Raw genomic sequence first — 72,089 nt, 5'->3', positions numbered from 1 at the left:
GGATACCAGGTGGGGTTCCAGAACCCATCAGGGTCCCCTCTTCTCCAGGACAGAGCCAGTGGGGGTGGGGTCTTGAAGACCTAAAGCCCCACAGGCCCACCGCTGATCCTGCACAAGCTTCCTGTGGGGGCCATACCCTCTCCCCAGGCCCCTCCTCTCCTAGGTCTGTGTTGCTGGGTCAGCCTCTCCTGTTCTGGGAAGACAGACATGCATGGGGCTGGCTGGGAGAGGGTGCTGTAATTTCACACAGAGGTACCGGCTGCTTTCTTAAAAGCTGTATGTACTTATGTGGGCATTTTCCCCAGCTCTGGTCAGGGCTGGGGAGATGATGGACCCAGATGGTGGGCAGCCTGGGTCTGCCGTGGCCCAGCCTCAGAGAGACCTTGACCTGGGTCTGTGTGAGATCCTGAGCTGCGTGGGTGGCACTGGCAGGTGTGTGCGTGAGGGGTGTGATCATCAGGGTCTGTGTTCCCTGGGCCACTGGGACAGAGGATCCTGAGACATCCCACCTCCCCATGACCCCAGCTCAGGTCTCCCTTCTGCTGTGGGGGTGGCGGGCCTGACCGGGGTTGGGACTGGAGGCTGAAGTGGGGATTTCTGGAAGCAGGGCCTTGGGTCCTGCCCACTTGGTTGAAGGCGGCTCACCCCCTTCCCAGTCCTGCCTGGGGTTCCAGGGCTCAGTGGTCAGTGCGACCTGGGGCAGATCAGAGAGCTGACCATACTACAGAGGTAGACTGGGGGTGTAACACTTAACATGGCCTCTTCTCTTGAAGCAGTTCTGGGGCAGCCAGGGTGACTCCCCCCACCATACACACGCAGGGTAGGTGTGTGGGGGGGGTCCAGGCCCCAGTAAGGTAACCTTGGCATCCTCTCTACTCATTTTCTTGTAGTGGGTGGATTTGCTCCAACCCTTCTGAATGCCACAGTTAGGCATCAATCCTTGGGACTTATTCAGCACTGACAGTATGCAGAAACCCAAGCAGTGTGGAGTAGAGGAAGGAAAGTCCTGGTGGGAGGGGCCTTGCAGGGGTCTAAGCGGGTGGCCTGGTTTGCATTCCTGTAAGTTACTCACCTGCAAATGGTGAGAAGACCCTGCCTAGTTGGTGCTTTTCCACAGACCCCTTGGGACCAGAGGCAGCAGAACAACGGCCCACAGCAGCACCACTCCAATCCCGTTTGCAGGGAACAGATATCACACTTAAATGTGCTTCTCCCTGAAGGATGGCTCCAGGCCTACCTTGCACCCCAGGCCTGTCATCCAGGAGCAGGGAGAGCCCTTGGGAGGGGTGGGGAGAGGAGAGGGGCTTTCCCAGGAGAGAAGGGTGCTTCCGAGGAGGGTTAGGAAGGGCCTTGGGCAGGCCCCAGATGTCCCAGGGTGATCAGAGCTTAGGCTGTGGCCTCATCCACAGGGCTGGGGGACCCACCATCCAACCTATCCGCCTAGTCTAGAGAAGGACCAAGCTCCTGTGTCCTGGAGCCCTCCTTCTGCCACCTTCATCCCCCAGGCCCCAGCACTGCTCCTAATGGGGGCCCCAGCTGAACTGCCCACAAAAACCCACTCAGAAGCCACAGCCTTGCAGGAGATCTGGATGCTATTTGTCTCAGAAATGATTCCAGGAAGGGGCAGCCACAGTGGGATCCCAAGAAGGCAGCAGAACCAGTAGACAGCCTGGTGCCTGGGGTGGCTGGCCTGATCACTGTGACCCTCCTGGTGCCTCAGCATGAAGCCTTGACCTTGAGGTTGGGTGCCTGACCTTCTCCTTGACCCAGGAACAGCTGGCAGTGGCTGTTCTGGCTGAATCCCTGGAGTCCTGAAGGGTCTTCCCAGTCTGTTCTGTGGAGAGGGACGTGTCAGGCCCATCTATCCCCACGCCATCTTGCCTATCTGGGCATGTGGGCTCCAGGGTGGAATACCTTCCCCAGGGACCTGCCAGACACTGCCCGGTGAGGGGCTTAGTTCCCCAGCAGACACATGGAGGTGTCAGCCCGCCTGTGGGCCCTGGCTCAGCACACTGTTTGAGGGCAGTGTGTTAGGAGCATCATCTCACAGGTGAGGCAGTGGCCTCAGAGGTTAAAAGACTTCCTTATCTCAGGTAGAGGGGCAGCTGGGCTCAGGCTCCCCATGGGGTCTCCTTACCGGGCAGGAAGAAGCAGCATATGGGACCGCATTATCCCTGACTTTGGAAGCTGAGAGGCCGGCTGGGCGTTGGTTGGGGTTAGGGGCTATGTGAGTTTTGGAATTTGGGGGCGTGGGAGCATCCCTTCTGTTGAGCTGTGAGAACTCCTGGGGAGTGGGAGTCTTGCAAACCTCACCCCCAACACCACTGTGTGAGGAGCAGAAGCGGGGTGAGAGGCAAGGGGCCAGCAGGGACCATACTCTGTCTCCTAACACCCAGGTGTTCTCCCCACAAGGCCCCCGCCAGGCACACCATCCACCGAGGCTCAGAGAGGTTGAGTGGTTAGCCTGGGCCACAGTGGTGGTAGGGCCGAAGAGAGAAGATAGACCCATCAGACGATGGGTGTGCATGGGCTAGAGAGACAGACAGTGGACTGATAGACAGGAGGGGCAGCAGGCAGAGGGAGGGTGTGGTGGCCAGGCCAGAAAAAACAGCCTTTCTGCTCCTCCCACTGCTCCCCTGTTCCCCACCCCCACTTGGCCATCCAGACCCCCAGCCTGGCAGCACACCTCCCCCCTCACCTTCCACCCAACCCCCACTGCCTGTCTTCTAGCTGCCCTTCAGCCTGGAGCAGCTTAATCCTGCTGAGCCCCATTCCCCTTGCTGCCCAGTCTTTGTTTGGTGACTGAGAGTCAAGCCCCGGGTAGGGACTGCTCACAGTGGGCCCACCAGCCTCTGCTCAGTGACCTCACTGATTCCAAGGCTTTACCAGGGGTTGAGACCCACACCCCATCCCAGTGGGCAAGTCTAGGGCAGGTGCAGGAGATGGTGAAGGGTGACTGTGAGCCAGGGAAAGGGCCTCCCTGATGGTGACCCTGGCCCCCCATCCTTGCTGAGAGGCCTGCATTCTATTGCCCCATCTGTGCAGCAGAAAGCCCATTTTGGCCACTGAAGATTTAGAACACTCCCCACACTCCTTGCCTGCCACCTGCACCCTGGCATACCTTGGCTTGGCCTGGGACCCAGCATGCTTCTGTGGCCATGTCAGAAGGTGGGGAGACTATGGGTGAGAAGCACTGAGGACACAATGTCACCAGGGTCCTCAGCTTTCTTGGTAAGTCCCATCAGGACAATTTATCTGGTCCTCTGGCTTATCCAGCTTTGCATTTTGAGGTTGGTGTGTTCATGAGGACTCAATCCTTGATCTGTGGGACTTGGCCTGGCTTCACCATCCAGGGCCACAGAGACCCGGAGAGACCTGTGTCCTCCCCTTTGAGACCCAGGCTGGCTCCCACCCATGCTCTCCAGCAGCATGTCCCTGGCTGCTGACCTTCCCATCACTGCACCTGGGCAGCCTCTTCTGGCCCAAGACAGGACACCAGGATGGGAGCTAGTCCTGCCATGACACTCTCCCCTATCCCCTGCTGTATTCTGCCTCCTCCTCCCTCCCCCCTCCCTCCTCTCTTCTCCCACTGTTCTCCCACATCACAGAACCCCCAGACTTATGTAAACTAGGACTGGGAACAAATGGCCTTGGATGGCCCAGCCCTGGGGACCCCTCAGGACCGTTGGCTAATGATAGAAACTACTCTTTACCTCAGTACGTTTTGAAATTCAGGAAAAGGGGTACTTAAAGGTCACGGGACATTCCTCCACTTCAACATCCTCTATTTCTCCCTACTCTGGAGTCGCCCTCACATCCCACCCCTGCGCTATGGCCCTGAAGCCCATCTCCATTATTTAGGACACTCATTGCCCTTTCGCCTTGTGCCCCCACGCCAGCCTGTCAGCCCATCGCACCTTGGGCCCCCCGGCTTGGCCCTGCCCCCACGCAGGGAGAACTCCAGCCCACTGGCCCTGCCCTTTGCCTGAGCCTGCCCCCACGCTGGTGGTGCGCAGCCCGCAGCGCCCTGTCCGGGTCGGCCCCACAGGCTCAGTGCAGACTCACTGGGAGTGGCAGTGGGCGGGGTGGCCATCTGCCCTTGGAGAGCGTGCTTATGACTGGAGTTAGCAGGCTTGGAGGCCCGTGTGCTGCAGACTTGGTCTGCCAGGGCTACCTGCCCAGAGGTGTGTCATGGCCCTCCGGACCTTGCTTTATGTATACAACGGAGGACGGGGGTGGGGGTGGGGGTAGGGGGGTGGGATTGGAGTGTCCTTCCCCCACTGGGCGCTCCTGTTTTCACAGGGACTGGCGAGTAGGCTACACCTGCCCCTCCCTCATGCGTTTGCTGTCGCCCCCCGCACCCAGGTGGCTCTTAGGCTCGGGGGTAGGGCAGATGGACCGGCGTTGGTGGCTGAATCGCGAGGCTTCCCTGCAGGGAGCAGCCACCAGGGCAGAGGTCCGCGTAGGCTCGTACTCAAGATGTGCTTCCTGCCCTGGCCGCCCTTTAGTAGGGGTCCTGAGGACCTGAGGTCCAGGGCGGTCCCAGCCCCACTCTCAGATCCAGCTGCTCAACCCTGCCAGCACCCCTCTGCCCCAGGGAGACAATGCCCGTCTGACTTCCTGGCTGTGTGCATGGTTTTATGACCTAGGCAGGTTTATGACCTTGGCACGTTAGCTAGATTGATTCCCCAGGTGTACATTATTTGGATGGTTGTTGGTGCTATTGTAAATAGTGTTTTTATTTTAAAAAGTATTTTCTAATGGTTTGTTTCTCCAAATGGCTTTGTATCGGTCTTCAATCCAGCCACCTTGTAAATTTTAGCAGTTCTCTTTCCAAAGGTATGGGGATTTAAAAAATTTTGTGTGGTATTAACTAACCGAATTGTTTTGCAGCCAGAGACTTTAGTCTATATGGTCCGTGCTGTTGGAAATGTGTGGAAAGTTGTTTCATGGCTTAAAGGTCGGTTTTCACAGAGACTGTGGGCACCTGGGCAGGTGTGCCCACGGCAGGCAAATGCATGCGCGCTGGGCAAGCTGCTGGGAGGCCTTTCCTCCGTCAGTGCCAGTCCTGCCTGCCTGCGTAAGACAGAAATGTCACTTACCACCTCTCTTGCCACCAGCATTGGCCTAATGCCCTGTCCCCTTTCTGGCTTTAACTGTCCCTGCGTGCCATTATTTTAAACGTGTTTTCTGAAAACAGCACAGAGCTGGGGTTGTGGCTTTTTACAAGTCCAATCTGACAAAGGTTTCCAGGTGGTAGAAAAGTCCATGTATTTGCTGTAATTATTGGTATGTTTGGAATTATTTCTATCATTTTTATTTCCACTTTTCCCCTCTTCCTTTGTTTTTTAAATGATGATTTTGTTTTACTATTCTTTCCCCATATTGATTTTTTTCTCTATACGGCCTTGAAATTTATGCGTGCTGATTATTCTTTCATTGCTGCCCTCTGAGCAGTTACTTGCCTATTTATGTTAACAAACACTTAAATAGTATTTGACCACTTCCGAGGCCATAAAAGGTCTTAAATAGGCAAGTTCACATAAAAGGTGAACGTTTTAGCTCTAATGACCGCTTTAAGCATTTTAAGTTGGAAAACACTCTTTCCAACTTAACACTGCTTAACATTTCAGTTCCATCTTTAACCTCATACCTTAGATGCTGTTTCTAATTTTATGGACGTTTGCTTGGATTCATCCACATGTTAGTGTTTTGTTGGTTCATCAATTGCTCACACACTCCCATCTCCCTCCAGATTGTGTCCTTCTTCAAGCACACACTTGCAAATTCCTTGGAAGCAGGCCTTGGTGTTAAATTCCTAATCCTAGGTTGACATTAATATTTGTTCAACAGTTTGTAGCTGTTATTCTAATGAATCGATGATCTACTGCTGTTTTCAAATTATGTCAAACTTAGTGGTTTAACAGACGTCATGGTCTATGGTTTCTGTGGGTCAGGAATTGCGGGGTGGCTTGGCTGGTCTGTTTGGCCTCAGCATCTATTGTGAGTTTGCAGGCAGGTGCTGACTGGGACTGTGGGTTTCTCTCCATGAGGATCTCTCCACAATCCTCCAGAATCTGCAACCTGAGAGACCCAGGTGCAAGTACCAAAGTGCTATTTATGCTCTAGCCTGACATCATCACTTCCTCCGTATCCTTTGGTCACATAGGGACTGGTCAACAAAAGGTACACCTTTCAGGAGGGGAGGACTGCTGGAGGCTCTTGTGGAGGCTGCCACAGTTGCTTCCATCGCTGTGGTTCAGGAGTCTGCATGTACTTCCTTGAGTGGTGATTTCTCCTCTCTTGGGTTCTTGTGAGATACTCTGTGTTCTTGCTCTTCTTCAATTTCACGTAATGTATTCAGGGGTAGGGTAAGTTGTGATTCCTCTATCTGTAGATTTGTACTTTTCATCAGTTCTGGAAAATTCTCTTAATACATAATTTTTCAATGTATGTGGCCATTCCTAAATCAATTTTTACCATTTTCTTTTTCAGAGATGCCAAATAGACACAGATTAGATCCTCTCATTGTATCCCCTCATGTCTCTTAATCTCTCTTTCATATTTTTCCATCTCTGTATCTCCTGTTGCCTTCTGGATAAATTCACTGGGCATGCCATCTACTTCAGTACTTCTCTCTTCAACTCTGTGTGATCTGCTACTGTCCACTATGTATTTTTTAAAATTTTGTGCTATTTTACATCTCTAGAGGTTACATTTAAAAAGTCTGTAATTCCTGGAGGTTTGCTTTTATTGCTATCTGTGTAAGTGCAACATTCATTTCTCATTTAAAAAACATTTTATTCTAAAAAGAAGTAACATCTATCCAGAAAAGTTCATAAAACAAGACTAAAACTGAAGAGTCATCCTAAAGGAAACACCTTCATGGTGGGAACACTGCCTAGACCAAGAAACAGAATTTGCCCAGTACCCCAGAAGCATCCTTCTGCCCCTCCCAATAACTTTGTCTTTACTCCTCCTTGTAACTTCCTCCAGAAAACCACTATTTTGACTTTACAATAAGTTTCCTTGTTTTTCTTACATCTGCATTCCTACGTATCTTAGCCCAGTCTGACTTTTTTGAATTTTACATAAATGGAACCTCACAGTATATATTGTTGTGTTCAGCTCCTTTGGCTCAATGCTAGAACTGTCAGATCTCTGCATGTCACTGCTTGTGGTTGTAGTCTGTATTTTCACTGATGAGAGTATTGCATTGAATGAACTTGCCATTACTTTTTAAATACCTTCTTCCTTTACTAGATTCCTTTTTCCTGTTTGAGACAACTGTGAATAATGAGCCTACAAACAAAACCTCTTTGTATTTCTTGGTGTATATATGCATGCAATTCTTTTGGGTATATACTTAAAAATAGATTAAAGGATGGAAGCATATTCAACTTTAGTAGATTATGCTTAACTGTTTTCCAAACCAACCGAACCAATTTAACTTTTTCCCAGCAGTGCATAAAAAATGTTAGTTGTCTGACATGGTCAGGTTTTTTTTTTTTTTTTTTTAAATTAGGTATTGAGGTGGATATGTAATTGTATCCCATTATAATTTTAATTTGCATTTCCCTGATGAGTAATGATGTTGGTCACATGAATTCTTTTACTAAGTTCCCATTAAAGTGTCATCCATTTTTCTACTGGGTTATCTTTGTCTTGATTTTTTGGGAATTCTTTATATTTGTCAGTTTTGTGAGTTACACATATTTTCTTAAATTTTGTGGCTTTTCACTGTTTTAATAGTGTCTTCTGATGAGTGAAAAAATTTTAATTATAATCTCAAAAATTTTACATTTTCCCTCATGGCTAATGCTTTTTCTATGTACGAACACCCTTTTAAGGAAATACTTGCCTATGACCATGTGGTGAAGATATTTTACATCATCTTCTAGAAACTTTGTTTTGTCCTTCGCAGTTGGCTCTAAGTGCACTTGGCATTGACAATGTGGGAGGGAGGGGTTGGGTTTTGCTGTTTTCCACATCAACATTGAAAATACCACTTTCTCCACCACCCTGCCTAGTTCCTTTTGCCTGTATCAGGTGTCCACATGGAGATGTGTCTACTTGTCAGCTCTCTGTTCCACTCCCGGCCCTTTGGTTTATCCCTACCTCACTGTCTTAACTTTGCAGGTGATTATGCCCAGTGGAGAAAATTGTTCCACCCCATTCTGTCTTTAATAATCCTGTCTTGGCTTTTTGTCTCTTTGCACTCTATATAAATTTTAGAGTCAGCATGTCAATTTACATGACATGATGGAATTTTTGTCTCAATAGCAAGAACTTTATAGTTCAGTTTGGGAAGAAATGACACGTTACAGGATTGGGTGTTTTAACTCATGGCCATGACACAGCTCTTGATTTATCTACAGTCTTTCATTTCTTTCAATACTGTCTGCAATTTTTTGAGTAGAGACCTGGTACACAAATTTGCTAGATTTACTCCTGGGTAGATGAACCTATCTTCGATTGAACTGACTAAATGATTAGAGCAGGCTGGTAGAGGGAAGGGATGCTCTCAGAAGTGTGAGGAGCAGCCCAAACAGAGAAGAGAGCGGAGCCAGGATGTGGTCTGCACTGAAGCCGCAGGACAACTCTTTTCCAGGAGCGGTGGCTGGCCATGCCTTCAGCCTGGCAGGCTGCAGTCTGCCCTCAGGGGGCAGTGTTGCATCCCAGACCAGGCACTCCCACTTGAGCAAGGGCTGCCCTCTGAGAGGAAACAGCTGTGGACTACTTCAGCCAACACTAACAGCAGCTGGCTGGTGGGCACCACTGCTTCAGAGGATTTGGGAGGAAGCCACACCCTTGCTTCTCTTGTGGATCTACTCTATCTAGACAGCTTCCTTGGGGCTCTGCTGGTCACAGTTTTGGAGAAAAGGTTGAGAATGACATTTAATGGAATAAACCATGATCCGGCTATGGCAGTTGGTGCTGAGCCCTGATACTAGCCATTTCCCATCCCACCCCTCCATTCTACATTTACTCCCCTCTACTGGCCTTCTGGCCTGCCTGGGGAACCCAGGTCCTCTTCCCTGAGGATTCTGAGACCCTTCTTAGGACATGGTGACCTTGCTTGCCACTAAAGTTGAAGCTGGGCATGGAAGAGCAAGGGACACCCTGAGGGTTCACCTTGGTCTCACACATGTCTTTTTGCCCTACCTCTAATTATGCGGCCCCAGGCCATAATCTCATGGTGACAAGGCCCCTATGGCAGCAGATGGGCTGATCAGGTGGAAGCCATCCCTGGAAGTCTGTGAGACTCTCACCACATTCCCTGGTGGAGGCAGCTTCATTTTTTTATCCACTTGAGATGTGTTGTGATAATATAGATAAATTGGGTAGAGAGAGGGGGAAGGGTCTTCCTTCTCCCTGCATGGTGGCCATTGGTTAAGGTGCATGCCACACCCTGAGATGGAACCCTGTCCTACAGGGGTTTACCACCAAGCTGGTGCCTCAGCCGCGTCTTCCAGAGGCCAGTGAAGTGCAGCTTCTGAACTGTGTGAGAGGTGGTGGGTCCAATAGCTCCCATGGTCATGAGGTAAAGGGCCCCCTTGATGAGATTCAGTGGGATCCTGTGTATGTAAATCAGACCTCAGTGAGCTGAGAGTGAGGTTGGCCACTGCAGGCCAGAAGGGCAAACCCATCCTTGGAAACAGATCAGTCCTTGTCCGGTGCAAGCAACATGGCCCCAAGTTGGTTGGTTGGTCTCTTGCGGGGTTTGTACTGTATGGGCCTCAGCTTTGGTCTCTCTGGCTGGTAGGTGGGTCTTCAGTGGGATCATCTGGGAGAGCTGAGCCCGGGCTCTGGAGCTCTCTGCATCTCACATGGTGGCTGCTGCCTCTTCTGCAGTGGATGTGCTCAGGTGACCTCAGCATATGATGGGGACCATCTCACACTTTGTACCCACTCCCATAAATCCACCACTGTGGCCTCTTCCCCAGACCGTCTCCTCCCCATTCTTCCAGTTTTGCTCCTTCCAGGCCTCTGACCAACCAGGTTAGCCATTTGTTACTCATCTTTAGCTAAATTCCCCCCCTGCCAACCCTTTATATCCTAATATTGGGCCACAATGTGGATGGCCAGGTGCCCCACTGGGAGCTCCACCCATCGGAAGGTCTCCTTACCACTGTTTTCAGGGCTTCCCCTGGGTGCAGCAGCAGTTTGCTTACAGAGTCAACCCATGTGAGTCAAGCTCCGGCTTTTCCCTTCTCTGTCAGTCACATTTAGGGGCCCACAGGAAGCCAGAGGGGTTGAGGCAGTGCATCTGGACAATAGCAAGATACCAGTGGAGGAAGTTGGTCACACAGCTTACTGTCCCTTCTAAACCTGAGTGGACCCAATCCCAAGGAACCATGATGGTGTGCAGCAGGCCCACCTGCCCCTATGCCTGGTGGGTAAGTTCATCCTTGGCGGCTCTGGCCACGTGGCCACTTGGATTCCATGGTTGGTCAAATGCTCACTTCCTACTCTAATATACTAGTTCCTTATTTGCTGCTAGCTTGAGTTTAGTTCACTTTTCTTTGTCTAGTCCCTTACGGTAAAAAGTTAGGTTATTAATTTGACATACTTCTTTATGTAGATGTTTACAGCTATAAATTCCCTCTAAGCACTTTTACTGCATATCAACTTTTGGTATTTGTGTTTTTGTTTTTATTATTCATAAAGTATTTTTTTTTGTTGAGAAAATCATTACTAGTTTTTTTTTAAGTTTTTACTTAATTATTTTTCAAGTACATTTTTTGTCTATTTCTCCCAAATATTTTCTAATTTCCTTTATGAGTTCTTCTTTGACCCATTGTTTAAAAATGTGTTTAATTTCTACATATGAAATTTATAGTTTTCCTTCTGTTACTCATTTCTAGTTTTACTTGATTGTGATTGGAGAATATACATTGTATGATTTCAGTGTTTTTAAATTTATTAAGACTTGTTGTGGTCTAACGTGCTAGGTCCTGGAGAAGTTTCCATGTGCGTTTGAGTAAAATGTTTATTCTGCTGTCATTGGGTGTAGTGTCTTATGTTTGATGTGTAACGTTCATGCTTTCTGTTCCTATTCACCTTCTGTCTGTTCTGCCATTGAAAGTGGAGCATTGATGTCTTCAACTATTCTTGTAGAAGTGTCCATATATAATTTCAATTATGTTGATTTTTTTGCTTCATATACCTTAGGGATGTTTTGTTAGGTATATATGCATTTATAATTGTCATATCTTTTTAATGAATTTCTCCTTCTTTCAATATATAATGCCCTTCTTTGTCTCTCGTAACAGTTTTTACTTAAATTCTATTTGTCTGTACAGCTACCTCAGCTCTTTGTTGGTTACATTTGCTTGGAATATCTTCTTCCATTCTTTCATTTTCAACCTATGTCTTTAGATCTAAAGCAAGTCTCTTCTACATGGCATATAGATAGATTGTGTTTTTCTTTTGTATCCATTCTGCCAATCTCTGCCTTTAATTGGAGAATGTAATAAATTTACATTTAAAATTATTACTGGTAGGGAATATCTTTCTTTTGTTCCCCAATTCCTCCATTACTGCCTTCTTTTCTGTTTGAGTTTTTCTAGCAAACCATTTTGCTTCCCTTCTCCTAATTTTCATTTCTGTGTGTGTGTATACATACATATATATGTATGTATAAATATATACATACATAAGTGTAAATATATATACTGTAACTATATAATGTATAAATATACATACATATATTTATATATATATAATTTTCTTAGTGGTTACTTTGAGGATTACAATAGATACCTTAAACTTAAAATGATCTAATTTTAATTAGTAACAATTTCACTTCAATAATGTATAAAACCCTGCTTCTCTACAACTCTGTCCTCTTTTATGTTATCATCACAAATTATATCTTCATACCCCATGTGCCCATTAACTTTGACTTACAATGATTACATCATGCATTTGTCTTTTCAATCACATAGAAAAAGAGTCACAAACCAATAATACCATTCAACAAGGGCTTTCTGCTTATTGACACAGTGCCTGTATCAGTGCTGTTTCCTCACACAGCCACAGGCTGTTCTCTGGGGTCACTCCCTTGTATCCACAAGAGTCCCCTTAGTGTTCCTGTGGGGCAAGTTTTGATACCTCCTATTTCATTATTATTTAGCATGCTCCCAGGTTATTTAGCAGTATATTTCCTAATTTTTAAACACATGGGGGTTTTCTAGATATTCCTTTGTTACTGATTTCCAGTCCAATTTCACTGTAATCAGAGAACACAACTTCTGAGATCATTGGTCTTTTCACATGGCACAGTCATAGCATCTTCAGTGAGATTCTGTGTGCACTGTATGCTATGAGTCTTGACAAAATATTTGTATATCATTCCTACTTGTGTATGTTGGTTTGACTGGGTGTAGAGACTTAGTTCAAATTTATTTTCCCATAGTCTTAGAAGATGAGACTCCACTGTCACTTATCTTGTATATTCCTTATTAATCTGATTTTTCATCTGCATCTTCCTTTTTCTGTCTTTTTATTTGAAGCATTTAAGATTTTTCTGTTTATTATTGGTTTTCCAGAGTTTTACTAGGATATGTCTGAGTGGACTTTTAAAACACTCTGCAGTAGACCTTTGATGGACTTGATCAGGTGGAAAACACAGCCCTTCCTCAACAACCAAGCACTGTGCACTTATTCTTACCTCTCTACCAGTCCACAGGTTCTCTCCTTCCATGGCTGCTGTCAGATATTGTAGCTTCTCATGTCCTTCATTATTTCCTAACCTTACTTTCATTTTCTGTTTGACCCATTGCTCTGCATGCTGGACATTTCTCTGTAGTTGAGTTGCTAGTCGCCTACCTGGCCTATCAGCACAACCTGTTCTGTTCTTCAGCTCTGTAGCAAACCCTTCAAGGCCATTCATGTCACTGGGGATCCCCTTCACCATTAATGTTTGTCCACAGGCTGTGGTGTGTTGGGATTCAATCACCAGCACCTGAGTGTGACCCTCTCTGTCAAGCTGACTTTGACTTCTGGAGCCACTGTGTCTTCAGAGAGCAGGAAGTTCCTGGAGTTTGTGTCCCTCAGAGTAGCCCACAGCTAACGAAGGTTGGCAGTGAGTCTCTGGAAGCCAGAGGCCTGGTCTCAGGTTGGGACAGCATTGAGGCATGCATGGCACTCATGGTCCCACATGGGGCTGAGCCAAGGCCATCCCCATGGACATGGCTGGGGCTGGGCCTTCCTGCTCTCTGTCTGGCTCCCCACATTGCCCGCATGGATTCTCCTGGAAAGATTTCCTTCATAAACTGCATGCACAGCAAATCCTCACCTCAGGGATTGTGCCTGGGAGCCTGACCCAAGAAAGTGTTTCCATTGATTTTATTTATTTTTAATGAGGTAGAACCCTCATAACATCAAATTAATCATTAACCCTTTAAAGTGTAAATTCAGTGGCATTTAGAACATTCATATAAATGATATCTTTGTATGCTGTATACCCATTATCATAGATTTATAATTGTTTTATGCATTTGTCTTTTAAATCATATAGGAAAGACACAAATGAACAAAAACCACCGGCGACATCAGCCTTTATAGTTACCTACATGGTCACCATGACCACTGTTCTTTCCTTTTGCACAGCTTTAAGCTGCTGTCTTGTGTCCTTTGCTTCCAGCTGAAGGATGCCCTTAGCATTTCTCATAGGCCAGTTGGCTTGTAGCCCACGCCCTCAGCTTGCCTGATCTGGGAGTGTCTTCATTTCTCCTTTACTGAGGAACATTTTGCTGGTACAGAATTCTTGATTGACACTATTGATTTTTAAATTTCAGTAATTATATATTAATAAAAAATTATCATTTTTAGCCTTCTGTGTTTATTTCAGGACATCCTGTTCTTATACCCTGGGTGCTGTTCCATTCTCTCTCTGAATCTATTAAATACACCAGTTAAAATCTCTTTAAGGATTTCTTTATGTTTTCCATTTCTTTGGTTCTAAGTTTTACTATTAGATTTACCTCCCCTCCCCCACTTTCCCAGTTGACTTTGGTTGCAGGCATATCTTTTCAGACTTTTGTGTGCAGACTCCTTAGGCTGTGCCAGGCAAGTGGTTTGCCTCAGAGTCCCTTAATTTTCAGGTGATTTATAACTTAGAATGTAAACCCAGATAAACCTGCAGTTAAGAGAGTTAACCCATTCAGTGGGCTACACATCAATACCCAGAATCATTATACTTCTCTCTCAAGCAACAAGCAGGAAAGCAGGTCCTTCAGAAGAGGCAGCCACTGAGGGGCTCTGTGGCTCTCTGGTGGTCTTCTCAGGCCCAGGGGTCCAAAGTTGAGTCCATAGCCTACTAAGGGATGGCCTGGAGGGAACCTCCCAGGATCAGGTGTGGGTATGACCAAAGCATCCAGTGTGCTCACAGGAGACAGGAGTGGGAGAAAACCACATCTGAGTGCCGGCCCTAGCCCCAGGTGACCTCTACAATGATGGATATAGCTCAGGGCCGCTGCCCAGTAATGCTGACAGGCTGGCGGAACTCCAGGTAGACATGTGGGCCTGAGGGGCACCAGGCCTGATGAGGACTGTGGCTGTGCAGGCAGCCAAAATGAAGTCCAGGCTGAGATGCTAGGCACACTCTCCTGTTGTGGGGGGGATGCTGCAGCCAAGAAATGGGCAGGGCCCTGGATGAGCCTCAGACCAGGGAGATTTCCTGCACTTGCCATTCCTGGCGTCACATCAGCCAGGCTGGGGCATGTCCTGGTTGTGGCAGCTGGGGAGGACCCTGTCAGCTTGCCAGGCTAGGGACAGAGTCGATGAGCCACAAACAGCCTGTTCCCCATCAAGAGAGTTGCTAAATTTCTGAAACATCAAACAGGATGAAAATATCAAGGGGCAGTGGTCCTTGCTACAAGGCCACAGGGCCAGCTGAGGAGGACATCCCTGAAAGCCTGGCAGATGTGACCAGGACCGCCCTGGGAAATCTCAAGTGGTCTCCACTGTCCACCATGTGACAGGAGCCCAAAAGACAGAAGAACCCGGCACTCAAGGACAACTTCCCAGGGTGTCCGAGGCAGTAACAAGTCCCCCACCTCAAGGGTGTTTTAGAAAGCTCCTCAGAGGTTGAAAAAGAAGTCTGAGTTGGTTGTTTGCCCCCACCTCCCCTGTGAGTATTCCCCCCACCACGGAAGTCAAAGAAAAGATTCTGAGTGTCTGCTCTTCACTGACTGGTATAAACATATGAGTTTTTTTCTATTAATCAATTAACATTTTCTGCTTCTGTAACTGGCTTAAGTAACTCCCATCAGACCAGCCTTCCTGCAAATAACAATTATAAATTCTGATAAAACATAAAAACCTACCACTGGGAGACTTTGAAAAGTGAACAGTATTCCCAAAGTCCCCACTTTTTACTTCATTCTTTACCTTTAAAAATATATATGTATTTTATTGATTATGCTATTACAATTGTCCCATTTTTTCTCCCCTTTATTCCCCTCTGCCCTGTACCTGCCCTTCCACCAGCATTCCTCCACTTAGTTCATATCCACAGGTTGTACATATAAGTTTTTTGGCTTCTCCATTTACTATACTATCCTTAACCTCCCCCTATTTTGTACCTACCATCTATGCTTCTTATTCCCTGTACGTTTTCCCCCATTTTGTCCCCCTCCCCACTGATAATCCTCTATGTGATCTCCATTTCTGTGATTCTGTTCCTGTTCTAGTTGTTTGCTTAGTTTTTGCTTTTGTTTTACATTCATTTACTGATAGTTGTGAGTTTGTTGTCATTTAACATTTCATATAATAAGGGCTTGGTGATGATGAACTCCTTTAACTTGACCTTCTCTGGGAGGCACTTTGTCTACTCTTCCATTCTACATGATAGCTTTGCTGGATAGAGTAGTCTTGGATGTGGGTTCTTGCCTTTCATGACTTGGAATAATTCTTTCCAGCCCCTTCTTGCCTGTAAGGTCTCTTTTGAGAAACCAGCTAATAGTCTGATGGGAACTCCTTTGTAGGTAACCATCTCCTTTTTTCTTTCTGCTTCTAAGATTCTCTCCTTACTTTTAATCTTGGCTAATGTAATTATGATGTGCCTTGGTGTGTGCTTCCTTGAGTCCAACTTCTTTCGGACTCTCTGTGCTTCCTTGATTTCCTGGAAGTCTATTCCCTTTGCTAGATTGGGGAAGTTCTTCTTTATTATGTTTTCAAATAAGTTTTCAATTTGTTGCTCTTCCTTTTCTCCTTCTGGCACCTCTATGATTTGGATGTTGGAAAATTTAAAGTTGTCCTGGAGGTATCTAAGCCTCTCCTCATTTTTCTAAGTTCTTGTTTCTTTATTCTGTTCTGGTTGAAGGTTTATTTCTTCCTTCTCCTCCAAACCATTGATTTGCATCCTGGTTTCCTTCCTTTCACTGTTGGTTCCCTGTACATTTTCCATTATTTCACTTTTCATAGCCTTCACTTTTTCCTTCATTTTTCAACCAAACTCAGTCATTTCTGTGAGCAACCTGATTACCAGTATTTTGAACTCTACATCTGATAGGTTGGCTATCACTTAGTTCTGTTTTTGGAGTTTTGATCTCTTCTTTAATTTGGGCCATGTTGTTTTGTCTTGGTGTGCCTGTTAGGTTCTAAGGGGTGGGATCCTAGGTATTCAAGAAGGAGGGTCAACCCATGTCACTGTGTTGTGGCACTGTATGTGGAAGAGGGGTCTGAATGGAAACAGGGAACAATGCAGCTTCCTCAGCTTTTGGCTGATTTTCAGTCACTTCCCCCACTTCCCACAAGCAAATTGAGCCCTTCAGGTGCTGATTCCCAGGCTGGTTTGTTATGTATGTCCTAGAACCCTGTGGGTCTCTCCAACAGACCCTCCTGTGAGGCTGGGAGCATTTCCCACTGGTTTTTAGTCAGATGTTTTGAGGTTTTATTCTCCTGTGCTGGAACCCTGAGTTGTTTCGTCTGTCTTGCTCCCCATTTGTTTCTCCCAGTTTATCCACATGCAACTGTGGGACCAGTTGCTGCCTTGCTTTGTGTCCTCTCCACCCAGGCTGCCTGCATCTACCCCTTCTACTAGTCTGAATGAATTTTTCTTCTTTAATTCTTTGATTGTTGGCCTTCCACACAGTTCAGTTTCCTGTTAGTTCTTATAGGGAACCTATCTGTGTGGAATGGCAAACGTAGCCCAGCCCTATCATAAAACTCACAGGTGCGAGTTGGCACACAGGAGCCAAACCCATGGATTGGCTTTCCTGTGAGAAACCAGGCCTGCATTATACATAGGCTGCTTTGAGGCTTGCTCTTGCTAAAACTGCCTCACCCTGAATTGAATCAGAAAATGTTTACTGCATATCTTTAAAGTAACTTCCTGAAGTCTGTGCTAATTCTCCCAAGGATGGAGTGTAACCAGACCAATCACTCTTATTGTTCCCTTGCATTTGCAACATTTTTTCCTTGTTAATCTGTAAGAAGTAATGAGTAACATCCTTTCCTTTGTTATCTGTAAAAAGTAATCTCCTAAAGCAAACCTGAGCATAATGAATGAGAATCTTCTTTGATGTATGCTATTAGAAAGCCAATAAAAGCATGTCAAGGCAAGGGTCAAGGTGCTCTCCTCTTGAGAGGGTGGCCATGCTGTCTCTTTTTCTCCACAGGACTTTGGTAGTCTGTGAATTTGTTTCATCTCATCCACAAAACTTTGGACACTGCTGGCCAGAATCTGCATCAAGTTCTGGTTATTTTTTGTTTTTAAATTTGTTGTTGTCCTTCTTTTGGTTGTGCAAGGAGGCAAATTGTATTTACCTACACTTTCATCTTGGCCAGAAGTCTCCCACTTTTGACTTTATTGATGCTATTGTACACTTAGTTTCTACTCTTAATTTTAATTAATTAATGTTTTGTTTTAGGTACATCTCTCTTACACCATATGGTTTTTGTTTGTTTTCACCAGTCTGAGCACCACTATGTTCACAGGGGTGTCTTGTACATTCACGTTTTATGTAACTGCTGATGTGTCTGAGGGTGACTCTCCAACACTTTCATGCTGTCTATTCTTCCTTCCTTTCTCTGGTTCCTTTTCCCTTTTTCCTGCATTCTTCTGAATTGGCTGATTTTTAAAAAGTTCTTCACTTCCACTTATTATTTAGATTTATACAGACTGTTTCTATTCTTTTAGTTTTATTCTTAAAATTATAACTTGTGATCTTAACTTACTCTTAATTAAAGATTAAAGATAGATTCAAGATGGCAGAGGCGTAAGTGGAAGCTACACTAACCTCCTCCCAGGGCCAATCTGGAATTACAAAATTGTAGAGAAGTCATCTTGAATAGCCAAGTAAACACCAGTTAGAGAGAAGCCTTACAACCAAGGACAACAGAAAAAAAAAACCCACCTCAGCACAGCAAGACTGGTAAGGACTGTGGAGGAGACGCAAGAGAGATGGTTGGGCTCCCACAGGTGACAGCTGAAGTTCCAAAGGGATATTTCAGTGGCCAGGGTGGGAATTCCCCTGAGAAGTGTTGGGTCTAAACCCCAAGCTGGGCTCCTCAGCCTATAGTACCAGAGCCAGGAAGGAGCCCAGATAACACTCAGCTGTGAGAGGTAACAGGGGCTCTATTGGCCAGGAAGAGACAGCTGGAGAAGCAGAGAGCCTTTTAAAGGACCAAACCACAAAATTTTGTTTGCATCCACTTACCCTGGGTTCCAGGGAAGGGAGGACAGAGTGGACTAGGAACATTTGAGGAGAGACTGGGGCCAGTGGCTTTGGAGAGAACTGAGGGAACAGCCACCAGGATCCCTGTGCTGAGTCATTCCCTAAACTACAGGAGCCATCTCTCTCAGGCAGAGCACTCCTCTCTGAATGGTATCAGCCTGAGGGGAAGCAATAGCCCCACCTGCAGGAAATACTCTGCCCCACCCAGTGGTGCTTAAGCCTGACTTCTGATCACAAACTGATTAGATTAACAGCCGATCAGTTTAATAGCTGATTAGTTTAATATCTAAGGTAGAAAAATTTAAAAAGCAGCCAAAATGGTAAGACAAAGAAACAGATCCCAAATGAAAGAACAAGAGAATTTTCCAGAAGAACTAGATGAATTGGAAGTAACCAATTTATCAGATAGTTTATAGTAATGATTATAAGTATACTCAACAGTATGAAAAAAGACACAGACACTATAAAAAAGGATTAGTCAGGACCAACTGGAAGACTTCCCCCAAGATGGAGGTGTAGGTGGAAACATTGTGCCTTCTCGCACAACCAAGTCTGCAAACAACAAAGTTTTAGCAACAAAAAACGCAGCCAAACCACAGAAAATTGAACAATATGAAAGTCCGACAACAACGAACCACTCAGCCAGACAGGTAAGAGGGGCGGAGCCAGCAGCGGAGTGGGTTTGGGCAGGAAAGATCTCCCGACCCAGGCACAGGCAGCCAAGGGCAAATCCCAGGTGTGGGGTAGTGACGGGCGGGCCCAGTGAAGGCGCAAGGAGGCAGGCTTACCTTGGTCACACATTCTCGCACAGATAAACCAGCAAAGGAGCGAGCAGTCAGACAGACTGCACAGGTCCCAGGGGTGGGAAGCAGCAGAGGGGACTGCTATTGCTCCCTCTCTGCTCCCTCCCTGACCCCGCCCCTACATACAGCATCACAAACCAGCGACCTGGGTGGCCCCGCCCTGGTGAACACCTAAGGCTCCCCTCCTCATACGTAAAAGGCTTGAACAAACCAAAACATGGCTCAAGAAGAACTCAAACCCCTGCAGCCGATAACTCTAAGTGACCAAGAAATTGCCAGCCTATCAGATGCACAGTTCAAAACACTGGTGATCAGGATGCTCACAGAACTGGTTGGTTTTAGTCACAAATTAGAGAAACAAATGAAGGCTAAACTAATTGAAATGAAGGGAAATGCACAGGAAACCAATAGTGATGGAAAGGAAACTGGGACTCAAATCAAGGGAGTGGACCAGAAGGAAGAAAGAAACATTCAAACAGAAAAGAATGAAGAAACAAGAATTCAAAAAAAAAATGAGGAGAGACTTAGGAACCTCCAGGACATCTTTAAATGTTCCAACATCTGAATTATAGGGGTACCAGAAGGGGAAGAAGAACAGCCACAAGTGGAAAACTTATTTGAACAAATAATAAAAGAGAACTTTTCCAATCTGGCAAAGGAAATAGACTTCCAGGAAATCCAGGAAGCTCAGAGAGTCCCCAAGAAGCTAGACCCAAGAAGGAACACACCAAGGCACATCATCATTACATTAGCCAAGATTAAAATGAAGGAGAGAATCCCAGAAGCAGCAAGAGAAAAGGGGACAGTCACCCAGAAAGGAGTTCGCATAAGACTGTCAGTGGATTTTTCAAAAGGGACCTTATAGGCAAGAAGGGGCTGGAAAGAAGTATTCTAAGTCATGAAATCCAAAGACCTACATCCAAGACTGCTCTATCCAGCAAAACTTTCATTTAGAATGGAAGGACAGATAAAGTGCTTCTCAGATAAGATCAAGTTCAAGGAGTTCATCATCACCAAGCCCTTATTATATGAAATGTTAAAGGGACTTACCTAAGAAAAAAAAGATAAAAAGATGAACAGTGAAAGGACAGCAAACTCACAGTTATTAACAACCACACCTAAAACAATAACAAACTAAGAGGATAGCTAGATCAGGAGCAGAACCATAGAAATGAAGATCACATGGAGGGTTAGCAACAGGGGAGTGGGAGGAGGAGAAGGGGGAGAAGGTACAGAAAATAAGTAGCATAGACAGTAGATAGAAAATAGATAGGGGGAGGGTAAGAATAGTAGGGGAAATACAGAATCTAAAGAACTTGAAACATGTGGTCATAAACTAAAGGGGGGGAATGGTGGAAGAGGGGGTGTGCAGGGTGGAGGGAAATGAAGGGGGAATAGAACAACTGTAATGGCATAATCAATAAAATATATTAAAAAAGGGAGTTATCTAAGAAAAAGAAGATAAAAAAGATAAACAGTGAAAGGACAGCAAACTCACAGTTATTAACAACCACACCTAAAACAAAAGCAAACTAAGAGGACAGCTAGATCAGGAGCAGAACTATAGAAATGGAGATCACACAGAGGGTTAGCAACAGGGGAGTTGGAGAAGGAGAAGGGGGAGAAGGTACAGAGAATAAGTAGCATCGACAGCAGGTAGAAAATACACAGCAGGGAGGGCAAGAATAGTATGGGAAATATAGAATCTAAAGAACTTGTGACACATGGACATAAACTAAAGGGGGGAATGGTCGGAGAGGGGGTGTGCAGGGTGGAGGGGGATAAGGGGGGGAATGGGACAACTGTAATGGCATAATCAATAAAATATATATTTTAAAAATTAGCATGCCAAAATCAGCAATACGTTAAAAATATCATCCATTGTAATAAAGTGGATATATTTGTGGGATGTAAGGTTGGTTCAGTACCCATAAATCAATTAATGTGACACACCACATAAACAAAATAAAGGATGAAAATCACATGGTCATATCAATAGATGCAGAAAAACCATTTGACAAAATCTAGCCTCCTCTTAGGATACACACTCTCAGCAAACTGGGAATAGAGAGAACATACCCCACCATAATAAAGGCCGTATATCACAAACTCATGGCTAACATCATACAGGAAAAGTTGGAAGTGTTTTCCTTAAGAATAGGAACAAGACGAGGATGCTCACTTTTCAGCACCTTTATTTAACATAGTATTGAAAGTCCTATCCACAACAGTCATGCAAGAAAAAATGTAAAAGGCATCCAAATTGGAAAGGAAGACAGACAGCTGTCATTATTTGTAGATGACATGATACTAAAGATTCCACCACAAAACTTAATGCATTTCAATGAATTTAGTAATGTAGCAGGATGCAATATTAATATTTAGAAATTGGCTGTATTTTTATATACCAATAATGAACTATCAGGAAGAGAAATTAAGGCAACACTCCCATTTACAATTGATTCAAAAAAATGAAATATCTAGGAGTAAATTTAAGCAAGAAAGGAAAGACCTGTACTCAAAAAATTATGATGTTGAGTTCTGGTCAAGATGGCAGAGTAGGTAAATGCAGTACTTACATCCTCCCACAACCACATCACATTACAACTAACTACAAAACAACCATCATTTATAACTGCTGGAAATATAGCTTAACAGAGTCCTACAACTAAGGATATAAAGAAGAAGCTATATCAAGAGATGTAGGAGGGAGGAGACAGAGAATGGAATGATTCCATTCATGCATGTGGTGGTTAAACATCAGGAGGAATATCTCAGCTGCAAAGGTCCACCCTAAGGAGCAAGGGGTCTCAGGCCCATACCAGGTGCTCCAGCCCAGTGTTCCAGTGCTATCAAGAGAAGTTCCCATAACTTCTGGCTGTGAAAGCCAGTGGAGATTGTGGTTGAGTGAAACAGAGCACATCTGGAGACCAAGGCACTCCTCTTAAAGGACCTGCAGCTGGACTTAAAGAGTTTTTCTGAGTTTAAGGACTGGGGAAGCACCTTGAAAGGCATCAGAGATAGATGGAGAGGAAGTAAACAGTCTAGCATCATGACAAGGGCTGGAGGAGCAGCTCTCTCTCCGTCAGAGAGCTGGCAGAGATCACTATTCCTTTGGTGAGCCCTCCTCTCACATAGCTGGCAGGCAGGTGCCATATCTGAGTCTCCATAATTCTGGCTAGCACTGTTCTCCCAGTCCTGGTGATTCCTTGAGACCTTGCCCCATCCAATGTTCAGGCCCACTCAAGCTGTTTCTAGTGGCTCTTCTGTAAAAATGGCCTATTTTGGCTCATGCTGAAGACTTTCCTAAAACCCCTTAAACAAGCAGTATCTGGCCTCAGCATGTTCCAGAGCTCTTGCTAAGAACCCAGGCCTGGAGTCAGTAGTAGCTGGCTTTGGTTTGCGGCTTGGTCTCTTCTGGGCACCTCAAAACCCAGCTCAGTAGCAGCCATCTGCAGATTGCTTTATGGCTCATGTCAGATGGCTCTGAGCAGGGTTCAGGTGATAGCTGACCTAGACCTGAACCTCCCAGGAAACTCCAGAGCTAGGGTACCCAATGAACAGCATTAGACCACACAGGAGCACCACATAATCACCTCTGCGAGCAACACACTCAAGGGGCAGACTCAGCAGGCACCAGAGTCCTGAAGAAGTGAATCCTGCTCCACAGTGTCAGCCCCTGCACAACAGCTCCTGTGCTGTGGTCTTGGCAACTCCTTGCTGCCAACTGGCCTGGTGGTAAATCCCTCCCAGTAATGTGCCAACAGCAGTTAAAGCTAAACCACAACAGGAGGTTACATGCCTCCTTGGGGGGACATACCTAGAGTGCCCAGATCTGGTGATTGGGAGGCTGTTGCCCTACAGGACACCTATTACATTAGGCTACTTGACAAAGAGCAGGATATGTAGCAACTCTTCCCAATAGACAGAACAAACACAGGGAGGAAGCCGAAATGTGGAGACAAAGAAACGTGCCCCAAATGAAAGAACAGAACAAAACATGACAAAAAGAACTAAAAAAAAAAATGCAGATAAGCAATGTACAGTGCAGAGTTCAAAACACTAGTATGAGGAAACTCAATAAACTTAGGGCAGCATTTTCAACCTTTTTCATCTCATGGCACACAAACTAATTACTAAAATTCTGTGGCAAACAAAAAAAATATGTTTTTTCAATCTGAAAAAAAGTGTAATTTTTATTCATTCACACTGAATGGCTATTAGTCTGTTGGCTGTTGTCATTTTTTTATGTGACAATCCAAGGAAGAAGAGGTCAGTGCCCCTGACTAAATACAAGTATTGTATGTTTTAAAAATCCTTGTAGCACAAGAGTTGAAAATTGCTGATTTAGGGGAAGAGCAAAAGAACTTAATGAGAACTTGAACAAAGAGATAGAAAACATAAAAATGGGGATAGAAAACAAAAAAGTCAGTTAGAAATAAAGAATACAATTAGTGAAAAAGTACAGAGAATAGTAGAGTAGATGAAGCAGAGGATCAGATCAGTGATTTGGAAGAAAAGAAAGCAGAAAACCCTCGATCAGAACACCAAAAAGAAAAAAATAATCTAAAAAGTTAGAAAAGTTTAAGGAGTTTCCAGGACAACTTCAAGCATATCAACATTCACATGATGGGGTACCTGAAGGAGAAGAGAGAAAGCAAGAAATTGCAAACCTACCTGAAAAATATAAAAACCTTTCCCAACCTGGTGATGGAAATAACAATATAGTAAGCATAGAAAGTATAGAGAGTCTTAAACAAGATGAACCCAAAGAGGCCCACATCAAAACATATAACTAAAATGCCAAAGTTAAAGACAAAGAGAGAATCTTAAAGGCAGCAAGAAGAAAGCAGTTAGTTACCTTACCTACAAGGGAGCTCCCATAAGACTGTCAGCTGATTTCTCAATAGAAACATTTCAGGCCAGAAGGAATTGGCATGAAATATTCCAAGTGATAAAAAGCAAGGACGTACAACCAACTTTACTCACCTTTAAAACCCAGCCTTCCACCCCTCTCCTCTGACAGCTATGAGTCAGTTTTTATTTTGTTTGTTATTTTATTCATTAGACTCCACATATAAATGAAATCACATGGTATTTGTCTTTCTCTGACACGCTTATCTCATTTAGCATAATAGATTCATCCATGCTGTTGCAAAAGGTAAGGGGAAGGGATTAAACAAAATAAAACAAAACACCTAACAACTAAAACTTCATAGACAGAGAACAGTATGTTCATTACCAGAGGGAAACAGGGATAGGGAAGGCAGGAGAGGGTCAATGGGGGATCAGTGGTGATGGAAAGAGACATGACTTAGGATGGTGAACACACAATACAATACACAGATATTGTACTATAGGACTGTACACCTTAAACCTATATAAATTTATTAACCAATGTAACTCCAGTAAATTCAATAAAAAAGATTACCCAGCAAAGCTATCATTTAGAATCAAAGGTCAGGAAACGAGCTTCTCAGACATTAAAAAGCTGAAGGAGTTCATCACCAGCAAAATAGTATTACAAGAAATGTTAAAAAGAATAAGAAAAATATATAAATAAAATGGCAATAAATACATATCTATCAGCAAGTACTGTATTTACTTTTAAAGATTTTATTTATTTTTAGAGAGCAGGGAAGGTAGGGAGAGAAACATCAATGGGTAGTTGCCTCTCACATGCTCCCTACTGGGGACCTAGCCTACAACCCAGGCATGTGCCCTGACTGGGAATTGAAATAGTTCCCTTTGGTTCACAGGCCAGCATTATATCTGCTGAGCCATACCAGCAAGGGCAACAACTACTTTAAATGTAAATTTATTAAATACTCTAATCCAAAGATATATGGTGGTTGAATGGCTAACAAAACAAGACTTTATATATGCTGGCTACAAGAGACTCACAGACTGAAAGATATTTCATAAAAATGGAAACAAATAAAAAAGCTGGGGTGGCAATACTTACACCAGCCAAAAGAGACAAAAAAGGAACCAGAAATTCCACTTCTGGGTATCTGTGAACAAAATCCCACAAAACACTAATTCAAAAATACATATGCAACCAATTGTTCACTGCATTTGTCTACAATAGCCAAAATACAGAAGAAACCTAAATTTCCATTATTGATGAATGGATGAACAAGAAGCAGTGCATATATACAATGGAATATGACTGAGCCAGAAAAAAAAATGAACTCCTGTCATCTGCTACAGCATGGATGGACCTAGGGTATTGTATTGACTGAAATAAGTCAGACAAAGAAAGACAAATGCAAGATGATTTCATTTATATTTGGAATCTAAAAATCAAAATAAACAAGCAGAACAGAAACAGACTCATAGATAGAGAACATTTTGATCATTGCCAGATGGGAAGGGGCTAGGGGAAGTGGGTAAAAAAGGTGAAGGGATTGAGAAGTACAAATTGATAGTTTCAGAATAGTCATGATGATTCAAAGTATAGCATAGGGAATGTAGTCAACAATATTTTAATAACAATGTATGGTATCAGATGGATACTGGATTTACTGGGGTGATCACCCCATGAGTTATATAAATATTTTATCACTGGGTGTACACCTGACACTAATATAATATTGTACATCAACTGCAATTGAAAAATAAAAATATTTAAAATTAAATAAATAAATAAAATAGTGGGTCCACACACACATAAAAAGAAAATAGTAAGACAGTGAGGGAAGAAATTGAAGAAAATACAAATAAATGGAAGCATATACTGTGCTTATTGATAGAAAGAAGTAACATTGAAATAATGCCCAAAGCAATCTACATATTCAATGTCATCAATATAAAAATATTAAAGATGAGGCTTCTGGTTAAGATGGCAGCATAGGTAAACATGCTTGCCTCCTTGCACAACCACATCAAAATTACAACTAAAATACAGAATAACCATCACTCAGAGCCATCAGAAATCTATTTGAATGGAAGTCTGACAACTACAGAATTAAAAACCACATCCATCCAGACTGGTAGGAAGGGCAAAGATGCAGAACAGACTGGCCCCACATCCATGTCTGGCAGATAAAAATTCAGGAAGAATATCTCTGGAGTAGGAGTACCGGCCCCAGGCTAGGCTCCCCGCTCAGGGTTCCAGTGCCAGGAAGGTAAGTCCCCATAACTTCTGGTTGCAAAAACCAGCAGGGATTGAGTCAGTGGAAAAATATTCTGGAGTCCCAAGCAGCTCCCCTTAAAGAACCCACACAGATTTACTCAGATTCACTCTCCCTGAGCTCTGGCACCAGGGTAACAACTTGAAAAGTACCAGTGGCACATGGGGAGGAATGGAAGGGTCTGGCATCAAGGCAAGAGCTGGGGGACAGTTTTCTCCCAGACAGAAAGGCAGGCAGAGACCATTGCCCCTTTCTGAGCCCTCACTGCACTTAGCCACAGAGCCCACAGTCCAGTGCCATAACTGAAACTCCATCAACTTGGCTAACACTGTTTGCCCCACCCTGGATATCCCCTGAGACTCTGTCCCACTAACTTACTGGCCCACCCATTCATATATTAACATAAGCTGGTCTTGGCTAATGCTGCACAACTTCCTAAATACACAGGTGAGGGCTAACCTTGGTCTACACCACCCAGGAAATCCCAGAGCCTACACAGCCAGTGGTCAGCTACAGACCACATCAGAGCACCACAACCCTGCCCCTTGCACAGCTGATCCTCCACAGAGGGCAGAGGTTGATGGTCAGTGGTCACAGCCACTCCATGTAGCTGACTGGCTCAGGTAAACCTATCCCACTGACCTGCCAACAGCAATCAAGGCTCAACTATAAGAGTAGGGTCTATTCAACCCACATGGAGGGAGCACCTTGAATACCCAGCTTGGGTGATAAAGGAGGCTGTGCCACTGAGTGGGACACTACCAAGATGTGTAGTCATAGGAGCTCTACCTAATACATAGAAACAGACATAGGGAAGCTGCCAAAATGAGGAGACAAAGAAACATGACTCACATGAAAGAACAGATCAAAACTCCAGAAAAAGAACTAAACAGAATGAAGGTAAGCAATCTATCAAATGCAGAGTTCAATACACTGTTTAAAATGATGCTCAAGGAACTTATTTAAAATCTCAACAGCATAAAAAGGATCCAGTCAAAAATGAAGGATACGCTCATTGAAATGAAGAACAATTTAGAGGGAACAACAGTAGAGTGGATGAAGCTGAGTATTAAATAAATGATTTGGAACATAATAAAGCAAAAAACAACTAATCAGAACAACAAGAAGAAAAAAGAATTAAAAAAAAAACGAGAATAGTGTAAGCAGCCTCTGGGGCAGCTTTAAGCATTCCAACACTCACATCATAGGGGTGCCAGAAGGAGAAAGAGCAAGAAATTGGAAATATATTTGAAAATATAATGAAAGAGAGGACTTCCGCCAAGATGGAGGGATAGGTGGATGTGCTGTGCCTTCTCACACAACCAAGTTTAGAGACAACTAAATATTAGCAACAGAAAACACAGCCAGAACGCGGAAAATTGAACTTTTTGGAAGTCTGTTAACAACAAATTCTTCAGCCTGACCAGTAAAGGGGCGAAGCCAGCGGCTGGTGAAGCGGGCTTGCACAGGAAAACTCGGTCAGGCGGACTCAGGCGCGTGGAATCCAGGTGCGCAGAACCCAGGCACGGGGTTGGACCTAGTGAGGGACTGAGCGAGCGACCAGGCGAGTGACTGCGGAGGAGACAGCGGGGGAGCGGGGCTGCGTGTTGACTGTGGTTGCGCATTTGTGCATGGGTGGACAGGCGAGGGAGTGGGCGGTTGGACCTGGGCCGGCGGGTCCCCGTGGCGAGCAGCAGCCGAGGGCGCCGCCATTTCCCTGCTTTGACCCCGCCTCCACATACAGCGTCATAATCCAGCGACTCTGAGTGGCCCGGCCCAGGGGAACCACCTAAGGCTCTCCTCCTCACCCAACGGTGGCGCAAAACAGCAGAGGGGGCCGCCATCTCCCCGCTTGGACCACGCCCCCACATGCAGCGTCACAACCCAGCAACCTGGGAGTCCAAGGCGCTGCTTCTCACACTTAAAGGGCCAGAACAGACCAAAAACGGCTGAAGAAGAGCTCAAAGCCCCAGAACCTATAGATCTAAGTGATGAAGAAATAGCAAAACTCTCAGACGCACAGTTTAAAACACTGGTGATCAGGATCCTCACAGAACTGGTTGATTATAGCCACAAATTAGACAAATATATGAAGGTGAAACTAACTGAAATGAATGGAATTGCACAGGACACCAATAGCAATGAAAAGGAAACTGGGACTCAAATCAATGGAGTGGACCAGAAGAAAGCAAATAATGGCCAAACAGAAAAGAGTCAAGAAGCAAGAATTCAAAAAAATGAGGAGAGTCTTAGGAACCTCCAGGACATCTTTAAACGCTCCAACATCTGAATTATAGGAGTACCAGAAGGGGGAAAGGAACAGCCACCAGTGGAAAACTTCTTTGAACAAATAAGAAAGGAGAATTTCCCCAATCTGGCAAAGGAAATAGATTTCCAGGAAATCCAGGAAGCTCAGAGAGTCCCAAAGAAGTTGGACCCAAGAAGGAACACACCAAGGCACATCATCATTACATTAACCAAAATTAAAATGAAGGAGAGAATCCTAGAAGCAGCAAGAGCTAAGGGGACAGTCACCTACAAAGGAGTTCCCATCAGACTGTCAGCTGATTTCTCAAAAGAGACCTTACAGGCAAGAAGGGGCTGGAAAGAGGTATTCCAAGTCATGAAATCCAAAGACCTACAACCAAGATTGCTCTATCCAGCAAAGCTTTCATTTAGAATAGAAGGACAGATAAAGTGTTTCTCAGATAAGACCAAATTCAAGGAGTTCATCATCACCAAGCCCTTATTATATGAAATGTTAAAGGGACTTATCTAAGAAAAAGAAGTTAAAGAAACACGAACAGTGAAAGGACAACAAACTCACAGTTATTAACAACCACACCTAAAATGAAAGCAAACTAAAAAGACAGCTAGATCAGGAGTGGAAACATAGAAATGAAGATCTCAAGGAGGGTTAGCAACAGGGGAGTGGGAGTAGGAGATGGGGGGAGAAGGTACAGAAAATAAGTAGCATAGACAGTAGAAAGAAAATAGATGGGGGGGCAAGAATAGCATGGGAAATATAGAATCTAAAGGACTTGAGACACATGGTCATAAACTAAAGGGGGGTTAATGGTGGGAATGGGGGGGTAGGGTGGAGGGGAATGAAAGGGGGAATAGAACAACTGTAACAGCATAATCAATAAAAAAATTAAAAAAAAAGAAAATATAATGAAAGAAAACTTCCTTAATTTGGTGAAGGAAATAGACATGCAAATCTAGGAAGCACAGAGAGTCCCAAACAAGATGGATACAAAGAGGAACACATCAAGATACATCATAATTAAAATGCCAAAGTTTAGAGAGAAAGAGAGAATCTTAAAAGCAGCAAGAGAAGAGAATTAATTACTTACTTACAAAGGAGTTCCCATAGACTGTCAGCTGGTTTCTCAAAAGAAACTTTGCAGGCTAGAAGGGATGGGCAAGGAATATTCAAAGTCATGAAAAGCAGGGACCTACTGCCAAGAATGCTGTACTCAGCAAAAACACCTTTTAGAATTGAAGGGCAGATAAGAGCTGTCCAGACCAAAAAAAAAAAAACCTAAAGGAGTTCATCATCACTAAACTAGTATTCTATGAAATGTTAAAGGGTCTTATTGAAGAAAAAGAAGAACATCAAAACTATGAACTATAAAATAGCAATAAACACATATCTATCAACAATTGAATCTAAAAAACAAACCAAGCAAACAAGAACAGAGATAGAATGGATATGGAAGACATTTTGATGTCAGGTGGGAGTGGGGTATTGGGGAAACAGCCAAGAGGTGAGGGGATTAAGAAGCAGAAATAGGTAGTTCCAGAATAGCCATGGAAATGTGAAGTACAGTGGAGGAAATGGAATAGCCAGAGAACTTATACACATGACCCATGGACATGAACAATGGTGTGGGGATGGTCTGAGAGAGTGAGGGGTGCTTGGTGGAGGAGGGCAAAGGTGAAAATTGGGGCAACTGTAATAGCATAATCAATAAAAACTAATTAAAAATATTAATGACATTTTTCCCAGAAATAGAGCAAATAACTGTAAAAATTATACAAACCACAAAATACCCCAAATGGCCACAGCAATCTTGAGGAAAAAGAACAAAGTTGGAGGTAGCATGCTACCTGATATCAAACTATACTACAAAGCTATAGTAACAGCATGATACTGGCAAAAAATAGACACACAGATCAATGAAACAGACTAGAAACCCCAGAAAAAATCCACACCTATATGGTCAATTAATATTTAACAAAGGAAAAAAGAATATACGGTGGGGTAACTACAGTCTGTTCAATAAATTTTGTTGAGGAAATGGGATAGTTACATAGAAAAAAATGGAATTAGACTACCTTCTTACATCTTATAGAAAAATAAACTCAAAATGTATTAAAGATTAAATGTAACACTCAAACTCACAAAACTCCTAAATGAACACATAGGCAGTAAACTCTTTGACATTATTTTTAATATTTTGGGGGGATATATCTCCTTGGGCAAGGGAACAAAAGAAGAAATAAACAAATAGGACTACCCCAAATTGAAAGTTTTTTGCATAGCAGAGGAAACCATCAACAAAACAAAAAGATAACCTACTGAATTGGAGAAGATATTTGCAAATGATATATCTAATAAGGGATTAATATCCAAAATGTATAATGAACACATACAAGTTACCCCCAAACCCCAAACAATACAGTGGAAAAATGGGCAGAGGTCCTCAATATACATTTCTCCAAAGAGGAATGACTTTTTGGCCAATTGATTTAAAAAGGAGCTCAACATCACTAATAATCAGAAAATTACAAGTTAAAACCACAATGAGATATCATCTTACACCTGTAAGAATGGCTATCATCAGTAAACAACAAATAAGTGCTGGGAAGACTTTGGATAAAATAGAACCCTTATGCACTGTGGGTGGGATTATAAACTGGTGCATCCACTATGGAAAAGAGCAAGAGAAGAGAATTACTTACTTACTTACAAGGGAGTTCCCATAGACTTTCAGCTGATGACAGTCTTTTTTTTCATTTTCCTCAAAAAAAAAAAATGAAAAATAGAACTACTGTATGACCCAGCAATTATATCTCTGAGTATTTATCTGAAGAAATCTAAACCACTAATTTGAAAAGATATATTTACCCCTATCTTCACTGCAGTTTTATTTATAATAGGTAAGATATGGAAGCAACCTAAGTGTCCATTGGTAGACTTATAGTTAAAGAAGTGGTACACATATAAAAGGAAATATTTCTTGGCCATAAAAAAATGAAATCTTACCATTTGTGACAACGTGCATGAACCTAGAGGATATTATGCTAAATAAAATAATTCAGGCAGAAAAAGGCAAATACCATATGATCTCCATTACTTGTGGAATTTGAAAAGCAAAATAAACAAACAGAAACAAACTCATAGATACAAAGAACAAACTGATGACCGCCAGATGGGAATGGGGTTACAGGGCTGGGTGCAAAAGGTGTAGAGATTAAGAAGTACTGATTGGTTGTTGCAAAGTAGTTCAGGAATGGAAAGTACAGCATAGGGAACACAGTCAATAATATTGCAATAACTATGTGTGGTGTCAGGTGGGTACTAGACTTACTGGGGGAACAAGTTTATAAGTTATATAAATGTCTAACTACTGTGCTGTATACCTTAAACTAATATAATATTGTATGTAAACTGTAATTGAAGAGTAACTAAAATTTTTTAAACAGAAAATTTTACAAAAGTGGGCAAGGATGTAGAGAAATTGGAACCCCTATGCACTCTTGGAAGGCATGTAAAATGGTGTAGCTGCTGTGAAAACAGTATAGTGGCTCCTCAAATAACTAAAAACAGAGCTGTCACATGAACTAGCAATCTGTGGGTATATACCCAAAAGATTTTAAAGCAGGGTCTAAAAAAAGATATTGGCATACTCACATTCATCACAGTAATATTTACAGTCACCAAGGGTCTGTGGAAGCAATCCAAATGTTCATCAGTGGATGAATGAATATACCAAATGTGGTTTGGAAAATTCTGACATATGCTGCAACGTGGATGAACCTTGAGGACATCGTGTTCAGGGAGATAAACCAGACACAAAAGGACACATACTGAATGATTTCACCCAAATGAGCCTAGAGTAGTTAAATTATAGACACAGAAAGAATGGAGATTGCTAGACTGGGGAAAGAGAGGACTGGGAATTATTGTTCAATTGATATTGATTTTCAGCTTTTCAAAATGAAAGAGTTCTAGAGGTGAATGGTGGTGATGGTTGCACAATAACATGAATATATTTAATGCCACTGAAAAGTGCACTAAAAATGGTTATGAATGTAAGTTTTATGTTGTGTGTATTTTACCACAATAAAAAATAACAAAAAATAAGTAAAAGGGCAAGCCACCAAATAGGAGAAAATATTTGCAAATCACATATCTCATAATGGATTAATATCCAGAATGTATAATAAGCCCCTAAAATTCTGAAACAAAAAAATCATGTAACAAAATAAAAAATGAGCAAGGGATTTGAATAGACATTTCTTAAAGAAATGTTCAAATAAGCACACACAAAGATGTTTGGCATTGCTATTCATTAAGAAAATTCTAATCAAAACATATACATTACAACAACATCCTGAAACACCAACTCAAAAGAACCTATGCACTCCAATATTCATAGCAGCACAATTTACAATAGCTAAGTGCTGGAAGCAACTTAGGTGCCCATCAGTAAATGACTGCATCAAGAAACTGTGGTACATTACAAGATAGAATACAACGCAGCAGAAATAAAGGAGTTTCTACTCTTTGCAACAGCATGGATGGAGCTGGAGAGCATTGTGCTAAGTGAATAAGCTAGGTGGTGAAAGACAAATACCATATGATCTCACCTTTAAGTGGAACTTAAAGTGGAACTTAAGTTCCATTTAAGCGGAACTTAATCAACAAAACAAACAAGCAAGCAAAATATAACCAGAGACATTGAGATAAAAAACAAACTGACAGTAATCAGAAGGGGAGGGGGGCGGGGGTAATGGGGGAAAGAAGGGAAAGGGTCGTAAAGGAGCAATATATAAACTACCCATGGGCAAAGCTAAAGAGGGGAAAGGACTGAGGGAGGGGAGGTGCGGGGGGAAGTGGTGGCAGGAAAATGGAGATGACTGTACATGAACAATGATACAAAATAAATAAATAAAACAAGAACAACTAGGCAAATGTTGGTAATGATGTAGAGAAACTGGACCCCATGTGCTTTGCTGTTGAGAATATAAATTGGTACAGCTGCACCAAAACAGTTTGGTGTTTCCTCAAAAATTAAATACAGAATTCCCATTTTCCAGTAATTCTACTTCTGGGCAGAGATGTAAAAAGAATTGAAAGGAGGTATGATGAAGCATATACTTTACACAAATGTACACAGTAGCATACCTACAACTGACAAAATGTGGAAACAACTCACACATCCATCCATGGGTAAATGAATAATGAAATGAGTATGTGCATATGATAAAACATTATTCACTCTGAAAAAAGGAAGTACATTCTGATACAACATGGATGAACTTTGAAATCATGCTGAGTAAAATACGCCAGTCCCCAAAGGATGAATGCTGCATTATCCCCTTCTGTGAGGTTTCTAGAGGAATCAGATTCATAGAGACAGGGGGTGGAATACAGATGCTGGGGCCTGAGGGAGGAGGGAACAAGACTGAATGTTTAACAGGCACAGAGTTTCAGCTTGGGAAGAAGAATAGCAGCGACAGCTGCATAGCAATGTGAATGTACTTAACACCACAGAACTAAGTGTATATTTCAAAATAATTGGAATGGTAAATTTTGTTATGTATATTTACCACCATAAAAATAGTTTAAACAAAACAGTAAGTGAAGAACTTTAATTTTGGACAATGCAACCAAGGCATCTTAAAGTGTGAATACTTAAACATTTTTTAAACATCTGTTGGAGAAGCTTCTCAAGGTATGTTCTGTTTAATTCTCCAGATAATTACTGCAGTCACACCTGAAAAACTTGTTCACAGTTAATAGTCATAGTGAAGGAGCATAAACTCACACAGGTGGACAACACCATGGGGCGACATGCACACAACCCTGGTGGCCCTTGGCCTCCTCCTTGGAGTGTCCTGCCCTCACACCTGCCTCAGTCCTTCTGCCATCATTTGCACCTCTCTGTCGTTCTCCTGACAAGCTGCCCTGATTTTCCCCATGACTTGACCAACAGAGGGTTAGTTTCCATTGTGATATAATAACAGGTTTTGACTCTTTGAAGTTTTTTTTATCACAGTTTACATTTTTGGGTTCTTTGTTTTGGAAGTTTGGGGAGGCTACTCCCTGGCTGTTATCAACATTATCTGAATTTTAATGTGATCAGCAAAACTGAAAAAATGTACAGATGAACCTGACGTCAAGGCACCTACTAGAACAGTTCACATGTGCTCGAAGTTGCTGCTTCTTCCTTCTACAAACTGCTGCTCCGGTCTCACTACCTGGTGTGGGGCTGCTTCACTAGTCTTTCCCAGAATCAGCTGGCTGCCGGTGCAGAAATTCTGCAAGGTGTGTCCGCAGAAGCAGGCAGACCCACAGCATGAACCTGGGCTAGGAAGTCCGTAGGGTTGCAAGGCATGCCTGGGGGGCCACACGTTCAGCACTCTTGACACTTCCCTGAAGGTGGAGTTCTGTCACGTGACTCCATCCCCACAAAGACACGCGTAAGTACATGCAGCACAGCCTGTGGTGCTGCTGGTAGCAGAGGGCCCCGTCTTGATCTGCAAGTTGAGGACAAAACCCTTTCCTACGGACTAGCCCCTGGCTCAGGCTGGTGGCACCTTATGTCACCCTTTGCTTCTCGGGGCAATCTGTGCCCTGCACACCCGCAGCCCCTCACCTGCTGGCTGAGGATGCATCACTGCAACACCTGTGAGGAGGAAGGAAGACGCAGGCCACACTGACTTCTCCTTAGCTGGCCAGACAAGAACCAGGCTGGGAAGGAGGGGGGAAGGCACCAAATGCATTAAAGTTGGTCTTGTCCGATCTCTGTTTAAAACACCTGCTCTGCCAGCACACCACCTGGGGCCTTCACTCCAGATCTGCGGCTGCTGGTCTCTGCTCCATGTGTAGGTGACTTTGGTCATGTTTTGCAGTACTGAAGGGATTCAATAAAGTTTCTTAGTCACAGTGAAAACTACTTCTGGGTCTAACTCTGTTTGGCCATGCTAAAATGCACTTCTGATTTATTTATTTATTGATGTGAGCCAGAAAGACAGACACACAGCTTTATTGTTCTGCATACTGATGTATTCATTAGTTGCTTCTTGTATGCCCTGGACCAGGATGAACCACAACCTTGGTGTTTCAGGACCATGCTCTAACCAACTGAACTACCAGGCCAGTTCTGCACTAGTGATTTAAATGGATACATTTATCTTCCATGAACTTTGTATATGTACTTGGGCCAAGTTCCATTTTTTACCTATTGCTGTGTCTGCACGGACACAACTTGTCCAGTCCTTGTGGCCTGCTGCAATTACAGAACCTTTATGGGAGTTTTGAACCTCTGTTGGATTATTTCCCACCATATATTTAGTTTTATTCCTGGGTTTTCTTGCTTGTGTTTTGATATAAACTTTGAAATCAATTTATTTAGATCCAGGGAAAAAAAACACATTTTGACCTGATATATTCAAGAATATAAGCTTTCTTATCATTCACTCAAACCCTTTTTTCCTGAGAATTTGAAAAATTTCCTACAGTTTCACACCTCTTTTTAAGGCCACAGGTACCTTATCTTTTTTGTCGCTATTATAATTGGTGTCTTCTCTCCAGTTATGCCTTTTAACTGGAATAGAGTGATTGTGTCATGTTTTATCTTGTGACTACTGAATTTTCTTACTATTTGTGGCAGTTCCACATTTTTCTCTTGGGGATTCTAGACATGGTCTAAGTCTTATTTACCAGAGAGTTTCAACAGCTGATTTCCATCTCCATGGATGGTTCTCTTGTGCAGCTGCAGTGACTTATCTCCTGCAGGAAGGAGCAGGACAGAAAGAGGCAGCCTACCCTTGAACCTGCTGTTAGCAGGAATAAACTCACTGTTCCCCACTAGGAAAGGCTAGCTTTCAGGCTGCGGTACATGTATCTTATTACCCATTGACTCCTATCTCTCTTTTTTTTTTAAATTGGAAATGAATTTTGAATTTCTTAAAAGACTTTTCATTAATATTATTCTCTTTAGCAAAGCAAAGTTTCGGTGAATTATATCTGTGGGTTTCCTAATATTTAATCATCCTTGCATCACTGGAATAAATCCTATCTGATTACAATGTACTATTTAAAAAATAAAGTAGGATTCTGTTTGCGAATCTCTCACTAGGGTCTTTGAATTCGTCAGTTGTACTGTCTCAGCCTTCTCTCTCTGTGTCATCGGATTTGTGTCCTTATAGCCACGTGCTGCCAAGGCACATCTGGACACCCACACTCCTCCCCACCTTGGAGCAGTGGGGCAGCACTGGATGACCCTGCAGTGGGAGGTCTGGTGTGATTCCTGGGGAAATCACCTCAGCCAAGAGCTTTTACTGGGACAGCGAAGCTCTTTCTTAAATTTCTCCATTTCTTCCATGGAATTTGGTCTAGTTAAACCTTCTAGCTTTATTGGGGTTGGTAGTAGTAAATTATATTTTTCCTACAAAGTGATACTTTTCACCTCAAATTCTTTTATGTAGAGTTGTACAATGTCTCTTATGATTTTTTAAAATCTGTGTTTAATGGCTATTTTCCTCTTGCTATGTCTTGTTTTGTATATTTTTGGTGTCATTTTATATCTTGGTTACCATATTTTTCAGACTATGAGATGCAACCCCCCATCCAAATTTGAGAGGAATAATGGTTGTTAATGCTGCTGTTGAGTTCCATTTACATTTACATTGATGAAATATTATGCTATTTATGTTATTAAATATTTTACCCATTCTTTGCTTCAAAATTTTTTCCCTGTTTTCCTCCTCTAAAACCTAGGTGCATCTTATAGTCTGAAAAATAGGGTAGGTTAGTGTTTTCTTTTCCTACTTGTTGATTTTTAAAATGTCAGTCTGAGTGTTTCCTGGTATTTGGTTCACTGATTCCTGCCTTTACTCAGTTCCTTCTATGTGCTTGCTCTCAGCTCACATTTCCCAATTTTCAAACTGGAATTTTAAGTATTTAACACACTGTGACACCAATAGTTATATTTAAAATGGTGCCTTTCCCTGGGGACTGGACTCAAGACCCAGGCATGCGTCAGTGTGGCCAACCTCTCTTTCTAGAGACACTACACCTGCTTTGTACTTCTCATCTCCCCTGACACCTGGCATCCCAACAGTGCCATTCTGTCCGCATGAGGGAGCCAGCATGCTGGGTGGAAACAGACGCAGGACTTCAACGATGCTCACTTTTTAAATATTTAATATCTCACCAAACCTCAGGTATCACAGCACTCAGCCAAGGGACCTTGCTCTCCCTGGGCACGTGGCCCTTCTGTGGTAACTGTGTCTGCCTCTCAGGTGTGGCACTTGCTCAGCCCCTCCCTGACCCGGAATTGGCCTGGCTGGCAGACCTCACCTCACTCAGGTATCCAGAGACCTGAGGGGCTGAGCTGGGCAGAGACAGTGGTATGCAGCATGAGGAAGCCAGGGTGGGGGCCTGGTACTCACAACATTGGCAGGAAGGCTATCATGGTCACGAGGACACTGATAGAGGCCCCCAAAGTGCAGGAGAGTGTGGGGAGTGGCTGAAGAGGTGGGGGTGTGTGTGCTATCTGATGGTGGATCCATGTTGAGAAATAGGACACTCGGGCATACACTGTAGGATACACGGGGAACAGGCAACCACGGCCCCAGCTCACTATTCCAATTTGTACCCAGATGTGGTTGAGTTCACAGACGAGTGGGCCCCCAGAGTCACCCTGGAAAGAAAGAGGGGTTTCCTGTAAACCTGGCGACTGGCACCTGTTACCTCCTGCAGGAGGATGGCCCAGAGCCCAACCCTGCAGCGCCAGGGCCAGAGCCCCTTCACTCCACAGCCACACCTCGCCAGTGCCATGTCCTGCTGTGGGAAACAGAGCAGGTACCCCAGGGTGACAGCAGGCAAGGTCCCCAGGTGGGTGCATAGCTCTGGCTTACTCTGGCCAGCACTGGGGTCCACAGGGCACTGGGCACTGACTGGGCCTGTGTTCCATGTGCACCTGGGCCACCTTATGGTCCTGCTCAGCCTGTAGCTGCATGGTGATGTGCTCCAAGCTCTGAAAGGGCCAGGCCTTCAGGGACCACCCACCCACTTGGTACAAGTGTTCCCGATGGCTCCAAGCAGATTAACAGTTGAAAGCCATGGGCTTGGGGCCTGCCCTTGCAGTGGGATGCACCTCACACACAGTCTTCACGTTCATGAGGTCCCCGGCACACATCATGTCTGGCTGAATTAGTGATGGGTGTCCATAGAGCAGCTGGCACAGGATCAACGGGATCAGAGGCACCTGCACCTCCTGCAGGTGGTCTGAGGAGTCACCTGTCAGAAAAGCAGCACAGGTTCAGGGACAGGGCCTCCCAGCCCTGTTCCCCAGGACATGCCCAGCCCCACCCCCTGCCCAGTGTGCTCCACCAGTGGCTTTTCTCGCTCCTGCCCTCCCATGGTTCCCTTCCTTGCACCGGGACTCAGGATTTGGTCAATGACATGGGACTGGAAATGCCACATGGAACTTTATAAGAGAAACGTAAAAGCCCATCCTCTTCCCACTGCTGTAGCTTGACTGCAAACAGCTCTATCGCCTCTGTCCCTGGGTGACTGTGGGGCTGACAGTATGTGCACAAGAAAGGAACCCTCAATTTTTGTGGGTTGTCACCCCTGTATCCCCTCTATGCTGAGGGGTACAGTAATTGGTCCCAGGAACCATGGGCTTCCCTGACCACTGTGTGAGGGGGTCCTAATGCCCCAGACTGACAGAAAGAAGCAGCTCTCACAGGCTTGGGACCCTGTGTCTAGGGTCAAGGGGGCTGATGCATGTGTACCCTGAGGGGACAAGACAGCAAATGGAATGTCAGCAATGTCTGTGGTGGCTGCTGACTGTGCTGGTGAGGTAGTCAATTAACATCAAGGAATGAGACACAGGCCCTGGCTGGTGCACACAGGAATGCAGAGCAGCAGGGAGTCCACAGACTTGGGGTGCAGGGTTGGGAGAGGCAGCCCAGGAAACGGCAGTTAGGAAACTACTTTGAAACTACCCAGCCAGCTACCAATGTCCCTGAGACCTTCCATGATGCCACTGAGAACACTGAGGTGGGGGGCCAGCAAGGACTCCAAGAGCACCTCTCCTGCCAGGAGCACTCTCTGGGCTGGGACATGCAAGGGGCACAAGCAGCTGGAATCTACAAGGTGGATGGATGTTAGGAGGAGGGTGCTCCAAAGAGAAACAGCCCTGGGGGCACGTACAGGACCCTGGTGGACCATGGTCCACTGCTGGACCAGGAGCCCCATGCACAAAGGACACACTTCCCATGGCAATAGCAGAAGGTGGCCAGGTGGGACTGCACAGTGCCTGGGGCTCTGTCAGGGTAGGAGGCTGACTTCCAATGAGTCAAGAGTGAAGAGTCTTATGGGGAGACAGTGTTGAGGTGGGGGGAAACATCCCGTTGTGCTCACATGGATGCTGAGGCCGCACAGACATGGGCAGACAGAGGGCCACAATGATGTACGCAGAACCCACTGCTCCAGCTGTGGCAGGGCACAGAGGCAGACATGAGGCACGGATGTGGATGGGAAGAAGTCGGCTATCATTTCCATGAGTTCTTCAATGCTGGTAGTGTACCAGCTCAGGAAATGGGAAACCAGGGGAGAGAGGTTTGTGCACAGGGTAGGTTTTCCCTGGGTCTCCAGTGGGAGCTCATGAGAAATATAGGGGGCAGGGTAAGGACCAGAGAGAGGGTTCCTTGGTGCAGGGAGGTGTTCAGGAGACAGCCAGCTGCCACTGGAGGGCCCAGAAAACACAGCTTGCTTCTCTTCTTGCACACAGAGCCTTCCACCAGAGGGGACATCATTATACTCTTGCTCCCAGGGCCTGGACAGGTGCACCCCTCTGGAGAAAGGGCAGAAACCAGATTTATGTTCCTGAAAAGCTTCTGGACTCAAGAACTACAGCAGTGACACCAGAGGTCAGCCTGCTCTCCCCTGCTGTCACAGGCACAGGGCTCTGCAGCCAGGGTGGTGCGACATTTACTCACCTAGTGACACACTATCAAAGGGGAAAGCAGGCAGTTCCATACTAACGGCTGGAGACTTTGATACCCCTCACTGCAGTGATGGAAAGAACAAGCAGACAGAAGGCAAGGAAGGAGGCAGAGACCTAAACAACACAGCTAACTGGCCTGTACTGCAGATACATGCAGAGCACTCCACCCAAGGGCAACAGGCCTTACGTTATCTCATGAGCATGGGGGCATTTCCCAGGCAGATTGTATGTTAGTCCACAAGTTAAGTCTCTATAGATTTTAAAAGATAGATAGGATAAAGGCTTAGTAACATTGGGCTTGGCAGTGATTTCATTATGACATGAAAGGCACAGGCAACAAAAGATGACTAGACAAACTGGACTTCATGAAAAATTTTAAATGTATGTGAAAAGACACTGTTTACTAGGTATAAAGGCAACCCCCCACATAATGGCAGAAAATATCTGCAAATAATATCCGATCAGGGGGTTAATATCCAGAATATATGAAGAACTATTCAACAATAAAACAACCAACCTGATTCAAAAATGGGCAAAGTCTGCTAGAGTGGTGACTTCAACCTTTCTCATGTCATGGCACACATAAACTAATTAATAAAATCCCGCAACACAAAAAAACATATACTTTTTTGCCAATCTGACAAAAAACAAAGGTATAATTTTGATTCATTCACACTGAATGGCTAATGCTGTATTGGATGTTGTCATGTTTTTATCTGACAATCTAAGGGAAAAGAGGTCAGTGCTCCTGACTAAACAGTCAGCTACTGCATGTTTTAAACATTCTAGACAGCAAATGATGCCTGAGTCCAGTGCTCCAGCTTGGCTGTCACAGGCTGCCCATGACCATGGGGGGTAGGTGCAGGCCCACTACTGTGCACACCAGGTTTTACAGTTCACTGTCATACAGTGTTATTGTGGCCATGCATATGTGCCACAGAAATTGGTACCTTGAAATTGGAGGTGTCCATAAAAATAACAAGAATGTGGCACTGGTTTTGGGACCTGAGAAATAGATAAATGTTCCCATAGTATAATCTTTCTAGATTCTTTCATTTTTCTAAATGAAAAGAAAATTGATAAAAAATGTTGGGTGGGCTGTGTTCTGAAGTTGCCAATGGCAATTTGGAAAATAGAAAACATATTTACTGAACTGAAGAAACTTGAGAAGATGACTCCAGGCAGAATTATGAAAGTCTAGAGGTTGCTTCTGGCTGAGTATAAGGGTCTACAAAAAAGATGAACTCAGAATAGAACACACCAATTCTCAAGCACAGGCTAAAGGGTATAAAATAAAGAAGGGGTCAGAAAACCTCCTGGCAGGGACCATGAGGCTTTGTAGGCCAGACCACCTCTGTAATGGGTATTCAACTTTGCCAACTGGAGCAGCTGGACAACACTCACATGAATGAGCATGCTTGTATTCAAATACAAATGTACTTATGGACGTGGAACTTTGGAGTTTATACAATTTTCATATTTCATGAAATTTTCTTCTTCTTACGGTTTTATATGGGCTATGTGTGAATGTAAAAGCCATGCCAAGATTGCCAGCAACACAGAAAGCCATGGGCATGACTGGGCCCACAGGTTGCATCCTCTGGGTTGGAAATGAAACTGCTTTGGTCTCAGTCACAGGCTTCACTGTCAGCACTTTTGTTGAAAACTTGAAGAATTAAGATTTTGCCTAGTAGATGTTCCATGCTGGAAAAAAAGGGACTCTAGAAATCCTAGGTAGGCCATCCCATAGCACACTGATGTAGCCAGAGAGGCAGGGACTGAACTCCGAGGTGCAGATCTCAAAAAGAATGGGGGTGTGGTTTGGGCAGCTCAGGAAGTCACTGAAGACTTGTTACAGTGTTTCCTGTCTGGACTAAAAGGTATGAGATGTTCAAAATGTCAACAGGTTTCTGGTCCCCAAAGAAAGGCTGGGAAAGATGTTCAATGTGGCATTTTTCAAGGCTCTTGAACAATGAAGAAGTAGCAAAGAAGTGTTAGATGTCTTTAACTGACATAAAAGGTGGCAAACACAAGGCCCATGGGCCAAATCCAGCCCTCCACCTTATTTTATCTGGCCCATCACTTTGTTTCTATCTGGCAGCAGCGTGGAGCTCTCACTTAACTGTTAAGGAGTAGTTACATTTACACAGTCCTAAAATTACATTCAGCCCTTTGAAGGCAAACACGAGGCTGATGTGGCCCCCAGTGAAAATGAGTTTGACACCCCTGGCTTAGAGCCAGGAGCCTCGGAAAACAGTCATTTGAAATCTTGGCAGGTTTACTGTAGAAACTGGAGAGCTGAGTCTAAAATTCATACAGAAATGCAAAGGACCCTGAGTGCTGTGTGGCCCTGAAGAAGAGAGGCACGTGGATGCCGTCTCTCATCAGACTCATTGTACAGCTGCATCCCACAGAGGCCCCCGAGGCAGAGCGGGAAACTCCAAGTATCCCCCACACATGGTCACACAATGTTTGACAAAGGTGCTAATACTATTCAGTGGGGAAATGAGGGCTTCTAGGTGAATGGAATAAGTGGGTTCCATTGCTGGAGCAAGTGGGTATTGATGTGGAAAAAAGTAGTTCTTAATCTTTCTCTCACATCACATGCCAAAAATTAACTGTGATAGATCCTACAGATAAATGTAAAAATTTAATTCATAATGCTTCTAGAATAAATGAAAAGACTTATCTTCATGGCCCTACAAGAGGCAGATCATCATAAACATGACACAAAAGGTCCTACATATAAAGGGAAAAAACATAATAAATTGAAGTGTCAAAAAACCTTTTTTAAAAAAAAAGACATATTAAATTTAGAAAGCAAGCCATAGTCTAGCAGAGAATATCTGTGTATGTAGCAAAGTACATGTATCCAGAATATATACAGAACTACTACAAATAATAAAACCTCAAGAAGCTGTCACTACACAATAATTAGTATAGCTACAGTGAAAAAGACTGACGCTGTCAGACTGGGCAATGATGTGGGCCAATTAGAGGTCTCATACACTGACACTGGGAATGTACAAAACACAGTCAGTTTAGAAAGTTTGGATTTTCTAACAAAGTTAAATTTAGTCCCACCCTGTAGTGAACATAGTCTACTTCCAAGTATATGCCCAAGATACACAAGTGTGTGTTCACCAAAAGACTTGCATCATAATATCTGTTGCCGATTTACTCATATTTCCTAAACACTAGAGACAACCCAGATATCCATCTACAGGAATACGGAGAGAAGAAATTTGGCCATGTTTATAAAATGGAACACTATGTGACAGATAAACAAGATAAACTACCATATGAACACCTTGGATGAATCCCAAATACAGTAGGTGAGAGAAGGAAGGCAGACACAAAGGAATACATGCTGTGTGATTTCACAAACATGAAGTTTAAGATGAACCACATCCAAGAATCCACTGCCAAATCCAAAGATTTACCCCATGTGTATTCTAAGAGTTTTGTGGTTTTAACTCATATTTAGGTTGTTGATCCACTTAAAATTTTATATATGGTGTGAGGTAAGGGTTAGCTTCATTCTTGTGCATGTGGAAATACAGTTGTTCTACCATCACTTGCTAAACAAGCTATTGTTTTCCCACTGAGTGAACTAGGAATGACTGTCAGAAACCAACTGGCTATAGATGTATTGGTTTATTCTGGACCCCATTCTGTTTCACTGGTCTGTGTGTCTGTCCTCATGTCAGCACCACACTGTTCTCATTGTTCTAGCTTCATAGTAAAACTTGAAATCAGGAAGTGTGAGAATTCTAATTTTGGTCTTCTCTTTCAATACTGTTTTGGCTATTCAGGGCCCCTCCTGATTGCATAAGATTTTGAGGATCAGCTTTCCCATTTCTAAAAAATTTTGGAGTTTTGATAGAGACTGGATTAAATATCACTTAAAGCAATCTCTATGAAGTGTAATCTCAATCACTTTGGGTAGTGTTGATGTCTTAACAACATTAAGTCATCCAGTCCAGGAATATGAGCTGTCTTTAAACTTATTTAGGTCTTTTAAAATTCCTCTCAGCAATGTTTTGTGGTTTTGGAATACAAGTTGTTCACCTCCTTGGATAAACTGATTCATAGGTAACTTTTCTTTTGGATGGTATGGTGTTGTTTTCTTACTGTACTTTTTCATTGTTCATTGTTCAGGTATATAGAAACACAACTTATTTTTGTGCCCTGTAACTTTGCTAAAACTATTATTGTCTGTAGTTTTTTTTTGAGGATTCACTGTGATTTTCTGTATATAGAATCCTGTCATCTGTGAAGAGACAGATCTACTTCTTCATGCCAGTTTGGAAACCTTTTATTTCTTCTTATTGTCTAATGTATATTGAGCCTGGTACAATATGGAATACCAGTGAAGCCACTCAACTTTTGGTCAAGATGATGGAGAAGGTAAATGCTATGCTCATTTCCTACCATGACCACAACAAAATTACAACTAAATTATAGAAAAAAACACCCCATGAGAACCACCTCAGGACTAGCTGAACAGAAACCCTACAGTTGAGGATATCAACAAGAAGCCATGCTGGGAGTGGTAGGAGGGGTGGATATGTGATGTGGGCTGGCCAACACCCACATGTGGTGGTTGAGAATAGGGAGGGATATCTCAGCTATGGAGCTCCCACTCAGGACCAAACACTGCAGCCCCACCCTGGGCTCCCCAGTCCAGAGCACCAGTCCAGGAAAAGGAGTCACCACAACAACTGGCTGTGAAAATCAGTGGGGATTCAGTCCAGAGGAGATGGAGGGCTGCTGGAATCCCAGGTGTCCTCTTCAAGGACCTGTGCACAGACTCACTAGCTCACAAAAACTCACCTCGGGCTCCAGCAAAGGGATTGCAGATCAAAAGACAACAGAGAAATACTGGGAGAAACTGAATTGTGTGGCTTCAGGGTTAGGGTTGGAATAGAAGCTGCCATTGGTTCTGTGAAGAGTCCTCTTCCCACACAGCCTGCTGGTGCAAGCAGCTATCAAATCTGAATCTTCGTTAACCTGATTGTTCCCCCCACTCTGCTGACTTCCCAAGACTCCCCCCACCCAGCTCATGCACCACCCAGGCCTCTTTCAGTAGCTGTTCCTCACAGGCAACCAGCCTCAGCCCAGGCTGAAGACATTTCTAAAAATTCTCAAAGGTCCATAGGCCCTAGGCTGGTGATACCTGGTCTCTGACTGCCCTGTGTCTCTTGTTGAGCAGCCCCAAGACTCACAATGGTAACAACCGACCTCTGTTCATAGCATAGCCTCTCCCTCATGCCTTTAGGCCTGTGCAAGTAGCTAAAAACTGAAAATCACTTCACATCTCATACCCTGCTGGGCACAGTCAGTGGCTGAACTGGGACTGCTCTAGAACCCCTCCCAAGAGGCCCCAGAACCAATATACCCAGTAGCCAGCTTCAGACCACAACAGAGCATCATGCGATTAACTCTATAAACAGCACACCCACATGGTGGTCTTGGCAGGCACTAGAGTTCCACTGGAATAAATTTTGCTCCACAGGGTCAGCCCCAGCTTAGCAGCTAGTCTACTGTGGTCGTGGCAACCACTTTGTACAACCACTTTGCCAAAACTGGGAGATGTAGCAAATTTACCTAATATATAGAAACAGAGAAGCAGCCAAAATGAGGGGACAAAAATGTTGCAAATGAAAGAAAACTCCAGAAAAGAACTAAATAAAATGGAGGCAAGCAATCTACCAGATACAGAGTTCGAAATACTGGTTATGAGAATGCTCAGTGAACACAAGGGAAGAAGAGATGAACTTAGTAAGTGAGGGAACTTCAATGGAGCAATAGTAAACAAAAGGACATGGAAACATAAAAAAGAACCAGTCAGAAATGAAGAATATAGTAACAGAAATTAAGACTATATTAGATAAAATAAACAGCAGATTATATACAGTAGATCAAACCAGTAATGTAAAATATGAGGTAGTACAAAACACCCAATCAGAACAGCAAAAAGAAAAAAATAATAAAATGATATCTTAAGGGAACTCTGAGACAACATCAAGTGTAACAACATTCCCATCCTAAAGGTACTACAAGGAGAAGAGAGAGAAGAAGGGATAAAGAACCTATTTGAATAAATGATGACTGAAAAACATCCTAAACTTGGTGAAGGGAGTAGATACACAAGTCCAGGAAGTGTAGAGAGTCCCAAACAAAATAAATCCAAAGAGGTCCAGACCAAGACACATCATGATTAAAATGCCAGAGGTTAAAGACAAAGTCTTAATAGCAGCAAGTAAAGCAACTGGTTACATATAAGGGAACCAATCTGCCTGCTTGTTGGCTCCCAGAAATCTGCTGATTTCTTAACAAAAACTTTTCAGGCCAGGAGGGACTGGCATAAAATATTCAGTGATGAAAAACAAGGAATACAACCAAGACTACTGTACCTAACAAGGCTGTCATTTAGAATTAAAGGAGAGATAAAGAGGTTCCTGGGAAAGAAAAAGTTAAAGGAGCTCATCACTACCAAACCAGTATTATAAGAAATATTAACAGGACACTTTTAAGAAGAAGGAAAAGGAAGACCATAAATATGACTAATGCAATGGCAATGACTACATATATATCAATAATCACTTTAAAAGTAAATGGATTAAATACTCTAATCAAGACACGGGGTGGCTGAATGGTTAACATAATAAGACCCCAAAAATGCTGCCTACAAGAGACCCACTTCAGGTTGAAAGACACATGCAGACTGAAAGTAATGGAGAAAGATATTTATGCAAATAGAAATTTTTAAAAAGCTGGAGTGGCAATACTTATATCAGACAAAATAGACTTTAAAACAAAGGCTTTAACAAGAGATAAAGAAGGACATTTCATAATGATAAAGAGATCAATCCAACAAGAAGATATAGCCTTGTAAACATTTACACACCCAATGGAGGAACACCTAAATATATAAAGCAAATATTGGCTGACATAAAACAGAGATTTACAGTTAATACCGTAATAGTAGGGGACTTTAACACCACATTGACATCAACAGATAGATCATCTAGACAAAGAAATCAAAAAGTCAACAGTAGCCTTATGTGACACATAAACCAGATGAATTTAATTAGTACTCTTAGGACATTTAACCCACAAGCAACAGAATATACATTGTTTTCAAGTGTACATGGAACATTTACCAGGGTAGAGCACATGTTACAAAACAAGTCTAAATAAATTATATCAAGCATCCTCTCTGATCATAATAGTATGGAAGTAAAAGTCAATTACAAGAAGAAAAATGAGCCCTGGCTGGTGTGGTTCAGTGGACTGAGTGCTGGCCTGCAAACCAAAGGGTCACTGGTTCTATTCCCAGTCAGGGCACACAACTGAGTTGTGGGCCAGGTCCCCAGTAAGGGGTGCACAAGAGGCAACTACACATTGATGTTTTTCTCCCTCTTTTTCCTTCCCTACCCTTATCTCTAAAAATAAAAATAAATACAATCTTTAAAAATTTTTTTAAAAAGAAGAAAAATGAAAAACATACAAACACATGGAGGCTAATCAGCATGGTACTGAACAATGAATGTATTAACAATGAGATCAAGAAGGAAACCACAAGATACTTTGAGACAAATGAAAATGAGAACATAAAACCAGGTAAAGACAGCCTATTTATTGGGAAAACATAACATGCAAAACAATGCAACCAGACCACCTTCTTAACATCATATACAAGAATAAACTCAAAATGGATTAAAGACTTAAATGTAAGAACTGAAACTATAAAACTCCTTGAAGGAAACTTAAGCAGTAAACTCTTTGACAACCTTAGTAATATTGTTTTTGATTTCCTGGGAAGAGAAACAAAAGAAATAAACAAATGGGATTACACCAAACTAAAAAGGTTTTGCACAGCACAGGAAACTACCAACAAAGTGAAAAATGGAAGACGATATTCACCAATGGCACATCTGTTAGGGGTTAATATGCAAAATATGTAAAGAACTTAGACAACTTAATGCCAAAATCCCTAAACAATTTGATTACAAAATGGGCAGAGGACCTGAATTGATATTTCTCCATAGAGGACATACAGATAGACGGCCAACAGAAATATGAAAATAAGCTCAAAGTCAATAATCATCAGAGAGATGCAAATTAAACCCACATTGAGATACCATCTCACATCTGGCAAAATGTCTGTTATCAATAAATCAACAAATAACAAGTGTTGGAGAGGATGTGGAGAAAGGGGAACCCTGGTGCACTGTTGGTGGGATGGCAAACTGATGCAGCCACTGTCTATAATGGTATGGGGGTTCATGAAAACAATTAAAAATGGAACTACCATATGGCCCACTAATTTCACTTCAGGATATTTATCCAAAGAAATCGGAAACACTAATTTGAAAAGATATGTACACCCCTATGTTTACTGCAACTTATTATAATAACCAAAATATGGAAGCAACCTAAGTGACCATCAATGGATGACTGGGTAAAGAAGTATTACCTATATATAATGGAATATTACTTGGCCATAAAAAGAATGAAATGTTACCATTTGTGACAACATGGATGAACCTAGAGGGTATTATTCTAAGTGAAATAAGTCAACCAGAGAAAGACAAATACCATATGATTTCACTTATATATGGAATCTAAAAAACAAAATAAATAAACAAACAAAACAGACTCATGGATACAGAGAACAAATTCATGGTTGCCAGATGGGAGACGGGTTGGTGGACTGGATGCAAAAGATCAAGGAATTGAGAAGTAAAAATTGGTAGTTACAGAATAGTCAGGAGGATGTAAAGTACAGCTTAGGGAGTATAGTCAATAATATTGTAATAACTATGTTGGGGCGACATGGGTACTAGACTATCTGTGAGATCACCTCATAAGTTGTAAATGTGTAACCACTATGCTGTGAATATGAAACTAATATAATATTGAATGTCAACTGTAATTGAAAAATAAAATTTAAAATAATACATTGTAATCATTTTGGATTTTGATTTTTTCCTGAAAGTTTTTATTCATTTTGTTTTTAGTAGTTTTTTAGGAATTTATCTGCAGAATCTCTCCTGCAGTTTGCAGCTGATGATGTCTGTGCTCAGTTTTCTTACTTTGTTTTTTAACTTTATTTTTATACTATTTGTTATAGTACTATACTATTGTTATACTATTAGTTATACTACTGTTATAGTATACTATACTATACTATACTATTTGTTATTAATGTGCTATTTGTTTACACTATTAACAGATGTCCCCATTTGCCCTTTGCTCCTCTGTCCTCATTCTCCTTTCCCTCCAGGAACCACCACACTGTTGTGCATGCCCATGGGTCACCCATGTATGATCTTTAGCTAATCTCTTTTTTTTTTTACTTTTTTAAAAAAATTTTTTTATTGATTATGCTGTTACAGTTGTTCTATTCCCCCTTTCATTCCCCTCCACCCTACCCCTCATTCCCACCATTACCCCCCCTTTAGTTTATGACCATGTGTCTCAAGTCCTTTAGATTCTATATTTCCCATGCTATTCTTGCCCCCCCATCTATTTTCTATCTACTGTCTATGCTACTTATTTTCTATACCTTCTCCCCCCTTCTTCTCCTCCCACTCCCCTGTTGCTAACCCTCCATGTGATCTTCATTTCTATGTTTCCACTCCTGATCTAGCTGTCCTTTAAGTTTGTTTTTGTTTTAGGTGTGGTTGTTAATAATTGTGAGTTTGTTGTCCTTTCACTGTTCATGTTTCTTTAACTTCTTTTTCTTAGATAAGTCCCTTTAACATTTCATATAATAAGGGCTTGGTGATGATGAACTCCTTGAATTTGATCTTATCTGAGAAGCACTTTATCTGTCCTTCCATTCTAAATGAAAATTTTGCTGGATAGAGCAATCTTGGTTGTAGGTCTTTGGATTTCATGACTTGGAATACCTCTTTCCAGCTCCTTCTTGCCTGTAAGGTCTCTTTTGAGAAATCTGCTGACAGTGTGATGGGGACTCCTTTGTAGGTGACTGTCCCCTTAGCTCTTGCTGCTTCTAGGATTCTCTCCTTCATTTGAATTTTGGCTAATGTAATGGTGATGTGCCTTGGTGTGTTCCTCCTTGGGTCCAACTTCTTTGGTACTCTCTGAGCTTCCTGGATTTCCTGGAAGTCTATTTCCTTTGCCAGATTGGGGAAATTCTCCTTTATTATTTGTTCGAATAAGTTTTCCACTGGTGGCTGTTCCTTTCCCCCTTCTGGTACCCCTATAATTCGGATGTTGGAGCGTTTAAAGATGTCCTGGAGGTTCCTAAGACTCTCCTCATTTCTTTGAATTCTTGCTTCTTGACTCTTTTCTGTTTGGCCATTATTTGCTTTCTTCTGGTCCACTCCATTGATTTGAGTCCCAGTTTCCTTTTCATTGCTATTGGTGTCCTGTGCAATTCCATTCATTTCCATTAGTTTCGTCTTCATATATTTGTCTAATTTGTGGCTATAATCAACCAGTTCTGTGAGAATCCTGATCACCAATGTTTTAAACTCTGCGTCTGAGAGTTTTGCTATTTCTTCATGGCTTAGATCTATTGGCTCTGGGGCTTTGAGATCTTCTTGAGCCATTTTTGGTCTGTTCGCGCCCTTTAAGTGTGAGAAGCAGCGCCTTGGACTCCCAGGTTGCTGGGTTGTGACGCTATATGTGGGGGCGTGGTCAGAGTGGGGAAATGGCGACCCCCTTTGCTGTTTCTCACAGCTGGGTGAGGAGCAGCGCCTTAGGTGGTTCCCCTGGGCCGGGCCACTCATAGTCGCTGGGTTATGACGCTGTATGTGTAGGTGGGGTCAGAGGAGGGAAATGGTGGCGCCCTCCACTGCCGCTAGCCGCAGGGACGGGCCGTGCCCCGGTCCAACCACCTACCTGAGCACAAATGCGCGACCACAGTCAACACGCAGCCCCGCTGCCCCTCTGTCTCTTCCGCAGTCGCTCGCCTGGTCGCTCGCTCGGTCACTCACTAGGTCCAACCCTGCGCCTGGATTGCGCATCTGGATTCCGCGCGCCTGAGTCCATCTGACCGAGTTTTCCTGTGCAACCCCGCTTCACCAGCCGCTGGTTTCGCCCCTTACCGGTCAGGCTGAAGAATTTGTTGTTAACGGACTTCCGAAAAGTTCAATTTTCCGTGTTCTGGCTGTGTTTTCTATTGCTAATATTTAGTTATCTCTAAACTTGGTTGTGTGAGAAGGCATAGCACATCCACCTATGCCTCCATCTTGGCGGAAGTTCTCTGGCTAATCTCTTCACCTTCTTTCATCCAGTCTCCCCACTCCCCACTCCTCCAACAGCTATCAGTCTGTTCCATGTGTTCAGGCCTGTTTCTATTTTGTCGGTTTATTTTGTTCATTAGATTCCACATATAAGTGAGATCATATGATATTTATCTTTCATGTTTTTCTTAATTATTATATTTATTTTTCATTCTGGCTCCCTGAGGGTTACCCTATTCTTAATAGCTCCTTGGTTACCCAATAATATGGGCAGAAATTGTGCTTGAACACCTAAACTGCTAAGGCTTCTGCCTGCCAGCACACCATGCATAGGGGCTGGTGGGCACATTTCAAGTCTATATGATTCCCACATCTGCTTCAGCTTTTATTTCCACTTGGCCCACTCTGTCTTCCATGTATAGTTTCCCAGTCAGAGCTAGGGTGAATGGAAGATTCATCCAATCCTTCTATAGCTCTCTTATTTCCAGTGTCCCCATAAAATTTGTTAGGGACATTGTTAACCCCACACAGAACCACAACCTCAGACAAACAGTGCTATGTTTTCCTCACTCATTTCTTACAGAGTTTGATACTTTAACTTACAGTACCAAGTGTGGGTTTTAGCATCCTCTCCAAATCAAGTTCTCTCCCTCAGGTGGAGAGGCTGACTGTCTTCCCGGACAGCCCAACCACAGTAAACCCAATAGTTTGACAGAACAAGGGACAGGGGGTTAGGGTGGTGAAGCCTTAGTGAAGAGGTCAAGATTTCTACCATTCCTGAGCAAAGTTCTACCAATTTTTCATAAATAAACATTTTTCTAATTTTCTTTGCTTTTGATTGATCTTTGGAGCCCTAAAACATTTTTTAAACTATTCTGTCACATTTTATACTTGTTTATTTGACAAAGGATTTGCTGCCATCTTCACTTCACCAGAGCCAGAAGCCCCAGCTACAGATTTATTTCTAATTATTATTTTATACTATCTGTTTACTGCTTTTTAAAAATATTTTCCTGCCTTTCTCCATTCCCAAGAGACTGATATTTTATATTATTTATTTACTCTCTACTGTTTTGTAGATAAACTGACTATAAAAAATTAAAAAGCACAAATAAAGACAAAAATCCCTTGGTAAAGGGAACATCATAACCAACCTAATAGAAATGAAAAGGATTAAAAGAGAATTCTACATATAATTCTGTCAACAAATTGGATAATTTACATTAAATGGAAACATTCATAACAACAAATTACCAAAGTTAAATATCTAATTTTGATCTTCCCTCTTAAAATTTTTAAAAATATTTTATTTATTTATTTTTATTTTTAGAGAGAGGGGAAGGGAAGGAGAAAGAGAGGGAGAGAAACATCTATGTGTGGTTGCCTCTCACATGGCCCTCACTGGGGACCGGGCCTGCAACCCAGGCATATGCCCTGACTGGGAATTGAACTGTGACCCTTTGGTTCACAGCCCACACTCAATCCACTGAGCTACACCAGCCAGGGCTCCCTCTTAAAATTTTAACATGTACACCTGAACATATTCATTCCTCAAAGGAATAAAAGAACCCTGATTTACACGTTTTTATGTCCCTTTCATTTTACACATTACTCTTTCCCAGTACTTGAATTCTATCTTATTGCTTCCCTACAACCATAACCATTCTACTGTTAGTTTATAGATGACATGCCCATTTGGGAACCTGCATATGTTAACCCAACCCACTTACTCCCAACTTTATGCTTCTTTCAATTAGGGTTACTTTCCTTATTTCAAAGAAATAAGGAAATAGAAATAACAATAGAAATTGTTAAACAATAGAAATAACAAATTATATTGGAAAATATTTTGAGATGAATTAAAACAAAAGTACATTACCAAAACTTATGGAATGCAGTGAAAATGGCACTCAGAGAAGAATTTATAGTTGGTAAATGCCTACATTTAAAAAAAGGAAAGATCTCAAAAAATAATTTTATGATTTAAGGAATTATGAAAGGAAGAGTAAAGTAAACCCAAAGCTACCAAGAAAAGTGAAAGAAAAGATTAGAGCAGGAAAAATGAAATACAGAACTGAAAAAAGTAGAACCAATGAAACAAGTGTTAGTTATTTGAAAAGATCAAAAGAATTAACATACTTTTAGATAAACTGACTATAAAAATTAAAAAGCACAAATAAAGACAAAAGTCCCTTGGTAAAGGGAACATCATAACCAACCTAATAGAAATGAAAAGGATTAAAAGAGAATTCTACATATAATTCTGTCAACAAATTAGATAATTTACATTAAATGGAAACATTCATAACAACAAATTACCAAAACTGAAGCCAAGGGATGATAAACACTTCAAAACAACTGTTATAAAGTTCAAAAATTATTATTATTATTATTATTATTTAGGTTTTATTTATATTTAGAGGGGAAGGAAAGGAGAGAGGGAGGAAAATATCAATGTATGGTTGCCTCTCATGCATCCCCTGCTGGGAACTAGCCTGCAACCCAGGCATGTGCCCTGACTGGGAATTGAACCATTATCCTTTGGTTCGCAAGCCCAAGCTCAATCCACTGAGCTACACCAGCCAGGGCCAAAAAGTTATTTTTAAACCACATGTAAATTAAACAAAAATGTCATATAATGAGTCAACTATATAGGGAATCTCAATAGAAAAACAGTAACTAAAAAAAAGAATAAAATGATTACAGACTTGAAAATTACAGTAACCAACACTAATAATTCAACAGGTTAGATCAACAGGAGACATGAGACAGCAGAAAACAAAATCAATAAAATTAGAGATAGATTAATATAAATTATCAAGTTTAAAGACTGAGCAAAAAAACCCACAAAAAACGAAGAAAAGATAATAGCCTAGGCCTTTTGACAACATGAAGCACTCCAACATACATAAACCAGCAGGACTCCCAGAAACAGAGGAGGGGAAAGAAGGAGAGTGAAGAAAGAAGAAAAATTTGAAGGAATTGCGATTCAAGTCTTCTTGAATTTGTGGAAAAAGAATCTTTATATCCAAGGAGCTCACTGATGCTCAGGAAGGATGCACACCTAGAGATGCTCACAAAGAGATACACACCTAGACAAATCATAACTAAACTGCTGAAGCCAAATACAAAGAAAAATCCAGAAAACTATAAAAGATAAAAGGGAGTTTTGTCCAAGATGGAGGTGTAGGCAGAAGTGCTCTACTTCCTTGCACAACCAAAAATAGAATAACAACCAATTTAAAAACAAAAAACAACCAGAACTGCCATAAAATCAAACTGCATGGAAGTCCAACAATGAAGGAGTTAAAGAAACATTCATCCAGACAGGTAGGGGGTGGATAGGACACATAGCAAGGCATCAGACCATGCAAGTGAGATGGGTGCTGGTGGACCAAAAGGTCCCACATTCACTCATGGACAAGCTGGGAGGAACAACTGGGGAATGAGACAGACTGCAAAACCTAGAGTTTCCTCATGGAAAACTAAAGACTCAAAACCTCTGGCTGAAAAAATCTGCGGGGTTGCAGTGGCAGGAGAAAGTCCCAGCCTCACAGGAGAGTCTGTTAGAGAGGACTACAGGGTCCTGGAAAGTACACAAATTCAACCACCTGGGAATCAGCACCTGAAAGGGCACAATCAGCTTTTGGAAAGCAAGGGAAGACTGAAAGTAGGGCAACAGTCCAGCAAGTGGCTCTGTTCCCTCTCTGATGGCTCCCCCAAAGACAGCGCCACAATGCAGCGAAGAGGGTTGACCGGCCTTGGCAAAAACCTAAGGCTCTGTCCCTTACAACATAACGGGGATAGTGACAAAGAAATATGGCTCAAATGAAAGAACAGATCAAAACTCCAGAAAAAGAACTAAGTGATACAGAGATAGACAAACTATCAGATGCAGAGTTCAAAACACTGGTAATCAGGATGCTCACGAAAATGACTGAGTTTGGTTGCAAAATAAAGTAAGAAATGAAGGTTATACAAAGTGAAATAAAGGAAAATATAGAGGCCACCAACAGTGAAGGACCTCAAGTCAACAGTTTGGACCAGAAGGAAGAAATGAACATTTAACCAGAATAGAATGAAGAAACAAAAATTCAAAAAAAAAATGAAGAGAGGCTGAGGAACCTCTGGGACAACTTTAAATACTCCAACATCCAAATCATAGGGGTGCCAGAAGGAGAAGAGGAAGAGCATGAAATGGAAAACTTATTTGAAAAAATAATGAAGGAGAACTTCCCCAACCTAGCAAAGGGAATAAGACTTCCAGAGAGTCCAGGAAGCTCAGAGAGTCCCAAAGAAGTTGGATTCAAGAAGAAACACACCAAGACACATCATAATTAAGTTACCCAATCAAAGATGAGAGAATCTTAAGAGCAACAAGAGGAAAGGAAAGAGTTAACCTACAAAGGAGTACCCATAAGGCTATCAGCTGATTTCTGGAAAAAAAAAAAAAACCATACAGGCAAGAATAGGCTGGAAAGAAGTATTTGAAGTCGTGAAAGGCAAGGCGCTACATCCAAGATTGCTCTATCCAGCAAAGCTATCATTTAGAATGGAAGGGCAAATAAAGTGCTTCCCAGATAAGGTCAAGTTAAAGGAGTGCATGATCACCAAGCCCTTATTTCATGAAATGTTAAAGGGATTTATTTAAGAAAGAGAAGAAGATAAAAAACTATGAACATTAAAATGACAACAAATTTACAACTATCAACAACTGAACTTAAAAAATAAAAACAAAAATTAAGCAAACAACTAGAAGAGAAGCAGAATCATAGAAATGGAGATGACATGGAGTGTTAACAGTGGAAAGGGGGAGGAGAGAATTGCGGAAAAAGGTACAGGGAGTAAGAAGCATAATTGGTAGGCACAAAATAGACAGGGGAAGGTTAAGAATGGTATAGGAAATGGAAAAACCAAGGAACTTGTATGTGCAACACATGGACATGAATTAAGCGGGGGGGATGCTGAAGGATGAGTGGATGCAGGGGGGAGGGCGATAAAGTGGAGAAAAATTGGGACAAATGTAATAGCATGATCAATAAAAGATAGTTAAAAAAAATAAAAGAGAAAAAAGCAGTTACATAGATAAGCAGCTGACTTCCCACAAGAAACAATGAAAGCCAGAGGCAGTAGAAGACAGAGTCCAAGTGCTGGAAGAAAAGAAAAACTGTTCAGAGAAGAATTTTATAGTCAACAAAACTATCCTTCTAGAAAGCAAAATAAAGACATTCCCAGATAAATCAAAACTGAGAAAACATTAACACATTATCTTTTATGAAATAGTAAAAGTCCTCCATGCTAAAATGAAATGACATAAATGTAATCCACAGGAAAAATGAAAAGTACTAGAAATAATTGTATTGATAGATTTTTTTTCTCATCTCTTAATTTACTTAAAAACTAAATTTTATAAAGCTATAGTTATAATTATTCTTTTGAGTTTTGATTACATGTATATGCAGCATATATAACAATATTAGCACAAAAAGAGAATGGAACAATATTAAAACAAAGCTCCTATATTTTATCAAAATTAAGATAGTATTAATCTGAGCGGATTGTGATAACCTAAGTAATCCCTAGAGCAACCACTCATAAAATAACCTTTAAAATATAATTTAAAAATAAAGAGAATTTGCATGATATGCTAAGAAACATTTGGTTATTAACACAAAAGAAAACAGGAAAGAAAAAAGTAGAGGATAAAAAATACATGAGATATATAGAAAACATTTAGGAAACTGACATTTATGAATCCAACCACATTAATTACATTAAATATAAAATGAACTAACATTTCAGTCATAAGATGGATTGAATGAAAAGACAGCTGGAATGAAAAAGGAGACCCATCTACATACTGTGTGCAAAAGACACATATTAGATTTAAAGACACATACAGATAGAAAGTAAAAGGGTGGAGAAAGACATACCATGCAGATGGTAACTATAAGAGTGACAGTTAGATACTGTGGACAGACCGGTATCAGGGAAAACAGACATTAAAAAAAGTGATATTGTTAGGTACAAAAGCAGACATTCCATAAAGATAAAAGAGCCAAAACAACATAAGACATAATAATGAATGCATCTAGTCAGAGCCTGAATACGCATGAACCAAACCCCACAGAATTGAAAAGAAATAGAAAATTCACCAATCATAGCTATAGATTTCAATACTCCCCTTTAAGTAACATGGAATATCGGTAAAAATATAGAGGACTTGAAAACATTATCAGCTAACATAATCTGGGATTTATTTTAAAAATTCTATACCAATGACAGCAAGACACATTTTTTCAAATACACATGAAACATTCTCCAGGATAGATTATACAGTAGGCCATCAAACCTCAATATGTTAAAAAAAGTGTGAAATCATACCTAGTATATTCTCTGAGTACATTTTAAGTTGAAATTCACGACAGAAATATATTTGACAATTCACTAAATACTTAGGAATTACCACACTTTAAAGAGGAAATCAGAAACGGACTATCTTCAATATCTTCAACTGAATGAATGCAAAAAACACAATATACCCAAACTTGTGGGACATATTCAGAGCTGTGCTTTTAGGGCAATTTATATCTTTAAATGCTGATATTGAAAGAAAAAGGTACCAAAAAACTCTAAGCTCTGAGCTTAGGGAAGTAGGAAAAAAGCAACTATCTCAATGAAATCAAAAAGAAAGAAATAATAAATATAAAAATGGGAATCAATGAAATATAAAACCTAAACTGGAAAATCAATAAGCAAAAGTTAGTTCTTTGAAAAGAATTCCCACATTAATAAACTGTTAGTTACAATGATGGGGAGAGTGTGACACTAATTACCAAAACCAGGAGAAAGAAGAGACATTACTACTGACTCTTTAGAAATTGAAAGGTGTTCTGGACCCCTCTGCCTAGTTCTAGGAATTGTAACTCTACCCCCTGTGGCTAAGGAGGAGTCAGTGACCTCTGGAATTTGAGCCGCAGGTGACAAAGCTTGTCTCTGGTAGCAAATGCTGCCTCAGTTTCCTCCCTGCCCCCAAGCATGGGTGGAAGTCCTTGATGAGTAAGACCCCTCAGAGGAGGGACAACCTAGGCCAGACACAACCATTTGGGAGGCCTTCATGGAAGGACTCAGGGGTTGCAAAAAGAGAGAGCAATGGCCCCTTGCCCCCCGGCTATGTGACAAAGCCCAAGTCCCCCTGTCCTCTGGGAGAAGCACTTCCTGGCTCCAATCCCCTTAAGCCTGAATACCTGTTGGGGAGAAGTGCAGCTCCTTGCCTTGCTAGAGTGTGTCCTGGCGGGAAATCTGGCAACACAAAGACTTCCTGATAAACCTGTGAAATCTGCTCTGCTAAGAGTGCTTTCATTCATATGTTAAGGGTTCGAGCAGGAAACTTTAAAACTCTCTGCCTGACAGACTCTGACTCAGACTATCTACTGTTTGATCCTTACCACCCTGTATTCCTGTGTATTACAACCCAATAAAAGCCCCTGGAGGAAGGGGCTCAAGGCCTTTTCTTCCTCGGAGAAACTGGCCGCTCCTGCCCTTTGTTTCCCCTGAGAAACTGGCCACCTCTCCTCTTCAAGCAGATCATGTCTTGTCTTGTTTCCTTTCATCCATGGCAGTAGGGGGGATGTGCAGGAAAAGCTGCCCCCACAGAAACAATTATAAAAAAATATTATGAACAAGTGTATGTCATTAAATTTGACATCTTACCCTTACTCAGGAAGAAATGGAAATTTGAATAGACTTGTATAAGAACAGGAAATCAATAAATATTGAAGCAATAAGTAGATATACACTCTTCCACAAAGGAAAGCCTAGGTGCAGATGGCTTCACTAGTTAATGTTATCAAATATTTGAGGAAGAAACAATACTATACTACAAAATCCAGTACTACCCTGGTACCAAAGCCAGACAAAATCATATTGGGAACCACCCTGCCTGGTTTCAGGAGCTGTAACCCACCCGCCCATGGCTAAGGCTGAGTGAGTGACCTTCGGACCATAAGCTACTAAGGAGACAAAGCTTATCTCCCTGGCAGGAACAACGCTTCTGCTCCTTCTACTTCATCCATACTGACCCCCAGTGCTTGGTCTGTTAGCCAATGATGGATAAGATTTCCCAAGAGGGGAATGACCTAAGACAGGCATGATCATGTGGAGGCCCCAGAGAAGGACTTGGGGGTTATGGAGAAAGGGGGTGATGGACCCTTGCCCCTCGGCTTTGATGAACCCTGAGTACTCATTCCTCCTAATTCCTTGGCTGTCTTGCCTCCTCTGCCTGACTTACGCCTGAAACAATGACAGAGGGCAGTGCAGCCCTGTGCTGGAAAGAGCAGGCTCTCCAGGTGATCAGGCCTGAGAAAGAATATGTAAAATCCTGTGAAGCCTGCTTTGCTAAGAATGCTCTTGGTTAAATGATAAAGGTCCGAGCAGGAAATTAGTTTGTTTCCCAAAGTTTTGTAGCCTTTTAGCTGACAGACCCTGACTCAGAAGAAGCTCTAATAGTTCTTTCTATACTATCTACTATTTGATCCTCACTGCCTGACAATGATTAATGAGCTGTACCTCTATTCCTGCACAAATTAAACCTGATAAAAGCCTGTCTAGGCAAGGGTCAGCACACTCTCCCCTTGAAGAGTGGCCAGGCTGTTCCGAGGCACTCCCTCCTTGAGGGAGTAGCCATGTGGTTCCTTTTCCTCCAAAGGACTCAGTAGTCCATGTGAATTTGTCTCATGTCTCATCCATAACACCACAGACACTACAGGCCGGAGCCTGCGTCAGACCAGAAGGATGAAAGAAACAACCAAACAAAAGAATGAAGAAACAAGAACTCAAAAAAATGAGGAGAGGCTTAGGAACCTCCAGGACATCTTTAAACGTTCCAGCATCCAAATTATAGGGGTACCAGAAAGGAAAGAGGAAGAGCAACAAGTGGAAAACTTATTTGAACAAATAATAAAGGAGAACTTTCCCAATCTGGCAAAGGAAATAGACTTCTAGGAAGTCCAGGAAGCTCAGAGAGTCCCAAAGAAGGTGGACCCAAGGAGGAACATACCAAGAGGTATATACCAAAGAGGAACATCATAATTACATTAACCAAGATTAAAATAAAGGAGAGAATTCTAGAAGCAGCAATATTTAAGGGGACAGTCACCTACAAAGGAGTTCCCGTCGGACTGTCAGCTGATTTCTCAAAAGAGACCTTACAGGCAAGAAGGGGCTGGAAAGAAGTATTCCAAGTCATGAAATGCAAGGACCTACATCCAAGACTGCTCTATCCAGCAAAGCTTTCATTTAGAATGGAAGGGCAGATAAAGTGCTTCCCAGATAAGGTCAAGTTAAAGGAGTTCATCATCACCAAGCCCTTAATATATGAAATGTGAAAGGGACTTAGATAATCTAAGAAATAGAAGATCAAAAATATGAACATTAAAATGACAACAAACTCACAACTATCAACAACTGAACCTAAAAAACCCAAAACCAAAACCAAAAACTAAGCAAACAACTAGAACAGGAAAAGATTCACAGAAATAGAGATCACATGGGGTTTATCAGTGGCGAGTGGGAAGGGGGAGAGTGCAGGAAATGATACAGGGAATAAGTAGCATAGATGGTAGATAGCAAATAGACAGGGGGAGGTTAAGAATAGATAGGAAGTGGAGAAGCCAAAGAACTTATATGTACAACCCATGGACGTAACCTAAGGTGGGGGAATGATGGTGGGAGGCTGGGTACTGGTTAGAGGGGAATAAAGGGGAGAAAAATATAGGACAATTATAATAGCATAATCAATAAAATATACTAAAATTTAAAAAAGAAAACAAATGGCAAAATGGTAGTTCTTCCCATAAGTAATTACTCTAAATGAAATGGGTTAAACTCTCCAATCAAAACCCAGCGACTGGGAGAATTGAAGTATCCCTCAACAAATGAGGGGATAAACAAAATACAGTGTATCTGTATTATGAAAAATTTAGCCATTAAAAGGATACATGCTACAACCTCATTGAAGTCTGAAAACATGCCAATTAAAATAAGCCACACACAAAATGACAATTTTGATTCAACTTAGATGACATATCTAGAACAGGCAAATTCATACCAATGTAAAGAAGAATAATGGGGCCAGGCAAAAGAGGAATGTTATTGCCTAATGACTACACAGTTTCTGTCTGAATGATGAAAACATTTTAGAGACAGGTGATGATGGTTGTACAAGATTATGAATGTAATTAATGCCACTGAGTTATACACTTAAAATGGTTAAAATGGCAAAATATGTATTTATATCCAGATCAAAATCTAACCCCCACGATAAAAAATCTCAGCTTTTTAAAACAAATTGAAAAGTTGACCATGGATAGCTGAGCCTTCTTTTCAACAGTTCTGTAAGAAATAAACTTTTACCTTGGTCAAGCCAGTGTACTTGGGTTTCTTTGTTATAACAGTTTAGCCTAACTAGAATGATAAGAAAATGACAAGAAATACTAACAACCAAATAATAAAGAATATAAATAGTAAATTCATCAAACTGGAGTCCCAAATGGCCAATAAATACATGCAAAGATGCCAAAATGTTCTAGTAACTATGGACCTACAAATCAAAATCATTTTACATACATCGAATTGTCAAATTTAACAGTATGCTAACGCCAAGTGTTTATATTATTAATGGGAATACTCATACCTGTTGATGGGATTATAAATTGGTGATACAAGTTAGTAATACAAATTAATGAACACTGAATAACAATTTTAAAATTTAGTGAGTTCATATATGCCAGTTTTGTACAATCTAAATATTCTACTCCTAAATATGTAATCTATGCAGAAATATCCCTCAGAACTTTGGCGGTAATAAAGGAATGTCAGGGTGTGTCTGCAAATGCATGATGGTATATTTGAGTTGTGACAATGACTGGAATTTGATGGTGGGGACCTGGGGTACTAAATGATCTAAAAACCCAGAAATGTCCCACTCGACTGTTAATTATCCTGTCTATTGTCTGCCTCTAGAGAGTCACTGCATTAAAGATACCTTCACAGATGGAAATAAAGAGAAGCATTTATTAAAGTTCACTGCAGCATAATGTATAATGGCAAAAAAGAAACCAACACAACCTCCCTCAATAATGGTAGATAAATCCCAATGTATTCACACAGTGAACCATTCAGATAGTATTTAAAAAAGCATTAACTAGAACTACATATATTAATCTCAGAAACATAACTCTAAGAGGAAAAAGCATAATATGACTTAAATAACTTTATATGCAAAACAATATTTTAATGGGTCATTTCATCTTAAATTATATTTTACTGATTATGCTATTACAGTTGTCCCAATTTTTCCCCTTTGCCCCCTCCACCCAGCACCCCCCCACACTCCCTCAGGTGATCCCCAGAACATTGTTTATGTCCATGGGTTATCTCTATAAATTCTGTGGCTACTCCATCTCCTGTACTGTACTTTACATGCCAGTGGCTATTCTGTAACTATCTATTTGTACTTCTTAATCCTCTCACCTCTTCACACATGCCGCTACATACCCCCTCCCATCTGGCAATCATAAAAATGCTTTCTGTATCCATTATTCTCTCTCTGATCTTCTTTGCTGAGTTTGATTTTTACATTCAGTTGCTGACAGGTATATATTTATTGCCTTTTTATTGTTCATAGTTTTGATATTCTTTTCTCAAGTCCCTTTAACATTTCATGTAATAATGGTTTGGTGTTGATGAACCCCTTTAGCTTTTCTTGTCTGGGAAGCTCTTTATCTGCCCTTCAATTCTAAATGATAGCTTTTCTGGGTAGACAATCTTGGCTGTAGGTCCCTACTTTTCATGACTTTGAATATTCCTTGCCAATCCCTTCTAGTTTGCAAAGTTTCTTCTGAGAAATCAGCCAACAATCTATGGGAACTCCTTTGTAGGTAACTAACTTCTTTTCTCTTGCTGCTTTTAAGATTCTCTCTTTATCTCTAACCTTTGGCATTTTAATTATGATGTGTCTTGGTGTGTTCCTCTTTGTATCTATCTTGTTTGGGACTCTCTGTGCTTCCTAGACTTACACGTGTATTTCCTTTACAAAATTAAGGCAGTTTTCTTTCACTATTTTTGTCAAATAGATTTCCAATTTCTTGCTCTTTCTCTTCTCCTTCTGGAACCCCTATAATGTGAATGTTGGACCTCTTGAAGTTGCCCAGAGGCTGTTTATGCTATCTTGGGGGGGGGTGCGGGTTTGGATTCTATTTTCTTCTTGTTGTTCTGATTGGTTATTTTTTGCTTCATTATGTTCCAAATCATTGATTTGATTCTCAGCTTCATCCACTCTACTGTTGTTTCCCTCTAAATTGTTCTATTTCAATGAGTGTATCCTTTGTTTTTGACTGGATCTTTTTTTTTTTTATTTTTTTATAGGGGAGGGAGAGAGGGAAGGAAAAAAAATGTGCTACTGGTTGCGGGACCTTCACCGGCCTGCTGTTCCGGTTGGCCTTTTTAAGGTTGTTGAAATCCTAAGCTCCTTGAACATCCTTATAAGCAGTGTTTTGAACTCTGTATCTGATAGATTGCTTATCTCCATTTTGTTTAGTTCTTTTTCTGGAGTTTTGATCTGTTCTTTCATTTGAGCCATGTTTCTTCCTCTTTTCATTTTGGCAGTTTCCCTGTGCTTTACTTCCATGTATTGGGTAGAGCTGCTGTGACTCCATCTTGGTAGCATGGCCTAATGTAGTAGGTGTCCTGTGCGATTCAGTGGCACAGCCTCCTTTATCACCCAAGGTGGGTATTCAAGGTGCACCCTCCATGGTGGCTGAGTACTCCCTCTTCTTGAGCTTTGATTGCTGTTGGCAGGTCAATGGGATGGATTTAATGAAGCCAGTCAGCTGCGAGGAGTGGCTGTGAACACTGACCATCAATCTCTGCCCTGTGTGGAGGATCAGCTGTGCAGGGGCAGGGTGATGGTGCTCCTACGTGGTCTTTAACTATTCACTGGGTACACAGGCTCTGAGATTTCCCAGGTGGCGCTGGCCAAGGTCAGCCCTTCCTGTGTTCTGCCCAGGGCCACCCTGAAACTGCTATAAAGCAATCTCCGATGGCAGCTACTTGTGCTGGGGTTGGAAATTCCCAGGTGAAGCCAAGCTGTTAATCTAGGCTGGCAGCTGCTAGTGCCGGGCCTGGGGCCACTAAGCGAGTGGTGGAGGGACTGGATGCTCACTGAAACTGGCTGTTGCTTCTTTGATAGGGTTTAGGGAAGTTGTGCACAATGAGCCAAGATCAGCCATTCATATGGAAAAGTAAGAGTTAACAATTTGGGTGGGTCCATAAATCGGATGTGATAGAGTCTCAGGAGATCACCAGGGCAGGGAAAACAGTATTAGCTAGATTGATGGCGTGTCATATATGGCACCTGCCTGCCGGGTCTGTATGGGGGGAGGGCTCAGAAAAGGGGCAGTGGACTCTGCCTGCCTTTCTGTCTGGGAAAAAGCTGTCCTCCAGCTCCTGCCTTGCTGCCAGATACTTCTGTTCCTCCCTGTGTTCCACTGGTGCATTTCAAGCTTCTCTCCCAGTACTGGAGCTCAGAGGGAGTGAGTCAGAGTAAGTCCGTGTGTGGGTTCAGGAGGAATTGCTTGGGACTCTGTAAGTTTCTTCCACTGATTCAATCCCTGATGGTTTTTGTAGCGAGAACTCGTGAGGACTTATCTTCCTGGCACTGGAACCCTGGGCTGGTGAGTCTGGGACTCCTTGCTCCCAAGATATCCCTCCTGAATTTTTAGCCACCACCCACGGATGTGGGACAGCCAGTTCCACATCTCCACCCCTCCTACCAGTCTGAATAGATGTGGTTTCCTAAATTCCATAGTTGTGATATTTTCATTCAACTTGATTTTGACAGTTCTGAGTGATCGTTGTTCTATATTTTAGTTGTAATTTTGATGTGGTTGTATGAGGAACCAAGCCGTGTTTTACCTATGTTTTAGGTAAAGCATACCTATGCTTGCTTCTGGCAAGCCATCTTTACCAGAAGTTAGTGGGTCATTTCTATGACGAAGTGTATGAAAGCATGCATGGGAATATTAAACATAATATTCAAGATGTTGGCTAATTTGTAGGAGGAATAAAGCAGAAAAATTTTTTGGAAGTGTCAAGAGGCTGTTCAAATACATCTGTAATATGTTAAATGAACAAAGGAGTCCTTGGGCGGGTACAATTGATAATCTTATTCATTCATAGAATAAGCATAAAAGATTGAAGGTACATCACCAAACTTGCAATTCAAAAAATTAGAAAAGGATAGCTCAGCAAACTCAAGAGTTTAATGTAGAAAAATGAAGAGAAGGCCAGCTGACTGACAGCAAAGCAACCAATCCATGAAATACCACCCACCACTATAACTTCAACACAAATAAAACCTCTGGCAGTGTTTGAAAAGACAATGGAATAGATAAATTTTGACAGGAAAAAAGAGAGCTAGGAAAAACAAATAAGAGGAAAATATATGAATTACATTATTATATAATACCATTATATTAAAAACCTGGACTAAAATGGATAACTTTCTAAAAAAAATGTAATTAATAAAAAGTGGCCTAAGAATAAATTTTATAATGGAATAAACCAGTAACAATAATAGAAATTAAAGATAGTAGTAATAATTTATACCCACAAGAAGCATCAGGGTCACAGTGGTTTATGGGTAAATCATATTATACCTTTAAGGAGCAGCTGATTTCCACATCATAGGAACTACTCCAGAGCAGAAAACTCATTGTGCAAAGTCAGACGTCAAAAAACTCTAGGTCAGCTATCAAAAATCTAGATATATCTTCCTTACCATTATAAGTAGGAAATCTCTAAATATAGAGTTTAAATTGTTCTTTTTAGTAGAGAACAAACAATTTAAACTTATTTAGAATAATATACTCTAAGTATATCATATAAGTGGACTCATACAGTATATGACTTTTTGTGACTGGCTTATTGTACTTAACACAATGTCCTCAAGGTTCATCCATATTAGAATTTCTTTCCTTTTGTAGGCTAAATAATATTCCATTGTAAGTGTATGCCATATTTTGGTAATCCATCGCTGGTCAGTGGGTGCTTGGTTTGCTATTGTGAATAATACTGCTATGAGCATGATTGTGCAAATAACTGCTTCAAGATCCTGCTTTCAAATCTTTTAGGTATATGCCCAGAAGTGGAACTGCTGGGTCAAGTGATGATTCTATTTTTAATTTTTTATGAACTTCCATACTATTTTCCACAGCAGCTATGCAATGTGTACCTCATTTCCAGCATTCTGTCTTATGTTGTGTTTAGTTGATTTTTTTTGTAGTGAAGTGTTTAAATTCTCTTAAATTATTCTTTGTGTATATTCTCTAGCTACTTTTTGTGGTTATCATGGGGATTACATTTACCATCCTAATTTTAACTTATAGCAGCTTACCTTCAATAACATTTTCTAAAGTTAAGCAAACAAGATTTTAAACTTTCTTATCCTGGAATGAGATACCAATCTAAAATCTCTGGACCAAACCACTAACTTAATAATAAACCATTAGAAATGTTCCCGTTAAAATGAAATAAAATAAAAAGAGACTTAATATAATTTCTATTAGAGTTGCCAACCAATGCAATAAAAAAAGTGAAATAAAATATAGGAAAGGAAGTGATGAAACAATCTTATTTGAAAAATAAACATGACTTTAAAATATTTAGAACGGTCAAATAATCAATTCACAAGCTATTAAAAACTAGTTCTATAAGGTGGCTGGAAAGGTCAATGTGCAAAAATCAATAGCTATAACTGATTAGCAAATGCAATTTAAAAGAACCTTTCCAGTTCCAACCACGCTGTCGTCATAAACAGTAAAATTTTCTTCTTTACAGATGAGTAGTATGCCATTGTGTAAATGCCCCATAGTTGTTTTATCCACTCATCTACTGATGGACACTTTGGCTGCTTCCATATCTTGGCAATTGTAAATAACACTGCAATGAACACAGGAGTGCTTATGTTCTTTCAAATTAGTGTTCTGGTTTCTTTGGATAAATTCCCAGAAGTGGAATCACTGGGTCACGAGGCAGTTCCACTTTTAGTTTTTGGAGGTATCTCCATATTGCTTTCCACAGTGGCTGTACCAATCTGCATTCCCACCACCAGTGCATAAGAGTTCCCCTTTCTCCACATCCTCACCAGCATTTGTTGTTTGTTCATTGATGACAAGCAAAATAGAATAATAGAGAGCAGGCTGACGGCTTTGGCAGGGGGATTTAAGGTGTGAAGATATGGAGCAAAAAGGAAGAAGGACTCATGGACATGGACAACAAACAGTGTGGTGATTGCAGAGGGGGAGGAGAGTATAAGGGAGGTAAATGGTAATGGAAAAAATACAATTAAAATTATAAATAAATAAATATTTAAAAAAACAAAAAGTAAAAGAATCTTTTACTTAGACATAAAAATTCTAAAGCACCCAGGTACAAACCTAGAAAGAAAAATAAGGCTTTTATGCAGAAAATGAGAATAACTAATAGTTTTTTTAAATAGGCTGAAAAGGTTACTTCTAAGCGAGGTTTATAATCTTAAGAAACTTTACTGTGAAACTAGTGGTTTTGATATACTAAATATTATTTCCACACTCAAAGCATAAGTAACTACTTCTCTGTGTACAACAAAGCCAGCCAGGGATAAAACAAAACTCCACAGTGGCAGAAAAACATAGTGATTAACAGGTCAGAATTCCAGTCCCCAGGTGCCTGCAATCCTATAAATGACAGAACACTTTCTTTCCCATAGTGCCATAAAGGAGGTACCGATGCTGCACTGTGTTCTCTTACCTTTTTGAGAGATGAGTCCCCATCCTGTGGCCCAGCAGGTAAGGTTTTGAAGGCTCATGTCTGGGGTGGCAACACAGATGGGGAGTACAGCATCAGAAAACACAATGCGAGTTTTCAGCTGCACCAGAGCAACGTCGCCTCCGATAGGGTGCTGTGCTTTATATGTATCATGCAGGATCACCTTATTCACCTCAAACCACTGGGTGTGACTGCCTGCGACCATGAGGTCCACAAGGCCCACGTACATATCATAGGCTTCTGTATCCCTGTTCCTGTGGGGACAGAGAAAGGCACTGTAGCTCAAGTATCTTGAACCTAGGGAGGCACCATCATTAGCTCACAGACACAGGTAGGCCTGGAGCTCTGGAGGCAGGCAGCCTGGTGTCTCAGCTCTCAGCCAGGATGGGGAAAAGCAATCCCTTGCAGGACAGTGGGGACTTGGTTGTCTGAAGAGTTGTCCCCAAAGAAGTCCTGACCTGGGCCCATGGAGAGTGGGGGAAAACATCAGGACCTACTGGCCACCAGCAGCCCAGGATGGTGAGCTTGTCAGGCATACAGAGAACTGCTTAGAGGTCTCTGCTCAGCTCTCATCCCATTCTGCGGCTCTTCCCCCGACAATATGTCTCCTAGCCTGATATCCTGTAGTGAGTCTCCCCTCCTCTGATGGGTCTCCTTACCTCTTAATCCTCTGATGACTAATCATCCTGTGACTTGGCTCCACACCCATCTAAAAATGCAGAAGGCCCTGAGGATCCCTCCACTACCCCGGCGGACAGGAGCTATAGCGGGTTGAGCCATGTGAGCCCCACTCTCTTTCCAAAGCCAAGAAGTCTTGCTCCACATGTCTCCAGAGCAAGCCTCCTGCCGTGGGCCTCCCTGGGAACAACCCTGGCACCACTCACTCACCTGCCAAAGCAGTGGGCTGCCGACAGGACCCAGTACTCATCGATGATGGACCCACCGCAGATGTGGAAGCCCCTGTAGTGCACACTGACCTGCCATGGCCACTTTTTCTCCGGGGCGTCCACGCCCCCCAGGACCTTCCCCTGCACATGACGCTGTCCACAGGCTGCGAGGACCAGAGTGCTGCTCATGAGGGGCAGCTCCGTGGGTGCAGGCCGGCTTGGCCAAGGCAAGTGGAGAGGGGGAAGGGGGGACTGTGGCAGGGAGCAGAGGGGAGGGGAGCGTAGGAGATGAGGGTGAGGGGGTGGGGGTGAGGTTGAGAGAGGGTGAGGGAAAGGGCTTCTGACATGGTGGGGTCAAGGGGGGAAGCACCATATTGCCCTCAACCACTGCCTACCCAAGTCACGGCTCAAGGTGAGCCCCTCGCTGTCAGCGGCCCTGCGCACCGTGGCTGCGTCCCAAGAGGGGGGCAGAAGTAGTAGCAGCAGCAGCTGCAAGAGGAGGGTCGAGACTGTATATGAAGGTTTAGGCCCAGCATAGGGGCAGAAGAACAAGGCAGCCATGCGGCAGAGGAGCCTGTACAAGGGCGGAGCCACTGCTCTCGCGATGGCTGCCGGCACTTGACGCCTGATGGCGCCAGAGCTTGAACAAGTGAGGCATGAGGGGCTGGTGTACTGCGCACGCGCCTGACCACTGGGATGCACCTGCCTCTGCACGTGCAGGAACCGCCGGCACGCGTTGGAACTGCTCCCACGTGTTCCCCAGTCTTTCTGTCTTTATGTGTTAGGGCACCCACTAGAGCTGTGCTCAGGGATCTCTGGTGACTGCTCCACCGAAGGCTGAATCTGTGGTCTCCAGTGGTTTCGCTCTGGTGAGCTGGCCGGCTCTTGGCTCTTAACTTCCCAGTGTCTTCCAACATGCAGCCAGCAAGACTGGGTTTGGCCATATGTCACTGTAAGACAGAAATGTGCAAGCGCAATTGCTCATCTTGATCGTGTGTGCTAATGTGACATTGAACAAAGCAAGTTATGTGATCTTCAAAGAAAAAAGGGCCAGGAAAGTACATGATACCACTGAACCCTGTGAAAACTTCAGAGCTCTTGCTTTTGTGACAGTATGAGCACGATTGTGTTCCAATAAGACCTCATTTACAGACCAAAATCTGAATTTCATTGGATTTTTGTATTCCATAAAATATTCTTTGTTTCTACCTAAGCATTAAAAAATTGTAAAAACCTTTCTTACCTCATGAGTTGTACAGAAATAGTTTGCCTACCTCTGGGTGTTTCATATGAGGGGGGACCCCCCAAAAATGGAATTTATTTATAAAAATTTTGTATTTATTATTACATGTTTAAACTTCAGTCACCTTCAAAGTACTCTCCATTTGATGCAATACACCTATCAAGATGTTTTTCCACTGCTCAGAACATTTTTTAATTCATTGATTTTGATGCCTTTTAGTGCTTCTGCTGTTTTTTGTTTCATCTTTTCTGCATTGGCAAAATGTTTCCTTTTGAGGACTCTTTGCATCCCAGGAAACAAACAAAAAAGTCACTTGGGGTGAGACTGGTGAATAGAGAGGGTGGGGCACGGGGTGAGTTGTGTGTTTTTTGGTCAAAACTGCTGAACATTCAGCATGGTGTGGGTAGGTGTGCTTGTAAATCACCCATCAGGAAATGTCCAAACATATTGAAAGGGTCTTAAAAAAATTTTAACTGAAGCCAAACCCAGTCTCTCACAACACCAGCTAGTACACTAGTACAGATGGGTTCTTAAGACACTCAAGCAGGAGAAGCCTGTACTACAAAGGAGATAATCCTGGTTTTTGGGGTCCCCCACAAGGTCTGTCTAGAAGAAAACCAGCCATTGTTATGGATTGCAGAAGATCGATGTAACCTGGCAGCCAAGGAGAGTGGGCAGGAATGCACATGTGTAAACAATGATGACTTCACTATACTAGTAGTGAGGGCAATAGACACCACTGAGTGAGCATGTGTACTGTGTGGCAATTACATTCAAAATGACTGAATAGAGCAACGAATGTGAATCAAATTTTGAGTTAAGCTTGAACATTCCTCCATGGAAACTACTGGGATGATTCGGAAGGCAATAGCTATGGACAAATGGTGAATGGCAGCTTCATCACAACAACGTGCCTGCTCATGCATTATATCTCCTGCAGAATTTTTTGGTGAAACATCAAATCAACCAAGTGATTCAGCTG

General features: G+C 42.3%; 1 protein-coding gene across 1 annotated transcript; it reads right to left on the bottom strand.

The window, feature by feature from the left end:
• Positions 1 to 38,315: 38,315 nt before the first annotated feature.
• On the bottom strand, positions 38,316 to 70,425 carry PRSS38 (serine protease 38). The gene is made up of 5 exons (XM_037140476.2): positions 70,260 to 70,425; positions 69,866 to 70,028; positions 68,960 to 69,231; positions 39,027 to 39,169; positions 38,316 to 38,570 (listed from the first exon to the last, which is right to left on the bottom strand). The coding sequence occupies exons 1-5, from the start codon at positions 70,423 to 70,425 to the stop codon at positions 38,316 to 38,318; spliced, it is 999 nt and encodes a 332-aa protein (XP_036996371.2).
• Positions 70,426 to 72,089: the final 1,664 nt, after the last annotated feature.

This window comes from Artibeus jamaicensis, unplaced genomic scaffold (genome assembly GCF_021234435.1).
Source record: "Artibeus jamaicensis isolate MK-2021 breed Jamaican fruit bat unplaced genomic scaffold, CSHL_Jam_final scaffold_3272, whole genome shotgun sequence".
Lineage (NCBI taxonomy): Eukaryota > Metazoa > Chordata > Mammalia > Chiroptera > Phyllostomidae > Artibeus > Artibeus jamaicensis.
The sequence above is the reverse complement of the archived record's forward strand: the minus strand, read 5'-3'. Positions and strand labels throughout refer to the sequence as shown.

Bases quoted from the DNA above. Each gene is read 5' to 3' on its own strand.
- PRSS38 (XM_037140476.2), bottom strand. From the start codon at position 70,425: ATGGCTGCCTTGTTCTTCTGCCCCTATGCTGGGCCTAAACCTTCATAT. The intron at 70,029-70,259 runs GTAGGCAGTGGT...TGGTCCTCGCAG, and splicing joins CACCTTGAGCCGTGACTTGG to CCTGTGGACAGCGTCATGTG. The intron at 38,571-39,026 runs GTGCATCCCACT...CTTTCTTTCCAG, and splicing joins ACGTGAAGACTGTGTGTGAG to GGTGACTCTGGGGGCCCACT.